We start from the raw sequence: 59,606 nt of genomic DNA, 5'->3' as shown, positions 1-59,606 counted from the left end.
ATGCAAAATTGTTTCAGTCACTCTAGAAAACAGTATGGAGGTAACTTAAAAAACTGAAAATAGAAATACCATATGATCCAGCAATCCCACCCCTGGGTATATATCTGGAAAAAAATGAGGACACTAATCCAAAAAGATAACATGCATTCCAGTGTTCATACCAACACTATTTACAATAGCCACGACATGGAAACAACCCAAGTGCCTATCAACAGATGACTGGATTAAGAAGATGGTTTATATAATGGAATATTACCCAGCCTTAAAAAAAGAATGAAATATTGTCACTTACAGCAACATGAATGGGCCTAGAGATTATCATGCTCAGTGAAGTAAATCAGACAAAGACAAATATTATATAATATCACTTATATGTGGAATCTAAAAATAATACAAATAACTCTATATACAATATACAAACAGACTCACAGATGTAAGAAACAAATGTGTGGTTGCCAAAGGGGAAAGGGATGGAGGGAAGGGATAAATTAGGAGTATGGGGTTAACAGGTGCACACTACTATACATACACTAGACAAGCAACAAGGATTTACTGCTGCATAGCACAGGGAACTATATTCAATATTTTGTAATAACCTATAAATGAGAAATAATCTAATATATATATAACTGAATCACTTTGCTGTACACCTGAAATTAACACAATATTGTATATCAACTATACTTCAATAAAAAAGAAAGCTGACTGATGTTGGGCCATACTTATAGGTCATGTTCCTATAAGGAACATTCATCTAGCCCTACTTCTGGAGGTCAAAAGTTAATTCATATAAGACTAACACAGAGGCCAAGGCATGAATGTGTGTTTTCTCTCCAATAGCTCACTGTTAGGAGCAGAAGGACTGCATCCCCCTCAAATTCACATTCTGATAACACACCCCGCTAATGTGGGGTGTTTGGAGGTGGGACCTGTGGGAGGTGATTAGGATGAGATAAGATGATGAGGGTGGGGCCCTCATGAATGGGATTGGTGCCCTTACAAGAGTCATGACAGAGCTTGCTTCCCCTCTGTGCTCTCCACCATGTGAGGACACAAGAAGCCTGCAGTCTGCAACCCAGAAGAGAGATCTCACTAGAACCCAGCTATGTTGCACCAATCTCGGACTTCCAGCCTCCAGAACTCTGAGAAAATAATGTCTGTTTTTTATAAGCCACCTGGTCTCTGGTGTTTGCTAGAGCAGTCCAAACTGACTAAGACATTCATCCCCCTTTACACTTTATTTCCAAAGTCTGAGTGTAAGAGCCAGCTCTGTCCCCAACTACCCATGAGGACGCCAGGTGATGACATCTATTTTCTTACCAACAGCAAAGATCCTTGTGTTCAGCTGTGAGCAAAACTAACCTGAATTGCATTTCCCCTCTAGCTATTTGTCAGGTAAGAATTCCCTTCAGAAAGAATTTTCCTTTCCTTTCCTTTAGCCGATGCTGACGTGCAGTAGAGCAACTTCTCTGTCTGCGAGTGATGAAGAAAGGCCTTTTCTCCTAGCAGCCCATCCCTGCACCCTCCTTAGAAGGCCGAGAGCAGCTCCTTCCCTGAAGGCAGCTTAATCTGGAGCAGGCTTCTCCTCCAAGACACCCACTCATGTTTTCCAACTCTCAGCAGCTTTGGGCCGTGTCATTTCTCAAGAACATCTTCCTTCCTAAAGCAGGAAAAGCCCAGGGCAGTCCCCAGACTGCGTATCACTAGAAGAAGTTGGAAACCATTTTGGCCAACAATTTTAATCAATTCCCGTCCCTCCGCCGTGCCCTGGGGTCAGCTAAAATGCTGCAGAAAGAGATCCTGGGCTCCCCGGACTGCTCCAGTGGGACAGGCCAGGGTCTCAGGGAGCAAAACAACAGGCAGGGAAGAGATGAATAACCAATGGGTCCTCCAGGATAAATGTTCACAAAACTGGAGAGAAGGGGAGAAAAGAGGCAGGCAGGCTGGCAGGGGGTGTCACCGATGTCCAGAACCCCAGGTCAGACCAACGCACAGCACAGCCACTGCAAAAGAAGGAGGTCGGGGTGAGCACACTGCTCCTCCGGGAGCTGGTGTGATGGCACCAGCGACGTCCACCTGCCTCACACAGGCATGAGCTTGTCCTCTCTCCACCCTCTGGTAAGTGCCTTGCTCCGTAAGAGAAAGCAAGCAAGGACGTCCTTAACTAACTCACTACTCCCAGATCCAGAACCTCAGGGAAATGTGACTTAGGAAAAGCTTAGCCCTACAGGGACTTCCAAATAGGAGTGTGTGTGCGTGTGAATGTGTAACACACACACACTTGATTTCAGACTTCAGATTTCACACTATTGAGCGGAATTTGTAGGAATCCACAGATATGGTTCTAGGAAGACCTTCCCTAGGTTGCTAGGAGGAGGCCCACAACATTCTCATCTAGACAAGAAAAGAAAGCAGCTGTCCCCAGGCAAGTAGGAGGGCCAGGGATAACCTGGTGCTCTAGCTCCTCCACCTGAGAAGCAGGTCGAGGGCGCTGCCTGCCTCCTGGCCTGGACCTCGGGCCATGCCCACACCTGCGTCCCCACAGGCCAGTAGAGGCCCTGCTGCACAGGCTGCAGTCCTCCACAGGGGACGGGCACGGTGCTGTCTGCACAAGATGCAATGCGCCTTGGACACAGCCAAACACCCATCTGTTTTGTAACCTCACTCCACCTTGTTGCAATTTAATTCTTTGTTTCTGATGTCCTTCTACATGCCGATCAAAGATGCCTGGTCCCAGAAGTTAGGCACTTTAAATTGTCCCCACCACCACAATTCCATCCAAATTAATAAGAGCTTTCATTCTTGAAATGATTTGAAATGTGGGGGGAGGAGTAGCTCGGGTGTAGAGCACGTGCTCAGCATGGACGAGGTCCTGTTCAATCCCCAGTGCCTCCATTAAAAAAAAAAAAAAAAAAGATTGAGAGAATGATTTGAAATGCAACTGTAGCTTTACCTTTAAAACAATAACAACAATAACAATAAATAAAAATATTTGAAAGATGGACGACAGTCACACTCCTCCCTGCAGTGCCTGCCACTGAATGTGTGTTGTACCCACATGGAAATAGGACAGGTCAGTGTGAGTGAACCGCACTCAGCAGCAATGCTATTCAGGAAGCTCCAAGTACCAGCAGCAAGCAGTCCGTCAAAACTCAAGCCACTCACCTCCGCCAGAGAGAGCCGGACAATGCCACTCTGGTCCTTGTCCAGAAGCCTGAACAGTTCTAGAATGCCAGAGAAGGAATGGAATCAGATAGAGATGTTTCTGGACTTTGGAACAGCTAGAGAGCTGCCTCTGTCCACCCCATCCCCGCCTGGCACCTCCCCGTCCCCCGCACCCTTCCCAGCTCCCACCCAGCTTCAGAGCCTCTGAAAAGCTAGATTTAAATCCAGTGCCCAGGGTGAGGAGTTTGGGCAGCAGGTGTCCCCCTGCCCAAATAGACAAACCTCCAGCTGTGAGCTGAGATGCTTCTTTTGCCATCTGCACCCTCAGAAGCTCTAGAAACTTGCAATAGTTTCAACAGGGGTGGGGGAATAGGGTTGCAGAACAGAGGTGGTTGCCCTCTTTGAGGGTAAACCAGTCACTTAGCCTCTGGCTGCCTGAGCTTTCCCCATTAGAATTTACCTCTCCCATCCTCACTGGAAGGAAAACTCCCTTGATAGGAAACCTTAGCATGAGCCAAAGGGGGCAGAAGATCACCTGAAGCCTTCCAGAATGAGACTGCTATCCCCTCCCTGGTAGGTGACACGTGCTCTCAATATGATCCCCATGGAGGCATAGATGTGAATAGATGCCAAAAGCCACGTAAGTCCCCCATTACTAGGACTCATTCATTTGGCCCAGTGACTGCACGGACTAGGTGCACAACAATCTTTTAAAATTTCCCAGAGAAGGCAGCACCTTGGGCGTGGCCAGCTTGGACTTCCTCAGCCCCTTCAGTTTCTGCATCTCCTCCCTCAAGGATGCCACAGTTGCAGAAGCCTGTCTGGTTCTGGCTCCTGGCCCCACCCCCTGCCACTCCCCACACCTCAGGAGAAATGGGATGGGGTGAAAGGAGAGAGTGACTCACTGAAGAGGGTCTCCAGGCGGATCATACAAGCAACAAAGCCGTCAAAGTCAACGCCGAGTTTGCTGCCTGCATACCGCGTGGCGATGGTCTGCTGCACCTGGTTGTTGAGGGTGAAGCCTGCGGGCAGAGGGGGCCAGGGTCACAGGTGAGTGGGGGGTTCAGCCCTGTCTGCAGCAGAACTCAGGGCTTACTCGGGCCTGGCTCTGCCCCCTCCCAGGGATACCAGAAGGGTCTGGTCATCCAATAAGTCTCCTTTCAGATAATCCTCAACAGGATTAGCCTCCTCCCTGATCCTAAATTAAGCCTGTAGCTCCAGCTCACTCAGCCATGAATCACACTGGCCACAGCAAGAAAAAGCAAGGAAGGCGAGGGGACTGCCTCTCGGCCCGTCTCCTTCACAGCCCCATCCTTCATGACTGCTGTCACCTTCCCAGTCATAAGCAAAGTCCTTGGGAAAAGTCTAAAGACTCCAGCAACATTCGCTCCTGCCTGGATAAGGGACGTGACCACAGATCTTTGTTGTCACATCAACATCCAACATAAGGTAACTACCACTTATGATCATTAGCCATCGTCATATTAAGAATGTTTAAAATGAGCATATCTGGATCTCACGACCTTGTTTACAGGATGTGTCCTCACCTGCCTTCTTGAGGGCTGCCCTCATCTCGTGGGCATCGATGGTCCCCAAGTGGTTATAATCCATTTCCCGATAGATCTCCTAGCACAGAAGAAAAATTCCAGGTAGAAAGAAGTTGTTTGTGGCCCCAGCAGAACCATCTCCCTCCACCCAACTGCTTCCAGGCCAGGGACACCCTCAAGAAAAGACTTCACTGACTCCTCCCAGGAAGTTTTCAGGACAAAAATAAAAGTTTGGGCTGAGGGTCTTTTGTCCTCTGAAAGGTAGAACTTTCTGTGAAGGCACCGGCACAAGTGTCTCTCATTGCCTCTTAGTCCTTCCTGAAAAATGTGTTCAGATTTTGTGTTGGTTTTGACCATGACTAAGGATCTGGTTAGACTAAGGCATGAAATAGGCTAGGAAGGGGTGTCAGGGAGGGCGAGGGGCTAGAAACAGAATAGAGGTGAGTGACCAGAGCCCAGGGGATCCCCGGCACAATGAGAAGAATTACCAGATACTTCTGAATCTTCAACCAGAGCGTCTTGAATTCCACCAGTCCCAAGGAGCCCATCCCATTGCTCTAGGCAGGTTAAAGGCCAACATGATCAAGCCCGAATTCCACATGCTTTATGGATTTCTTTCTCTTGTGACCTTGCACAATGAGAGTCTGCAGACCTCAGTGAACATCTGTGTCTGCAGTAAGCAGGGCCCTGGTGGTCACCATAGGAAGGGTTGGTGGGAAACAAATGCAAATTAAGATTAAAGAGTCAAACACTCACGAAGGCCCTCGTTTGAGGTCAGGCACAGAGCCGGGGGCCAAGGCAAGTCGTGAGCCTGGGTCACTGGGAGGGCTGACCTACATGATCTGTTGTAAATTCACTTTCAGATTTAAATTTCTGCCATTAAGAGTTGAAACAATTAGTTGGTTAGAACATCAGAATCTTATCAGAAGAGTCCTCAGGAGCACAGGATTCGGATTCTCACCCACACGGTCTACATGGGTCTGTCAATGTGCCTCAAAGGAGCTCCAAGCTTCTCAAGACTGATTTCTGGGACCTTAGGACATGGTTCCAGGAGCACAGCTGGCTCATAAGCTACTGCTCAACCAAAACAGGCCAGGGGTTCTGTGAAATTCTGTGTGTCCAGCTTACAGTTACTCGACGAATATTGATTGAGCACCGCGCTAGATAGACCTGGAGGGTGTTTCGAACTTTCCCTACCCCCTTGAAGTTCAGTCTCTTTGAAACGCTACCCTTTTCTCAGCAGCCACAACCAACCAATAGACACCATCGTGTTACAACTCGGATGTTAAAATTCTGAAACAGACCATCATCTTCACTTCTTTGAACTAGCCAAACAAAAAGTTGTTTACACCCAAGAATGTAAACCTCACCCTTTAAGAAAATCTGTGTCCTTGTATCCTTGATCCACCCTTAATGGTGGGTGCACCACAGCCTTCAAACCCTCACTAAGACTTCAACCAACATATCTGAGAAGAGTAGTCTGGAAAGCGAGCTAATGCTCTGGTCCAGCCAGACCCATGTATTCCTGGATCTCGTTTCATCCTCACAAGACCATGGGGCGCCATACTGTTATCCCATTTTCCAGGAGAAGAAACTGAGGTTCACAGCATTTAGTAACTTCTCCAAATGTATACACCTGGTAAGTGGTGGAGCCAGAACTTGGACTCCTGTCTGTTCCAAAGCCTTCATCCCAGAACATCAGTATAGCCTCAATTCCAGAGGGAATTACCTGCAAACTCCCGGGCCTCACCCCTGACTTATTGAATCAGCTGGATTCACACAACTGGATTTTTAAAACCCCATGGCTTTTCAGTGCTGACACAAGCCGTGGTGGACCACGTGCTGTATGATTCCATTCATGTGAAAATATCCAGAACAGGTACATAGACACAGAAAGAGGTTAGAGGGCAAAAGGGTTGTATTGCTGAGGGGAAATAGGGAGTGACTGCTAATGTGGGTGCAGGGTCTCTTTTGGGGGGGCAATAAAAATGCTCTAAAACAGGTGATGTTTGTACAACTCCAAATATACTAAAAACCACTGAACTGTACCCTTTAAATGGGTACATGAGACGGTATGTGAATTATATATCAATAAAGCTGTTGTATTTACAAAAGCCTCCGTGGGCAGTTCTGCTGCACACCCTGGTTCAGAACCACTGGCCCAAAGCACCCAACTGTGGAACAGACACTCTTGAAGAATAGCAGAGTCACGGTCTTCCTGGAGCCATGCAGATGCAAACAGCACTAGGAACACTCAGTGCATGACTACAGGGCAACCCTCAAATCTAAACTTAAGTCCAGAGGCAAGTCTGAGAAGAATGATTCAGAAATCAAGGAACTATTTGCAGCAAAGTGAATCAACATTTTACAGTTCAACAGCCACAGGCCCATGAATTACACTGTTAACCACACAGGCCGGATACAGGACACAGGGCTGAAGAGCCCCAGCACCTGAGGCTCTGGACCACAAGTCAGCACCCGCTCTCCGAGGCTGACACCCCTAGCAGAGCTCAGCACTGGTGACCCAGGACCCTCGGCATGACCACTGAGCTAGTAAAATTCATCCCCCCCACCCCAGAGGTCATTAGATCTCACCACAGATGAAGCCCTAAGAACGGAGAAGCATCCTCCAAGGCTCCAGTTTTCAAAGAACTCATGTTCACCAACAGCACCATGGAGAACGATAACCTGGACCCACCGGAGGCCAAGTTTTAAGGAAGTGATGTTCGGCCATTCCCTACTCTGTGCTGCATTGAAGGTGTTCCTTCCACCTAGAATGCCCTAGCCTTCCCCATTCCTCCCCAGATCTCTTACTCATCCTCCAATATAGAGTGAGGGTTAAACTGGGTCAGAGAGAACAAACAGATTTTATCTCATGTGATAATCCTAAATTATTGGGGATGGCCGTGTCAAGACTGGGAGACAGAGACCAGATGGGGATGCTGAGAGCAGGGGAGAGGGAAGAGGGTAACAGAGCCTCGTGGAAGGAACGCTCTGATTAACAGGAGGAGGCATACAAATGTCATGTATTTGTTATCTCTGAATTAAAGGATTTGAAACCAGTCACTTCAACACAGCCTACCTCACGTTCTTTGCCTGTAAAACGGAGATAATCTCAAGCTCATTGAGGCGCAAAAGGAGATGACATTTTTCTTTAAAGCTCAAGCAGGACACTTGCCATGTGCTCAGTAGATGCTGGTTCCTTCTCCCTCTCTCCCTTCCCTCCTGTCCCATGGGGAAAGGGGGGAGGAGACATTAAAATCAGGATAAAAGTAAAAATAACGAGACATGGAAAGGATACATCCATCAGGCTGATCATCTCCCTGCAAGTGTTGATGTCGAAGCCATCGAATTTTATGTCTGTCCCTAAATATTTAAATAGAAAAGAGGGGAGGGAGTCAGGATCCTGTGAAAACGGGGGGAATATCTCCGGGGTAGGATGCCACCGAAGATGCCAGCCAGACTATGGAGCATAACTTCCTGCTCTCACCCCACCCAGCACCCCTCCCCTCCAGCCCCTCCCACCTGCTGGGTGCGCTCTCAGCCCAGAGGAAATCAGGGCACCTTGCCCCCTATATGTGGGGCCCCTGGCCCAGTGCCTGTCCCCACCCTCACCCTCTTAGGCTCACACAGACTTCCTGAACAGCCTCAAGGAAGAACTTACGTTTGGAAAACACCTCATTCAGTGCTGTCTTGAGTTCACTGGCACTGACCTCAGAATCCTAGAAAGATGAACCTAATGCAAGTCATGTGAGGCCCTGACAAGCATTTCAACACATTAACTTAACGCAGAGTCAGACACCAGGTCCACTGACCTTGTGATTTTAAAAGGCTGTGACATCTTTAAAGTCTCCAATTCGCAGTTTCCCTGGGGCCCCCAGGCTGGGCAGGAAGTTTATGTAAATGACATGAGCAGGTTACACCCGCAGCCAAGGGCTGCACAGGGGGCTGCTGCCTTCCCCGGGGCTTGCTTAACCTGAGAACATCCTCAAACCCTCAGAACAACTCTGCACCCAGGTCAGAGTTAGGGAAGCTATGATTCTGTGAACTGCTGAACATCACATACATACACCAAGTCATCTGTCATTTCCATGTGATATAACTGCTTGGGGTTCACGGCTACCAAGTGACAGAGTTAGGACTCAAAACCTAAGACTCAAACCTAGGACTCAAAACCAAAGCACCCGCTTTCCCCACTGAACCTACGGGAGTTGCTGTTTCATGCGTAAGTAGCCCATCTCAAGCCAGAAGTAGAGATTTAGGGGACTAGAGATTCCCACATGCACTTGGGATAAACACTGAGCCGGACGGACGATACATCCCTGAACTCTCAGCTGGAGGACAGACCTCAGGCAGGATGAAGAGTGAGGCACAGAGAAGGGGCGCTGGGTTCCAATCATGACTCCGCCCCTTACGTGCCATGTGACCTTAGCCAAGTCACTTCCCCGCGTGAGGTGTGGTCTTATCACTTGTCCCCACAGAGTCCCACTTCTCCCCTCCACCAGGCAGGCCCAGGCTATTTTTTTTTTCTTTTTTTCTTAATGGAGGTACTGGGGATTGAGCCCAGGACCTTGTGCATGCTAAGCATGCACTCTACCACTGAGCTCTACCCACCCTCTGGCCCAGGCTGTTCCACTGGAAACAAGCGAGGTAGGAGCTACACAGAACAGCCTTGCCTGTGAGCGCAGCTGGCCTCATTCACACACAAAATGTCACTATAATAAGACCTAGGGACCCTCTGAAAAGTCCCCAGGCCAAGAATCGCCCCTGTTAACCTGCCAGGGAAGAAATGGGATATTGAGACCGTGACCTGACCGTCAACAGGCCTTGTGTCCTAGAGAGCTCCTTAACCTCTCTGTGCCCAACTCTTCACCAGCAGAGCAGGTAGGGTGACTGACACTGCCCCACAGGGCAGGAGAGATGAGATAAGGACCATGAAGAGCTATACAAACATGAGCTTTTATTTTATCAGTCCTGATGTTCTAAATAAAATATAGCCCCTTGGCAGCTAAGACAACAAGGTTTTGTTAGTAAAAACACTGCTCTGAGCATCCATCTAAAACATAAATTGACTCATTTTTCCAAAGCTTCTTTAATGGCTATGCAAGGGAATTGAGTTCCCAGTTTTATTTTCTGCAAAGGATGCTGATGTATCTTCTTCTTCTATCCTTAACTCTAGAAAGTGGCTCTGAGCTTCCCTGGGGGGTGGAGAGCACTGTTTTCCCCCTTCTGTTACAGACTGAATGTTTGTGTCCCCCAAAATTCACATATTGAAATCCAACCCCCAAGGTCACCACGTTAGGAGGAGGGGCCTTTGGGAGATAATTAGGTCACGAGGGTAGAGCCCTCATGCACCAGATGAGTGCCCTTATAAAAGGGACCCCAGACAGATCCCTCACCCTCTTTCCGCCACACAAGGACACAGTGAGACGTCAACAGTTTGCAACTTAGAAGGCCCTCCCCAGAATCCGACCATGCTGGCATCCTGATCTCAGACTTCCAGCCTCCAGGACTGTGAGAAATAAATTTCTGTTCTAAGCAGTCCCGTCGGCAGTACATTGCTAGAGCAGCCCAAGATGACGGGCACCTTCCAAGGCCCTTCGGCAAGCCTCATCCCTCAAAGAGCAGTGCGCTCACCGTATTTATGGGACCAGCTGTGACACTTGGAGTCCCGAGTCTGCTCTGACTTATGGCCCCACAGGACTAGAATCACAATAAACCAAGTCAGCAGTCCGGGCAAGGAAGGAGCAGTACACCTGCCCGCCGGCCTCTCCCCCGGATCCGCGCACCCTGAGCACTGTGGCATCCCTGGGGGCAGGCAGGGCAGCGGGACACCGAGCACTAATGCTAGGTCAGGTTAACCCAGCCCCCTTCCACCCAGACTGGGTGGTTCCTCTCATCGCTGAAGGATACTGATTTAGGAAAGTTTTGCCTCCCAGCTTTTTATTCCGGGCTCTGATCCTACGGGGCTCTGACCAGACAGGACCGATTCACAAGCAGAAAGGTTTGGGGCAGGAAGTGGAGATTCCAATTTTCTATTTTCTTAAGGGGCAGTCATCCCAGCAACAAAAGTGGCCTCAGTCCCATTTCTCCCCTCAGCTGTGCGGGAAAGGCCTTAGTTTTAAGACTGAGCTGGGGGCCTGAGACCTGCGGCCTCACCCTTCTTAGTCACAGGGACACAAGGGAAGGACTCGTGTGACCTGAGCCTTCCCAAACACCGTCCTGCTTGTCTGGGAGCCCATGTTTGGCCTCCACTCACCTTCCCTGCAAGCTTCTCAAACAGCCTCTCGAACTGGCCGTCTTCCTGATCCACCTCGCAGGGATGGGGCTAAAAGGCAGGGCAATTGCAAAGTTAAGGTGGGACTTGCTGAAAGACAAATATTTAAAATTCACTCGCTCGTAATTCACTACACCCATCCCGTGTCTATTGTGTGCCGGGCACTGGGTGAGAGGGAGTGCGTGGTGGTAAACAGGAGAGGTCCAAGGGCCTGGCCCCAGGAGCTCCCCATCCAGCAGGGATTCAGTCCAGGAGTCCAGGGACTTACTCTCTGAGTGATGTGGGGAAGTGATCCTACCAGCCCTGAATTTGTGATTTCAACCCTGAATCCTTTTTAGAGAACGGTAGCAACACTGACAGCCAAGCATCTCAGTCTGGGTCTGTGGGCTCCTAAAACATTCGCCGATGACCTTCAGGGGGTCTGTGAACCTCAGGCAATGCATGAAAATTGGGGGATAGTGTTGATATTATATTTTCTTAGCTTTCACCAGATTCTGAAATAGCAACACAATTAAAAAGCAGTTTAAATCACAGCCTAGTGGAAACAGCAGAGCTAGGAACCAGAAGATAGGAGTTCAAACACCAGACTGACCACTTACTGAACTCCACCCCAGAACTCGGAACATCCACTTCCTCAACTCCAGTATTAAATAAACTAGGCTTGGGGGAGAGTATAGCTCAAGCTGTAGAGTGCATGCTTAGCATGCATGAAGTCCTGGGTTCAATTCCCAGTACCTCCTCTAAGAATAAATAAATAAATAAACTGAATTACTTCTCCCCACCAAAAAGAAATTTTAATTAATTAACTAGGCTTGTTACATGGGTCATTTAAGAATCAAATGAGGGCTAATGTGTGTCAACGTCCCTTGAAAATTGCAAATCATTATATGAATGACTCTGCCCAGAGACTTTCTGATCTGGCAGTAGCCTCTTTCCAAATAGAATGGTCTCCCCAACTCTTATCACTAGGCAGAAAAAGAAAAGTCACAAGCTTCCCAGATGCCTTGAAGAGTTCCAGAAAACCAAGTCAATTTTTTCCAAAACTGTCACTCAGAACAGTACAAAAGACCCAATATGGCCTGATGATACTGTACTGTCACGAGAAACAGCAGTCGTAACCTGCTGAGTGCTTACTACTTGTCAGGTACTTCCCATGGATTAGTTCATTTCATACCCATGACCACTATGAAGTTGGTCTCACAGCAATTCGCATTTCACAGATGGAGAAACTGAGGTTTAAAAGTGCTAAGTAACAGGCCACGATCACACCACTGGTGCATGGTGGAGGCAGGATTCAAAGTCTAGGCGGTGCACTGTTCCACCACCCACTAGGCTGACCCCCAGAGCAGCTGCTCTCAGCATCCACTGCAACTCGACCTCTCCAGGGCCCTGCTTCCCCATCCATAACACGGAGTGTTAATGCCTATCATATTGCTCACATTTATAAGGAGCAAATCCAAAAATACATCTAAACTTTTTAGAAGAAAAAAATGATAAACACTTATCATCACACATACATGGTTTTAAAGTGGTTTTGCAGAAGAAAAATATTATATTGTTCATGTCACATAATATACGATAGCCTAAAACTAGTATGACGTCCACAAGTTCTGAGCATGGAGTGATAGTTTATTATTCTGGAGGGAAATAAGTATGAAATTATAGAAAGAAAGAAAGAGAGAGAGAGAGAAAGAGAGGAAGGAGAGAGGGAGGGAGGGAGGGAGGGAGGAAGGAAAGAAGGAAGGAAGGAAGGAAGGGAGGAAGGAAGGAAGGAGGGAAGGAGGGAAGGAAGGTAGGAAGGCAGGCAGGCAGGCAGGCAGGCAGGCAGGCCGGCCGGCCAGTCAATAAATGGACATGAGCACAAATGGGTGCATAGCAGGCATTTCGCCACTAGGGGGTATCACTGCACACAGGGGAGTTTTCAGATACTGGAAGAAAGAGGTTTAAATGATGGCATGCAGTACTTCAGTTTGTTCAACCACTCAAAAAAAAAAAGACTTACTGGACACTCTGCTCATGTCGGGAACTGTTCTGTATCTGTGTCTGAGATGTCGCGGTGAACAGGACATGGTCCCTGTTCTCAAAGAACTTATTGCAACTTATTATCCGTTGTTCTGAGAGAATATACATGAAAATACTGTGGAAATGGTAAGACATCCTGGCAAAGGCAAGGAACTATTTCACTGCTATTGTATTACATGGGGACGACGTCTTTACTACCTGCTCTAAGTCAACACATCTAAATTCCAAGAGTGTGTTCACCTGTTTTTCCCCTCCCCCATCCCAAGCCCTTTAAATGCCCAGCTGTCCATGACTTGGACATTTCTGGAAGGAGGAAAACATAAGTTCTTAAAGGCAAAGGCTCTTCCTGTCCCCTGTAAAGCCTTAAGTCCCTGAAGATGTTATCCCTTTGTGCATGCGTGCGTGCATGCGTGCGGGCGTGTGTGTCAGGGGAAGGGTACTTTAGAGAGAAAAGGCTGAATTTCCCTAAGACCACGAAGATGTGGACGGGCCCTGAAATACTGGGAAACCTTGTATGGCTCCACACAGGGTGCCCTGGGGACCTCAGAAGGGGAAGGTTAGACCCTAAGCCTGGCAGCTCCTACTTAACCAAAGATTCCAAGCCCCCAACCTAGTACAGAAGCCCAAGAGCAGCCAGACATGAAGAAGCCTATGGGCTGAGACAGGGGACATCTCAGGGGAGACCAGTGTGGACCTGTGACCGGAAGAGACTTCCTGCTGTGTTGGCGCTTCAGAAAACCCCAAGATCACAGAGGTGGAGATGGGGCACAGTGACTGAAACTGAACTCCTGCCAACCGGTGCTGTGGGGGCTTAGAGTCAGTTTTAAGTTGATTTAGCAAGAAAAAAAAAAGGAAGAAGGACAGTATTACTAACTGAATTGTGGAAGCAGGTGCATACCTTCCACACTGGCTTACTGGCCTTTGAACACACCTGGGACCGTTACTAAGAGCAGCTACTGTGAGAGACAAGTCCTAGGGGGCAGTGAGGAGGCTGAGCAGGCACCTCCCTGCAACGGGGCGGGGGAAGGGGACGGGAGGGAGAGTGCTGACCAGCTGGGACCACCAAGAGCCCCAAACCCAGAGAGGGCCTCTGGCACCTGGAATTGCACCTGACTCAAGGCAGGGGCTGCGACTGACCCTGGCTTAGCTACCAGGTGCCAAGTCCAGTTCAGGGACAACTGGGAATGAGAAATAACAAGGGGGCACACATTTTCTATCTAATAAACTCACAGCATAACCCGCCCCCTCCAGGGCGCAATGATTCCATATTTTGCATGTCCTCACGCATCTGCAGAAATATAAGCTTACAAATTTGATATACGCCAAATCAGAATATCTCCGCACCGCCACCCATTCAGCCAAAGACAAACTTAGCAGCTGTACGGTGCTCCATGTGGCCTCACAAGAGACACCTCTGTCTGTTTGGGTAGGCAGAATGGAGTGGAGGAAGCTGGGCCTGTGCCCCCATAAAGATAGTCGGGCCCCACCACCAGCCATACCCACTGGCCACAGACACAGTCTGGCCCCTCATGGAGCAGCCAACCTCAACACGCTGCCTCCGCACACAGCAAATGAGAAAGGGGACAGCCAACTGGGGACACAAGGGAGGGTAGAAGGAGAGAGGCGGGTGAACCACATTTCAAACTCTGTACCTTTCTTCCCCAAGAGTCTACTCTGAACTGACCTTACCTGTGGAGCCTTCCCAAAGCAGGTGCTCACTCCAGCCCCCCAGACTACACTCATGCAGGCTTAGATCCATTTCTGCCATGAGCTGTCCTTTATCTTTTTTCATATACTTCCATCATTTGTCCTCTAAGAGACTGGAGGTCTGTCTCAGAGCAGGGACTAGAGCTCTTTCTCCCATCACCTTCTCTATCTTGCCCAGAACTGCTCAAGCTCACAGCAAGTGCTTTGAGGATCCACCTGCCTGAATGTAGGGGATGCTGACTCCCCTCAGGGGGTAGGAATGTGTTACAAAGCTGGGATTCCCAGCACTGCATCTATCTCATCTTCATCATGAAGATCCAGGACCTCAAAAATGTTGTAGTCCTGATGAGTAAAGTTATGGTCCTCAATATACAAAGAACAGTTATGAATCAGTAAGAAATCCCAAGTGACTGCTATGCATCAGTGTCAGAGCTTGGCATACTAAAAGATGGCATACCTCATGTGGGTTTCCAGCTACTACATCCCCAATTTCTCTGAAACACAAAGAAAGAAAAAAACAAAATATGAGTAAGTAAAAAGTACAGCTAATGGCTAGGACGTTTTAAGAAGTTTTAACCCTGCCGAGGGATTGGCTTTCCAACATAAGACCTTTAGTTCCTACTAGCACCAAACTGCATAAACTGAGCCAGGTTCCCTTCCTATACCTCCCCAGTCCCCATCCAACTCTGACAAGAATTGCCAAGTTCAGTTGGCACCTCATGGAATCTTGAGTGTTCACCTGGTGGACCACTCTCCTGGGGAATTCTCTCCTCACCTTGCCCTAGTGACTATTTTCATTTTCCCCTAGGAACCCAGCAATGTGAATCTCTGTTGAGATGGTGTCTGAGGAATGAGCTACCAAGCCCACAGCCACATGTACATGCACATACGTACATGGTATGTGGTGGGGTGGGGGTGGGGGGAGACTATGCTATGTGTAGTGTTTGTGTATGTGGTGTGTGTGTGTGTGTGCACGCGGCGTATGTGTGGTATGTGTGTGGTATATATGTACATGGAATATGTGTATGTGTGTGTGGTGTGTGTGTGTGTGGTGTATATGTCTGTGGTGTGTATGTAGTGTGGCGGGTGGGGGGTGTCTGTGTGGTATGTGTGTGTGTGGTGTGTATGTGGTGGGGGTGGGGGCTGTCTGTACGGTGTGTGTCTGTGATGTGTGCGGTGGGGGGTGTGTCTGGGTGTGGTGTCTCTGTGGTGTGGGGGATGGGGGATGTCTGTGTGGTGCGTGTGTCTGCGGTGTATGTAAGGGTCAGAGGCAGTGCTCTCATCTAGATCCTTCTCTGGGTGGTGCCCATCCCTGCTGGGAGAAAAACATTCTAACCAGGTTGTCCCCTTTCTCTCCGGCCTTGACCTTTTTTTTTTTTTTTTTTTTTTTTTTTTTTAAAGAAAACTCCCCAGGGTCCTGTAGACCAAAGTAGAGCGGCAGGAGGGGACACCTTATGAAGGACCCTTGGGACCCACGGTGTTTCACAAAGTTCTTTAGGGCGCCCGGGGCGAGTCCCCCACAGCGACAGGTCCCTCCGCCACCCCGGCACTGCGAGCACCCGCCACCACCGCGGAGAGAAAGGACACGCACAGGGCCTTGGCCTTCTTCTCCGAGAACACCCTCAAGCAGAAGTCGCCATCCTTGAAGGGCTCGAAGGTGGCCGGCACCACCACGTACGGCCCCGGGGGCAGCCGGACGCGCGCGGAGACCTCGCGCAGGTTGACGTAGGTGGCGGAGCGCGCGGAGGGCTGGCGGCCCTGGAAGAAGTCCCGGCCCAGCTGCGCGGCCGCGGGCCCCTCCCGCTGCACAAAGCAACAGTCAGCGTCAGTTTCTCCTGAAATCCTGGAAGACGGAGGCCAAAGAGTTGGGTTTTCTCGCGCTGATTTAGGCATCGCTGACTTTGAACACTGGGCTGAGAATCGGGAGGCCCTGGATTCGGGCGTGAATTCACCGTGTGTCTATCATCACGTGTACTCAGAGCACCTGGGGGCCCAGCCCCGGTAAAGGCACTGACCTTGACAATGCGACCTTGGCCAGACCCCTTGCCCTCTTCCCGGTTAAATGAAGGGTTGGACAATAGGGCTCTAGTGTGTGCTCTGCTTCTCTGGATATTTGTTCTCGTGAATCACCTCTCACTGAATCCGACAGGCGTTTATTCTGCAGCTATATCTGGGGGTGTGGCATTGAGCACCCGTATAGGCCTGGGGCTTAAATCTTGGTTCTCAAGCAACAGCAGCCAAAGGCCCGCTCACCTTTGCCTGGCTGGGACGATTGCTCTGCAAAGTAAGCAGGGCCATCGAGCTGGGGATCCAGGGAGGCAGCTCCCAAGGAGGCAGACGAGGGGGCGGCCACAGCCAGGCCTCCCTCTGGGCCTTGGCTCTCCTCCAGGGGGAGATGCTCCCCATGACCCATCTGTTTGTTGGAGGGAGAGGGAGGCCGTGGGTGTAGGACACAGTCTAATTAGTGGCTACAGAGTGCTTTGAAAACACAGGTGCCCATGTCATTATTGCTGTCGTTAAGCACCACCACCACCACCACCACCACCACCCCCCCGCACTTTATCTTTATAATCAGTCTTCATCAAGATGCCTGTGACAGACGGCAGGTGCCGTATGCTGCAAGGGCTCTGACTTGAGTGTGACCTGGAGCTGGGATCCCCAGAGTGGACAGTGACCATTCCTGGTCACCAGACCCTCTTTGGACCACAGGTCAGCTAAGCAGGAGAGGAAGGCAGGGCCACCCATCCCCACTACCCTGGCCAGGACTCCACAGGACCCCCAGCCAGACCCTGCTGACCCAAGTACTAAGCCAGCCAGAGTCTTGAAAATGTTTATACTCAAGCAGACGAATGCTGGGCAGCAAGGCCTTGGCCAAGGTCTAAGTGTTGGGGCTAAATGTCATTCTTGCCCTCCCTTATGAAATCAAGGGGAGGAAACAGGCAACCAGCAGGGGAAAGTATCCAGTAAATTATCTAGGAATTTGGGTTGGATTGGGAAAGGGGCCAGCTGAGTTCCAGCAAGAACCCAGGGATGGGACACATTAGGAGAAAACTTATTCAGGAGGCCAGAGTAAGAAGTGGGAAACACGGGGGCAGGAGCTGGGTCCCCTCAGTCCTACCAGGGATTCCAAACAGGTATGTGCCACCAGGCCCCTGGCCCTCGCACCTTCCCGTGGCCCTACCCAGCTGGGAGTGTATGGGCCCAGGGTCAGCGCGGGCAGCCCTGGGGGACTTGTTGGAAATGCAAATTCTCAGGCCCCACACCAGAGACACTGGGGGTGGAGCCCAGTGGGCTGTGCTTTCTCAAGCCCCCAGGGGCTTCTAAGGCGGTAGTTTAAGAACCACTGACCACAGACCCCTTGCACTTGAGAGCACAGGATCCACAGCAAACCCACTGAGGGCCCTGGGATGCTGCTGGGGTAGGTTCCACTGTTTGTACATAGGACCTCTCTCTCATATAAATGGGCCATTTCTCATGGGAACCACTACTGATCAGACTTAAGTTTGAATTTAATCTCTTTCAAGTGGTGAAGAGGCATTTGCTCTAAATCATCCATATCCCCTTGTCTATTGCCTCCATAATCAATAATATGCATGTGTGAGTTGACCGGCAGGGTAGACCAGTGGTCCACAGCCTCAGAAGAATGCATGGGCTGGAGCTGGTGAACTTGGACATCACCGGCACATGCCACAAGGTGGCCCAGCTTAGAACCTGGGGGAGCAGGGGTAAGACTGCAGCAGAGCAAATGAACCTCTGCATAATTAGAGCAACAGACACTTGGAGGGGGGACAGACAAAACAAATGGTTCCTAACCTCAGCTCCACACTGGAATCTCCTTCAGAGATTCTACTAGAATTGGTCTGGGGTGCAGCCTGGGCATAGAGATTTTTAAGAGCTCCCAGGTGTCCCCAGTCTGCGGCTGAGCAAAGGCTCGCTGGGCCAGGACTTCTGTGCTGGCTGCATTGACGCTGCACTGTCACAGGGGACCCCAGCAGCACCTCCCCTCAACTGGTGAGGCAGCCGGAATAGCTGAGTGAGGCCTGGGACGGCAGCTGGAAACTCCAGATGTAAGTATGACAATGATGACATGTCTCTTTAAACCCAGCTGTAAATCACTGAGCAGGTGCAGGAAAAGCCAGGAGCCAAAAAGATAAAGTTGGGGCTTTCTTTTCTTTTCAGGGATCAGGGCATTATTTCTGCTGGCTAGATAACCAGGAGCCTAAGTGAGATACTTGTTTGGGTCAGACCACCAGGCAAAGGTCCCTACTGTTCCCTTTCAGGAGGGTGGGACCCAGTTGTCTTTATCAGCTCCCAGGGTTACCAGCTCACCGGAGCATGTGGAAATCTGTGGGAGAACTGGCTTCCAGCAGAGGAAGCAGACGCCACTGGTGCCCATCCCGGAGGCAGCCCAGCGATTCCTTACCAGAGAAGGGACCTCTCCGTCAGCACCCACATACCTCTTTGGGGACCTACAGGGCAGGAGAAGAGGACAGATCACCTGAGGATGCCACAGTCCTCCCTTGGTGCCTTTGTGTCCCTCCCCACATCTGGCAGATAGACTGTGCATTCCTGGGCCACCGGGAGGAAGTCTGTGCTAAAGTGAGAAACTAATCAGCATTTCTGAAACTGGAAAGTCATTGGTGAATTTCAAGGCCATCTGGAGATTCCTGAGCCCTAGAAATCTGAAAGAAAGAAAGAAAAAGGATCTACTTTATTTTTCTCCTTGTATAATCTACCAGGATTCCAAATTGTTCAAGAGTCATAACCTGGGGATTTAAATGAGAGCTAACATCTTCCAGACCTACAGATCCAGCTTCCAGATCTCTGATGGGCTTGGCCAGAAAGGGATCTCACTCAACTTGAGACATACTTTAATTGCTGTTGACTACAGGGATTGGTCCAGGAAGAGGCATGTGACCCAGGCTGAGCCCATCAGAGATTTCTCTAATATTTTTGAATAGGAACTAAGAGAAGGGGGCCTTTCTTTTATGTGAGTGATATTAGGGAGGTTGTGCAGGAAGCCAGACCAGGAGAAGAGACACCAGAGAGGAGATGTGGAAGGAAAGGGTCCTGACAGCATGCACGTCCCTTGTCCCCTGTATGCCTGTCCTTCCCTGGGTTTGGTTACATGAGCTGGTCAATGCCTTTTTCACTAGTCTAAGTAGAGGTAGGTCCTATTATTTGCAGCAGGAAATGCTGACTCCACAGGGGATCAACTCTCAGGTGCAGAGTGGGAGGCCTCCCATGCCAGGGTAGAGAAGAGGGTTCAAGCCCCTTATGTCCTTTTCCCGCTTTTGCCCCTGCCACGCAGACTCTTTTGACCAGAAAGCAGGAAGGGCATTGTTTAACAGTGGCTGAGGTCCATGGCCAACTGCCAGCTCGCCCTGTCTGTAATTGGCAGCAGAGGCAGAAAAGTTTGGGGTCACTGTCACTCTAACTTTGAGTTTAAAGCCAAAATCCCCCAAGCAGAGGCCTGGCCGTTTGGGAGAGCATCCGTCCTCAAGGGACCCTCCACCTCCTCCCTACCTAACCGTCTTCACGCCCTTGGCAGGAACTCTGGGCTGTCCTTCCGTTCAACCTGCTCACCGCCGCTGCAGGCAGGAGGCTCAGAATCTACTGCCAAGAGTTCCTGGGCAGGAACTGAGCCAGCCAGGCGGCCTGGGTAACACAAGTCCCAAGCAGGAGAGCAGGCCAGCCTCACCCACTGATAGATGGAAAGGGACAGTCACCTTTGAAATGCAGGATCTGGAATGCAAATGACAGGGCTGCCTGGCAGGAACCTGTTGTCACCGCAGGAAGGTAACAGGGGAGAGAGGAGGCCAGACAAGCAGGACTCTTTAGCCTTCGGGGGTTTCTGGCTGCTCTTCAATCAGTGTCGGGTCTCCAACCTCAAACCAGACTCCAGTTTGCAGACAGTTAAAGCGAGAGGAAGCAGTTCCAGGGGTCAGAGAGTGGTCCCCCCTGCAATCCTTACACTCCATCCCTCCACCACCAGGTACTTTCTACCAGCCAAGGCACCCCCCACGCCCCCAGATGCCCCCCACAATGTTGTACACCCTCCTCAACCTAACTCTAAAGCAGCTTGTGTTCACAGATGTCACCTAAATTGTCTGCCTCGGGCTCTAAGAAGGAGGTCCACAGATAACATACATGGGGTTACATTTTATAAGCAGCTGTAAACTGATATCTGAAAAATTGACATGCTGTATATATTATTTATGAGAGCAAACACTATGCCCACAAAGCTATTTCCCCGTGTTCACTCGTGTCCCTTTGAAAGAACATGTTGCTGATCCGGTTATAGAAGGTAGAGCCAGTAGATGATAAGCTGGTGGCCACAGTCCAGGTGTAGCCCACCCTTCGGCCAGGGCCGCCTACTGCCAACTCTCCAAACCCATCAATTACTCTCCAGCTGTCAAGAAGCACGTGTCCCTTATGGTGTCCCCTGTGGCTGGGACCCTTCTCCCTTCTCCACCTCTGAAATCCAGCTCTTTTTTTTTTTTTTTTTTTTTTGAAACCCTGATCAAAAATCTCCTCCTCCATGAAGCTATCCCTCTCTGAGGAGACCTCTGCCCACAGTGCTGGTCCCCACGGCAGCAGGTCTGACCTGCCCTGTAGTTTGTGGAGTGTGTGTCCGATTTCCCCCCTAGATTATGAGCACCCAAGGGCACTAACCTTGTGCTATTCCTCTGTATCTCAGCCTTCAGCACAGGCGCCTGGGACAGCAGATACGCCCTGAAGACTGGTGTAACTGATATGCATAAGGAAGTGCTTTCTCGGGGTTTTTTATCCCTATAAACACAGAATCTGGTTTGGTGCTACTTACGTTCTAGATGGCGATGGAAGGGCTAAGCTGGAGTAGAACTGGAGCTAATTTATTTGAAATTCTTCTCTCCTGCCATCAAGCAGTAATTATGTTCTAACTCCCATTCCTCCAGCATAAAATACACACACATACACACACACGCGCGTCCTAAACTCTAAAGCCTGAAGTTCCAAACTAAGAGAAAGAAAGGGGCTGGAGGTAGTATGAGCTCAACAATGGTACTTTTCCTTACTGGTTTCTTACTACAATACTTCTTTTTCACACTGTAATTGATCCCGAGATGTTGGCCTCCAGCCAGCTCTTGGTCTCTCTCGTTAGAACTGTATTTTTCCCAAGAAATTCATTTTTAACAAAATTGTGTAAAAACAACTACCACAAATCCCTCCGCAATTTGTTATAAAAAGTCTTTGCCTGTATAAAAAAGTGGATTCCAGTCTGATCCGGGCTAGGCTTGTCAGGACCCCAGAGGTCCTGCTCTAACGTAACTGTGAGGCTGTGAAACCTATAGAGGGGTGGTTCCCAGGGCAGGGCTGGTGTACTGAGCCAGGCTCTGCGGCCTGGAGCCAGAGCCAGCTGTGGCCTTCAGTCCAGAGACACCAGAACTGAAAATGGCCATGGGGCTTCCTTACCCAGCCCATGCCTTGTGTGTCTCAACAAGTGTCTCAGGGCTGCCCAGGGAGGAAGAGGGGGTTTGTCTTTGGCTCCATATCCAGCCTCCTTTCCCCCACTCTGTGATGTCCTCATTACCTTGTGTCACCTCTGGTGCCATGTGCCCCCATGTTCTTGGCACCTCTCCTCTGAGAGGCCTGTACCTGGAAAGAGTCTAATAAGTGCATTTACACTAAACCCTCAATGACAGGCAAAGCTGAATGCATTACACATCTCAATGTTAACAGCAGAGACTTAAGCCAGAGAAATGAATCTCTAATTGTCGAATTCAGGCCTCAGTAATTGGGAGAGGCATTTGGGGGAGCAAGGAGAATGCCTGATTAGGAACATTCAAACAGTAAGAAAGATGCGCTTCAATTGCTGGCCAAAATATTCTGGCCAAAGGCATCGGGTGTGCAATGATGGGTGACCCGAGCCCCAAAGTACCTTGTAGACAGCGTAGCCGATGCTGAGCATGCCCTGTCCCATCCTCTTCTGTCGCCTGCGGTTCTTCTGCATCAGCCCCAGCAGCACCGTACAGCAGGGTTCACCAGCGCCCTCCTCCTGGTGGTCGTCCACCTCATCCAAACGGATTTCAAACTGGGGATTTGTCCAGTAAGTGGCTGGAAGTCACCCAGGAGATGATGGTTTCCCCGAAGGAGGGGCAAGGACATCGGGAAGAACAGAATGAAAGGGAGGAACTTTGATCATCCCAATGAAAGGAAACTCTGCAAGTAAAGGCCTCAGCAAGTTTTCCTTACAAGATGGTCAGGCGTTTTCTTTCTCACTACCCCACCCCACCCATATACCAGCAGACACACCTACATGTGGAAAGCTTACACTTGTCCATTTGATCAACCAGGGGCCCAGACATGCTTGACTGGGGATAGTCCAGGTTCCATGGGCCCAGGGCTACACTGGGCTTCCCTGGGAAGGAAACTCCAAGTCTTCCTGGGGAAATTAACATCTCCTTGTTCTCAGCTCCTGGCCTGTGAAGACAAGCCCACCTCTTGGAGGAAGGAGGTCTCTGGGGGAAAAGCATGTCCCTGCGTCAGATGAGAACAAAGACCAGCTACCAGCTACCAAAGAGGCCTCTGCTGACAGGGTATAAAGACAACCACTCTTGTCCCCTGGGAAGCCCCATCTGACAGGCCCCCACTTCAGATCACAACCCTGATCCTCTGTCCAGCAGCCCAGGGACCCCACGTGATGGTTTGGCATTGCAGCCAGTGATGAGACACACTCCCTTCAATTTAATAATGTCATTTACTAATGCCTGAGGGATAATCATTGGCAATTAAGCATGCCTGCCACACCACCTATGGATATTTTTAAAGACTGCTTTGTTTCAAATATGACCTTCAAAAAAAAAAAACTCTCCAAATATGACTGTACAAGCCAAGGCACAGAGAGGGCACCTGAGCCATCCAACGACACACAGCAATTCTATGACAGACTCAAGTGGTGGAGTATAATTGAGGAAGATGGCTTGATGGCCATCTCCATGCCAGGGCCTCAACAATTTCAATAATGATGCGCCCTGGGGGAATAAAGGAGTAGGGGAAGGAGGGAGTTCTTACATCCTGTAAATCAGGGTCCAACTTGATAACATAACAAGACATCCACAGGTAACCAAAAGCCACTGATAATTATGTTTTCTTAACCATAAAATTACTTACTCAATTCCACCTTCCCAGAACCTCCACTTCTAGATTTTTTTTTTAAGGCACAAGTGTGTGGATTTAAAAGCCAAATATCTGTTGATTCCAGAGGAGACAGAGACAATTCTGTAATCTTCTATACTTACATCATTACCAAAGGGCAGGAATGATCCATCTCTCCCTGACAGCTAGTTGGCAGCACAGACGGGATAGCAATTTCATGCATACAGATACGTTAGTTCCCCTGCCCCCCCGCCCGCCATGGCTCTGAGCCCCCAAAATGATCCAGGCAAATTTCCTACACATTTTCTAAGAGCTTGCTAATGGTGAGCGTATTTTAATTTCTCCCAAATGCAACATTACTGCAATTCCTACATTTTTTGTGTACTCCTTAAGAGAACTAGAGGAAGAGAATGGGTCATAAAAATAATACATCCCATTTTTTAACACTACAGTTTACAAAGTGCGTCCAAGGGCGGGTATTATGCCTCCACTTCAGGAAACTGAAGCTCAGCACAGAGAAATGACCCTCCCAGCGTCCCGCAGCTGCTGGGCCGAGCATCTGAGTGACAGTGGCAGGAAAGGCCCTCCGCCCTTCCACTTGGCTCAGCGCTCGTCTCTGCCGTCTGAAATGGGAGCTGGGGTTGGTGGGGATAAAGAACAAGAGCCCTGGTCAAGACATAGGACTGCGCCCACGCGGGATTTTATTATAATGCTGCTTCCACGGCACTGAGCACAGGCCTGCAGTGAGCCCAGCCGTGAGGATGACATCCTGTGCTTACAGTGCAAGTCAATCAACATCAACAGCAGACCCAGAGAGAAAGTGGGGCCTGGGGAGGCGGGAGGTGGAAAGGGTGGGTTTTGCTCTCTTTCATTTTTCCTTAGAGACGTGGGGTCGTTTTTCCGAATTTCTTCTTCTGGTGCTGCCTCAGCTGACTCGACCTAGGAGGAGCCTGTATATGGAGATATTAGTGATCTCCTGCGAATGGGGAAGGCTTCCCACCTTCAATAAGATGAGGACCCGGGTTAGCGCAGAGGCAGCAGTTTGCACCAGACTGTCCCCACCAGGGATGGAGCTGCGATGACTCCCATGGGAGCGGAAAGCAGCCATTCGCATGCCCTGTGTGAGGCCATCCCTGACCTCCCCCGCTGTCAGGCCCCACCACCTCCAACGCAGGTGCAGACGCAGAGCAGAACGGCTGTTCTAATGGATGCAATCTACTGAAACAGTGCAGGCTGCGCCCGTGTTCCTCCACTACTCCATCAGCCACTGTCCCAGCTCAGTGGGCTGGGTGGGGATGGAGGAAGCCCAAGAGAAAAACAGGAGGCCTTAGTGCATGGTGCCAAGAGCCCAGTTAGTACAAAGAAGCAGGGGTAGGAGGGTGAAGCAGAGACCCTCTGAACACAGAAGCTGAAAAAGGACCGGAGATAAGGCCCCAGGTGAGGGGCTGCCGAGCCACCACCCACCCTCACTGTCCTGGCCTCCAAGCCCCATAAAGAACTGGGCCACCAAGGGGGCCAGGAGCCAGAGAACAGAGTACAAAGGCATCATCAAAGATCAACTTATAAGGACGCCCAGCTCGGGGAGGACAAGCCGGAAGGATGTGGGCCCGGTGGCCCTTGGCCTCACCTGGGTAGTTCTGGCAGCCACCGGCGGTGCAGCCCCGCGTCCAGCGCCCGTTGAACAGGACCAGGTTCCACTTGTGCACCTCCTTGCTGCTCAGGGAGTCCGGGGACAGGTTGCAGATCTCCAGCCGAGAGAACTGCCGCAAGAAATCTGAAAAAGACATCCTAGGAACAGAGGGATCCGTGGGCTCTTGGTCAGGAGAGCTGGGCTGGAAAGGTGATGGAGGCAGGCCCACTGGGCACAGGACAGAGCCAAGGCCAGGGGCTAATGCTCATCTTTTCTACATTGCACAGACATGCAAGGACTATGGTCCAAATTCTTCACTGTTGTTAGCGTCTCCATTCTTCTTAGACAGCCGCCTTCACACATCTGACCAATCAGTCAAAGAGACTGATCCATAAACTGGAGAGGCCCTGGAAGTGAGCCAAGCCCCCACCCCTAGGTTCCCTCCTGTCTGGTGTCCAGCCTAGAGACAGCCTCCAAGCCACATCACATTCCTAGCAGTGTCCCTATCATCTTCTTAGCCCATGAATGAAGGAAGTGATCCTATTTTGATGCTAAGCTAAATCTTGGACTTACAGAGATAGAAGTAGGGCTCCTATTTCATTGGAAAGATATGAAACTGAGGAAGACAGGCTGATAGCTCATCCTCACTGAGGCCCAGATAGCTTAGTTCCACTGCTTTGGACTGTCTGGGATAGAGGCAGGATTGCTCTGGGGTAACCGTGTTGGGCTCCTGGAACACCTAGAGATAGCGGCTCAGTCCGAACCAGGAACAAACCCACAACCAAGGGGACCACGCTCCCACAGACAACGCTCACCAGAACTCTCCATCCTCAACTTTCTTGTACAGCTCTTCTTTCTGCCTGGGAGCTATGTAATTCCACTCTGGTGCACTGGGAGGAGAAGAAAAAAATTAAGTTTTTTTTTAAAAGGAAGCAGCGGTGGGTCATTCCTGAAGGGTTTGCTGCAGTGCAGGCTGTTTACTGCAGCTGAACTTCCCGCTGAGGGTCAGCAATGGGCAATACTGAAAACCCAACAGGGTGCAAGGACAGAGTGGGGGCGGGGACATAGGATGGGGAAGGGACAAAACTCCAGGGGCACGAGCAGGTGACCCCAGATGTGCAGCAGGAAGACTGAGCCACGGCCTTGCTCTAATTTCACTTTCCAAGTGAGTTTTATCCTGATTCAGATCCCACTCCTATCCTTATCAATTGGTGAGACGTCATTCTGGCTTATCTATCAGTCTGGGGTGAAGATACTGTGACAGGGTCCGACCCTCTCTGGGCACATGAACTGGTCCCCTTCCTGAGACTGCAGAATGACAGTCAGGCCCAGTTTTGTGGCAATTTCCCTGAAGTAATGTCACCCTGTGAGGCCTCCTGCTGGTGTGGCGGCCTTTCAGTGGCAATATGCACATACTTTGTTCAAATGCCATCTCCAGTTACCTGACCTTTACAGACTGAGGTTTTCCTGAAATATGTATGCAACGTTTAAATAACTGAGCAGTATCAAAATGTGAACACCTCTCCTTCACTGCATAAAAGCTAGGGTACACCCAAGCCCAGCCTCTCCCTCCTGAGAGGCTCTCAGGACCCCGAGGGATCAGGCAGGGGAATGCCCAGGGCCTCTTTAATTCACGGAAACATTAATTGGATCAGAACCAAACCTCAGAATGTGCTTGTTATAAACAGAGATTAGGGGTCAAGTTGGAGAATTCAAGGTCTGACCGAAATCTCCCAGTTAGGTTTTTGAAACTTAAAAATTGTTTTAATCTAAAGACACTGGGCTGATGCTAGGGGTTTTACCTCAGGGATGCGGCGCCCTCCGCCCTCGACAGCAGTACATAAATACCCTATGTTGCATTTCCAGATGGTGGAGCCTGTGAGCCTCACCAGCTGCCCCCTCCCCCCACCCTCGGACAGGCCCAGCCTGTTAGAGACTGGGTGGCATCAGGGAAAGCAGATAAAGTCATGTAAGCCCTGGAAGCAGCTTGGGAAACAGCTGCTGGTTAAAGTGGCCAAAACTCGGCGTTTCAGTTTCATTCAGCCGTGACATCCTTTCTGGGCAGCTGGAAGAACTAAGGTATTGGGTTTTGCTCAATCTTAGGCAGTAGAATGAAAAATCTTTAATACGGGAGGTGCTCCGTGGCCCTAGCAACATGTGTTTCTCGTGACACAAACCTCAAAGGAAGTACTGTGGTTCTGAGCAGGAATGATGTATGATTAGTTAATAAGCATAATGAAGTTCCCTTCAAAAGCCCTGGTGGCATCATGAGTGTGGACAGCTCACGGTGGTCAGACGGGTCTTAAGGACGTGTTGGGAGGGGTGTATTATTATGACCATTCCCCTTTCTGGTGGTTCGTCATCAAGTACACTGGTAAGTTCTCAGTCCTGCCCCAGCACCATGAACTCTCCATCCCCCTGTACCACAGTGACATCAATCCTAGGGTGCAGCTGTCGTGGGACACCACAGGAGGCCTCTGTGTCCAGACACCATCCCTGACTGGCTGCCTCTCTCTGCTCTGAGAGTCCTGCCCAAGAAGAGCCTCTCCAGTCATTAATGGCTTTGTCGGAAGAGATCGATACCTGCCCATAATGAGCTCTCCAGGAGTGAGCACCACTCCCATTCATCACTGCCTGCGGCGGCCAGTGACTCCTAGGACCGAGGTCCTCTTTCTAACGGTCATTTCCTTTGGCCTTTGTCAGAGTGACCGGGGTTTGTGGTGCAGAAAGAATCCGATCGAGAGTGATGGGTCTCACCTTTGGACGCCCGCGGTGTGGTAGGTTGAAAACAGGTGAACCCTCCAGCGCTCAGCAAAATTTCAGTGAGCTGCCAAACTTGCAAATGCCAAAGCAGGGATCCGGAATCAAAGACTACAGCTGAGAGGTTTTTGTTTGGCTTTTCCCCACCTGGAACCATCTAACGCTCTTTTCTGAACAGGCTGTGTAATTTGTAGACAGAAAGTGCTGTCAAGCGGACTACATCTCATGATTGTTGTGTGTTTTGCGTGATGCTGTCCTGCAGAGGGAGGGGAGGGCAGGCAAGTGGAGAGAGGAAGGAACCTACTTATCACTCCAGGCCCCCGTCCACTCCACTTCGCCCCACGGGTTCCTGAGTCTGATCAGCCTCTCTGGACGGCCCCGGGAATCCACCTGCAAGGTCCACACACAAAAGCAGCTGAATGGCTGCACCCGCCCCTGCTGCCCTGCATTCGTGTCTGCACTGAAGAGGACTTCAATTCTTCAAACGCCCCTCAACAACCACTTTTATTTCCTCTTAACACCTGTTTTTCACAATCTAGTTGAATAAATAGCAAATCTAGCATAAAAACGAGTTTATATCTGCTTTCACTTGGATTTACTTTTTAACTGTTTTTTGTTTTGTTTGTTTTGTTTTACCACTTTAATTATTTCGGAGGAGGCAATTAGGTTTATTTATTTTATTTTATTATTTTTTAATGGAGGTGCTGGGGATTGAATCCAGGACCTAAGCATGCTAAGCATGCATTCTACCGCTAAGCTATACCTCCCCGCCGTCACTTGGATTTAGATTTTATAGTTGACTAGGAATGACCCAGTTCTTAATATATGAGACCTCCTGATAATAAATGGCCTCCAGCATATACTAGGAGCAGGTCCTATGGGCTAGGCCTGGAGCTGGGTGGGCATTTCACCTCCTGTAAACCTCAGGACAATCCTATTAGCTGGGTGCTGTTACTGTCTTCATTTTACAGCTCAAAACTCTGAGACTCAGAGGGGTTGAGTCAGCCAAGATTGCCTAGTTAGTAAGTGGCAGGCAGAGGCTGGGCACCCGGGAAGTCTGTCTCAAGGCCCATACTCAGGAATCCCTACCCCCGCCATCCCCCACTCTCGATGGGACACGCACCAGGAGCCCCCCTGCATGCATGTGCAGCCACCCACACAAACACGATGAACTGTCAGGCCTCCAGAGTCTTTCCTTCCTTCGTATCTTCCGTCATACCCTCGCCCCCGTTGACACATACATGCTCAATTCGTAACTGGGAATTAACTTGATTAATGAGCATATTTGTGAAACATAAACACATGTAATGAACATTCATGCCTTTTTAGTAAATAACAAAAATGGAGACAACCATCACATTTCCCTTTCTGCCTGGCCATCAGGAAACCCAAAACAAAATTAATTTCTCAACTGTAGCATTGTCTTTAGCCGAGACTGTCTGCGGCATGTTACCTGCTGTACGGTTTTACTGTGTCTATGTTTTGCATTGTAAACCACTGAAAATCCTTTTTGGAAGTCAGCAGAATATAGTCAATAAACATAATGGAAAGGGTAGCCCGTGCTTTCTCCTTGGGTTGGAGATAAGGAACATCCGCGTTCCTTCCCACTATTATACCCCACCTTGAGAGTTGGGGCACATATTACTGCCTTTTTTTGCTTTTGGGGATCCCATGGGTTCCCACTGCTGTCCCTGCACAAACATAGTTCTTGGAATGAGTATAGACAATTTCCACAACTTTCCTCCAAAACCTTCTCCCTCCTCCTGGCCACATCTCAGAGCAGAGCCTGCATTTAGTTAGAACCCATAGAGCTGTAGCTCAGAGGTGACGTTATCCAGCTCTGAATGCGCAAGAGGCAGAAGGGCCCTTGTAATGAACGAGGGCTGAGTGCAGGTGGCGTCAGGAGCTCTGTGCGGTCTCTCTGGCCACACCTCAGCAGGGCAAGGGAGTGCTTGGGGGTGATTCCCTCTCTTTCTCCCCGGGATGCCCAGGGAGAAATATCACTCCACATTACCCTTCCCTATCCCCCAGCCCAGTCTTTACCTCTTCGACTCCCGTGATAGAGTATGCATGACTTTTAACCAGCTTCTGGCTCGTGATGGCCTCTGCTTCGGCTGCACTGGAGACCTGGGTTGAGAATAAAGTCGGCTCAGAGTGGCCGACCCTGACCTTGTTGAGGCCCGTCCTACAGTGCTTTCCAAGGGCAGGCTACCCAGCCGCGGGTCCCCGGCGCAGGGCTGGGGGGTGCAGGCGCAGCAGGAAACCTCCGGTGAATAGAGGTCTCTCCATCCGGCCCCTCTTTGATCAGGCCTGTGGTTCCAGAACAGTACTGTGTGGCTGCCAGTCCTGGAATATGACTTCTCAGGCTTTAAAATGACACAGGAAACTGGGAAATCATTTATTCTCCAAGAGGGACCCCGTGCTGCCTGAAGAAGACTCATTATCCACAACACCCGCTCTGGAAAGGCCAGCCCTTGGGAAGGGGCTTCCCAAGGGTCCTTCCTCAACAGCCCCGCCCCCTCCCCAGGCCTCAGGCCCCTTCTCCACCAAAAACACACAGATCCTGCTGGGATTTTTACAGAGAGGAGAAAGGGGGATTGTTCCTGCTTTGTCATTCACATCTGTGAGATCCCAGGTAAGGGTGAGAGAGGGAGGAGGAGCCGGTGGAGGGACAGGTGATAGCAGACCACAGGACTGATAGCCTCCAGGCCTTGATCTCCATGCCACCTCAGAACTGCATACAGCCAGCCCCCCAAGACAGGATACAACCCCGAGTTCAGAACCTCTTCCCTTTCCTTCAGTGATCTCAAAGCACATCTGAATTGTCAGTCACCTTATTTGTTTTCTGAAATCCCAAGATTACTTAGCAAAAGAGGATCAGAAAGGTAGGGCCCAGGATCCAGGGATCAAGTCTGCATTCTTAGGGCAATTCCTGCAGTCCTGAAGGGGTTCAGCCATTAAGGGAAATGGGGGATGCCTACAGTGTCTGAGTTTATGAGACCAACTCCAGTCCCTACCCACTAATTAGGTCTTAACTGGCTCCCACGTGCTAGGGACCAATGTGAAGGGGACTTGCCCAGTAAGTCCCAGACTCTGCTCTGGCCCAGAGCCTTCCTGGCCTCTAGCCCCCTGTCCCATCCCTTCCCTACCACACATGGGGATGGGGGAGCAAAGAGAAGCCATCCTGGCTCACGTCAATGGAACAGGCCAGCAGAGACCCCGAGCGGAGGGCCTTCCAGATGATCTGATACAGACTGGCTGGCGGCTTCTTCAGGTCATAAAACTCAGAGATGCCACCTGTGAAATCCTCAAACCCCTCCACTGTTGACCCTCCGGCAAGAGCCTCATAAGAACCGTTGAGCCTGTTGGAAAAGAAAGAACTTGGGTATTATCCACAACAACTAGCATCCCCAGCGAGGGGACCACGTGGGATGGGGCAGGAGGGTGCTAGGACGTGGTGTCGTCTGGAGGATAAAGGAGGGCTTTTGCCAATTTTGTCTGTGGGCCAGGAAGGTGCTTCGGCACAGTTTCACATGGCCTTCTCAGCACTTTGCTGGGAATGAATCTCAGATCACCTCTCACCAAACCACCCACTCTTTTAAAAAGCAAAAAGGATTCTTTCCGGAGTTGACCTTGGCTTCCTGGGTTTTGGGGAGTGGGAGGCCTGGGTCAGGTGAAGGGGGGCCCTCCCCCAAGGCTGAGGAGCATCCTGTGGGGTTTGCTTCGGGAATAGGACTGGGAAGGAACAGGGGTTGCAGAAAAGAGTACCAGTAATAGAAACTCATTAAGAGAACTCAAAAGAAGCCTTTGAACACTGAATGGCAGGGAGAAGGACAGTGACTCCTGAGCAAAGGGTGGAGGCCTTGTTGAGTTCGATACCTAAGTGCATTTGCTTTATTATTCTTCTTCGTCCTACTTCAAACAATTCACATGGACCTCAGAACTGAGATGGGGGTTTGAAAGAGGAGAAAGCTGGGGCCCAAGAGGCTAAGTGGTGGCCCCAAGCCACACATTCATGTGGGACAGAGCCGAGCTTTAAGCCCTAGCCCAGATTTCTGTTTCTCTTAGTTAGTGAGGGTGGAACACCTGGGGGTCCCAATGCTGGGAGAGACTTGGGCATGGCACTTAGAGTTGGGGAGGGGCGGGGTCTCCCCGAGGAGACCGGGGAGTCTCCCAGCTCCTGCCTGCCCCACTTACTTGGCATAGGCCTTCTCCAGCAGCGCGCTCCAGAACTCACTGCCTTCCTCCGAGTGCAGGAAGAGCAGCTTCCCGTCCTTGGTGGGCAGCCGGTCGTCAACAACCACCTCCACCCACTCTCCGTACTGCCAGAACTGGGGGAGGGAAAACACAGCGCCTGCTCATGGGAATGAGCTGAGAGGCAGAGTGCGTGTCCTCAGTGGACCCCAGACGTGCCTTTGTGCTGATTAACATTCCAGCCTTGGCCCTTCAATCGATACCTTAAGAGCAGGGTGTGTCTTACTTTTCCGTGCACATAGGAGATGCCAGCAAAAGCAGGAAACATCTAGTGCAGTGTCTGAGCTTGTGGATGAGAAAACTTGCCCAGCATCATGGGCAACAGTGCACCTGACCTGGGCCCACACCTCCTGACCCTCGCTCCCAGATGCCTTCCTCAAGGCCCCACGAGGCCTGGGGGAGACTGGAGGGGAGGGATGTGTGGATGATTGGACGGAGGACTTAAAACAATGGTTCTCAAACTCAAGTGTGCATCAGAGTCCCCTGGAGGGATTGTTAGAACCTAGGCTACTGGGCCCCAGCCCTAGATTTCTGATTTTTGAGGTGAGACCCAAGAGTACGGGAAGCGGTGTCAAGGGCTGTGAGCAAGACAACGATACCTGGAAATGGAAGATTCCCGCGTAGTTATCCTGGAAGTCCTGGTCCCTGGGGACCACGCGGTAAAGCAGCTCTTCATTCAAGGTGAGGGAGGCGATGGCCGCCAGAAGCCAGCAGTCACCTGTGCCGCGTCATGGGGGCACACACTGGTCAGGTGGGGCCTGCAGGGTCCCTTCTCTCTCTGACTCACTGCCTCGTTCAATCCAGTCACACCACACCCTTCAAGATCGGACAGACTCTTCCTCTAGAGTCTGGAGGTCCCACTGCCTCGTTGGAAGTTCTCTGCTCTTCCCTGCTGCCCCCACCCCCACCGCATGCTGACCGTGTCACAGGTCCTAAGCGCTCAACCAGTAGAGTTAAAAAATGGAAAGAAAGAGAAGAAGCAGCAAAGCATAAGTCTTTCTGATCCCTTAATAGCAACTTTAAGAAAACATTTGGTTGGGGGAAACACTGAAGCTATTTGGTCAGCCCAGGAAATGTGTGTGTGTGCATGCGTGTGTGTGTTCCTTCCTCCTCTTGACCTTGGGTAACAGAGAGTAGCGTCTTCGGGTCTTTTAGAGCACTGCCCGTTTGTGCTTCAGAGCTCAGCGTAACAGCCGTGATGACCACTCACAGAGGCCTCCCTCCTCCCCTCCCTCCCGTGGGTGAACATGCCTTTTCCAGCCCTCAGCCTTTAATCCCTGCCTTTTTGACTGTATTAAAGGACACACCTGCACATCTGTGGCAACTCTCACTTTGGTGGCCATTCCCATCTCTCTGGCTAGACTAAAAGCACACCGGAGGCAGGCAGCGGGCTCATACTTTTCACAGACTCCAGCGTAAAATGCTTTATTGAATGAAATGATGTCGGTAGGAAATTGTCTGATGGGATCGGAAAATTTGTACCTTAATTACCAGTAAGAAAGGCTCGTGACTTAGCGCATTTTGTAGTTGGTATTTCAGACAGGGAGAGATAAAACAGCATAGATTAATACTGCATAAGACTAGAACCAGATTTGGAACTTGGAGCTACTCTCCTAGTTAATAAAGCTCCTACAGCATAGTGTATCCAGCTGGAGCAGCACTTCTCTGACCCAGCACTGCTGATGCTTTGGGCTGGATAATCCCGTGTTGTGGGCCGTCCCCCTGATGTGACAACCAAAAATGTCTCCAGACACTGCCAAGCATCCCCTGGGGCGGGGGCTGGGGGATCACACACACACACACACCCACCCTGATCGAGACCTCATGAGCCAGAACATCCACAGTGAAATCGGGGGATAAGGAAAGTCTGCCTTGGAGGGAGGCTGGACGAAATCGCTTTGCCGAAGTCTCCAGTTCACTGGAAATGATGCTGCGGATGATGATAATGATGTTTCTTTAATCTATTCCTACTAGAGTTTTCTGGGAGCCACTTTCTGCTTCCTGCTTCCTTCTCTCACTCCTGTCTTCTCTGGTTAAAGAGAAGTGTGACAGCCAGAGGAAAGCTCTGACTCGCTCCTGAAGGTCGGCATGGGTGCCAGGGGAGGCGCTCCTCTCACCCAGCTCCCAACACCTGTTCTTCTCAAGACCCCGGCACAGCACAATTAGACTCGGGATTTGGAAGAGTGACCATCTGACCTGCAGGCTCTGAGCTACACGACTACACTGTTCTTCTCCCCCTCCAAATCATACTGATGCCAGCCCTCACTTCCGCAAGCAGAGGCAAACCTGGCGACGTCAGTCCCACTGGGTCCCCACGGACCCCACCCTGCAGCCTCTGTGGCCAGCCTCCACCCCACAGACCCCCCTCTGCCCTCTCCCCAGGCTTAGCCCTGGAGCACAGATGCCTGCCAGCCCTGGAGACATCTGGCTCCAGCTCTGCAATGGCCTTTTGGCATCCCCAGGGCTCCTGGACACTCTGAGCTTATTGTCACCTGCTCCCCCAAGCCACATCACTCTCTGGTAGTAGTGCCTGCCCAGGCTGGCCAGGCGGGGCACAGGGCCAGGGGAGTGAATGAATCAGTCATGTCCACACCCCCTGCATCCTAGCGGGACCCTCCATTTATATTCCAGTCCTCTTCAAAGCATTCCGTAAATCTCCCCCATCTCACACCAGCCTCCAGCCCTCCTCGGAAAACATATCTCTGGGAGGTTCCCTTCCTTCAGGTGTAGGGATTAATTCTTATATGTCATTCTCACTCCCCAACACTTGGTAAGCATTGCTCATGTGGGACACCGGGATAGGAGAGATGTAGATGACGTAGTCCCTGCCCTCGGGGAGCCAACAGGCTTAGAAGAGTCAAAATCACATGGCCTTTGCATTCGGAAAGCCTGGATTTAAATCCTCAGGCCCCAGCTTGTCTGCTGAGTGACCTGCAGCCATCCTTTAACTCTTATGATCCTTGGTTTTCTGATCTGTAAATGGGTTTGTACCTCACAGTTTATTGTATGGGATCATTTCATACTGAGCAAAAAGGACTTATTTATAACAAGAGGGATTTTTAAGAATATACGTAAGTATCAACCTCCAGTTGGGTAGAGAGGACATCAGGACATAAAAGATAAAAGATGCACATGGAAGTACATGTAAGAGCAGACGTATTTTTAGAGTGCCTCTTGAGTATCTTCATTCATGGTCCCCTATGGGTAAGCCAGCTCCTCTCTGCCCTGACCCACCTGCCAATACAGATTCAGAGAAGGCAGACAGGAATGAGCAGTAAGAGGTGGGCTTCAAAGCTCCAGAGCAAGGAGGCGGTGCCCAGATGGGCTGAGGGGAGCTCAGGGGACAGGGCTCTTGGACCCTCCCCAGCTGGGAGAGAAGTTCTGCACCACAGAGGGAGTGTGCAGCCCCCACAGGATCAAGAGAGTGGGGAGCAGTGATGGACAGCGATGCTTGTCTGGCTCTCCAGAAACCCTCTGAGTGCCCCTATGGCCTCAACAAATAAAGGACAGAGGCCACCAGTGTGATGCCAGCAGTGGACACCAGCAGAGGGCCAGGGCAGGAACCAGGCAGAGCACCCCTCAGCAGACACGCCAGTGTGCATGCAAGGCCCCAGCCAGTCAGTCCTTCAGCGCCATCTTAGAAAGGAGAAGGCAGAGGAGAGAAATCTGGAGGACCAGTTACCCTCAAGGGACTGAGTTATACCAAAAAAAAACTGTTTCAACTATTGGACTGGACAAAGTTTTAAGCTGAACTGGACACAGTTTAGTTCCCCACTTCCCTAGGCAGGGACCCCGAGGAAGATCAAAGCACTTTTAGATCTCAGATACGTGCTAAGTGACTCCAGAGAAGCTGGCTGAGATGAGCTTTCGGAAAGTCTCCCACAATCAGCGACACTTCTGCTCAGAAGGGACAATTCCAGTGTCCTTTGTGTTTCCAGGGCAAAACAGGAGCCTTGGTGCCTCCTGGAACAGTAGGTGAGGGTTCTCAGGCTCTATCTGCAGTGGTCTCTTTCTCTCAGACAACTCTGAGTCAAAAGTAATGCATCCAGGAACAACAGTCACCCTCACAAGGCAAACACGAGCCCCCTATGCCAGGGCCTGCTCTGCCCAAAGCCCTTCAGTGTGACCACCTCCTGCTCTGAGTCGGGTGGAAAGCACCGTTCTCCGTGCCTTCTTGGAACCTGCCCATGTACTCTGGGCTAATGCACCCTGCACATCTGGCCCACAATAAAGCCTGCCAAATCCTAAAGTAGGTTCATCCAATGGTTTCTGGGCAAAGTGAGTTCTTACAAAATGGAGATGAGAAAAAAAAAAAAGGCAGACTAGACTCAGCCCTTTACCCTCCAAGAGTCTCCCTGAAATCACATAAGCCCCACCTTTGTTAGTGTCCCCTCTACAAGAAGGGTGCCTTCCTACATTTGAACCTTTTTGGCTTGGCACCAGATAAAGAGGGTATTTAATTCCCATTCTCCAGATGAGTAAAACTGAGGCCCTGAGCAGATAAGTGACCTCTCAAGGTCAGTGAGTATCGGAGCCAGGTTTCATCCAGCAGGATGATTAGCCTGCTGCCTTCCCACACCTGCAGAACCCTGGGAAGCTAATGAAACGGCACTATCCCACCATGTGAAACATAAGCCCTAGACGCCTGGGCAAGACGCACAGCTTCTCCTTAGCCTCCCCTCGGCCTCATTTTCCATCTGCCTTCACCACCCTTCCCTAACCCCCCCAACTAACCTTTGCTTCACCCTCTGACCTCCTCACATAGTAGCATCTACTTACATCCCAATAGCATAAGATAGTTGCTACTCCTTGGAGTTGTTATGAAGATTAAGAAAAATGAGAGAACATGTGGAAAGTGCTTAGCTCAGTGCCCGCTGCAGAGAAAGCCTTCAATAAGCCTCCACATTATTATCAGTTATCACCCAACTAATCAAAAACACAGCGGAGCCCAAACAAGTGAATCAACAAACATTTATCGAGCGTCTACTCCTCTACAAGAAAACTAACACAAAACTTATTCTAGGAAGTGGCTGGTACAATTCCTGCCACGTCCCATCTATGCAGCCAACTCACCATCCGGCTCCCGAGTATCTGCCTCTCCCCCGGTTTCCTCTCTCAGACGTCAGCACCACCAGTTTCTCACTTTCTCAAGCCTGGGAGTCATTCTGATTCCTCTTCCCCTCACTCCACTCATATCCAATTGTTTCCTCAATGCTTTTGATTTTATTCCTAAATAGCTCCCAAATCCGGCCCCTTCTCTCTAACACCCCTGCCTTCTCTGTCATCAGGACTATAATGGACCCTCTTTCCCCCAAAATTCATTATCCAGGAGCTGTAGCTAGAAGGTGGCAGAAAAAAGCAAACTTGCCATGAAATGAAAATATTCATGCATTTGCACTAAAATAACCTCCTCATTTAACACTAGTAACTGTCCCTACCAACGGCGCTGGTCTCCCATGCAAATATACCACACAAAGCGGCTGCCAAGGGACACTGAACATTTGGCTAAATTTGCAGGATTTCATGAAGTTGAGGAAAGTGACACTGGAGACCTGCTCCCGAGCCAGTGCTTGAGGAGAACCTGGCAGAGTTACAGTGGTGACAGCCGAGGGAGAAAGCCTGACTGGGCTCCAGGCACAGTGGGCACTTCAAAAGGGAACGGTGTGAGCATCAAAGACTGAAAAGGGACCTTGGGGAAAGCAGTGAAGCCTTGAACGTTTCCATGCTTCTTCGAAAGTCAAGGGAATAGTGGAGGGTGTCACATCCTGCTGTCTTGTAATTTTTTCAGAAAAATCACACCCCTCCCTCAAAAGTCAATAGTTGATGCATTTCGCATTCTAAGGCCTAGCACAAAGCTGTGATTATTACATGAGCAAGGCAAAACTGAAGAAAAAACTTTTCAAAAATTTTTGTATCGTTTTTCAAAGTCGTACACTAACCAAACCTTTTTAGCAACTGTTTACTGAAGACTGAGACTCTCTTCCAATACCAGTTGTCCTCAGACAATGAGGGTTTCTCATCTTGCTATTGTCTGCCGCCTCATGTTGCGTGCTCCCCACGGCAGCAAGTCCAGCTGAACTTGCCCCTGCTGGCGAGTCTTCCACCCTGTCCCGTTGCCCTTAGGAATTAAGTCCCCAGTTCTTCCCCCAGCATCATGACCCTGCATGATCTGGCTGCCCTTCTCTTCCCACTCTCAAGAGTCTGCACCCCTGCTCCCTCTAGGCTGCAGCCCCGCCACTTCCCTGCAAGTCTTGTCCAATGCCCTACTCTTTCCAGCCGAAGGAAGGGCCTTTGTATTCCTTCTGCTGCCTGGATTCCTCTTTACTAGAAGAGGAGAGACAGTGTCAGTTTGTTCAAAGAAGACACTTAACAAATATTTGAAAAATGAAGGAGCGAGCTGTGAAAGTTCTTCCCTATTCTGACAAATTCAAATGTCTGATAAGCCACACATCCCTCGCTCTTGGAAGCATCCACCGCCAACCAGCCCTGGATCTGCCACATGATCCCCACCTCCTGCTGTATTTGTCAGTTAAGAATCAGGTACCCCTTACTGGAATGTCTTCTTCATTTGATGACTGCACTAGAGCAAGCTACCATTGTTCTAGAAGCAAGACCCCGGAGCACATCAATCCCTGGCATGGCAGATGTCCAAAAGCCCTCAGCAGGGGCTGGGGTCCTGGGGTAATGCTGGGAGAAGCGTCACCCATGCAATTTCAAAGATTAGCCCCAAATCCTCCTGGTATTTTTCTGTGCAATGGCGATGACTCCTTCTGGCAATTCTCATTTTTATATCCTCCAAATCACCCCTTTCAAGCAGCACCACATATAATAAAGCACACTAAATAATCCACTTCTGCGACCCCCCGTAGGTCACCTCGCCTCTCCACTTCCTGGTTCCCATGGCTACCCAGAAGGCTTCCCTCACACCTGACAGCAGAGCTGGGTGGGAAGGGCAGCTAGAACACATTGCAGCGTTTGGCCAGGATAATTCTGGGCCAGTGTTGTCAGGGGGGTGTCTTCAGCTTCCAGGAGCTGCAGAGCACGCCCAAGAGTTAATGTACTTCAAAAAAGAGGAGAAAATAGGAAAGGTTGGCAGGTCATCTTTTGAATCAGAGGCCATTGGGCTTTACCTTCTAAGTTATCAGTGGGGAGGAAAAGGGAAAAAAGAAAACTCTTCACAGCTGAGGGAATGTATTCAGATTATTACATAATTTCTTTCTAGTTGTTCATGGAGCCCACCAGGCCAATTCTCATCTAATTTCTGCTATTGTTCAAGGAATAAGGCTCAATGGTGTGAAACTGCTTCAGGACTTCCTCCCCCACCCCCTCGGCTTTAAATTATAACTTTAATGCTATTTAGAACAAATTTATTGGTAGATTATAAAAATGGAGTTGATTCACTGGAGGGAAAAAAAATCAGTAAGTAAATACATTTGGGGCTTATGTAAATACATCTCAGAGCCAGTTTCAAGGAAGTGGCTCCCTTACTGAGTTTAATTATAATACCCTTTGGATTAAAAAATAAGACAAATGCTAGAAGCCTGGTTCTAATGGAGAGAGGAATAAACAGATGGGGGTTAAGATTGATCCTGAGCTCTGACCAAGACTGAGGTGAAGAGTGGTCCTTCACTGCTTGTGCTGGGGCAGAGCATATGAGGTGTCCAATGACCCTCCCAAAAATGATTGTAAATGGTGTGGCATCCCCATATCGGTGCTGGGACCCTGAGTCTTCCAAATGTTCGTGTGGGGCCTCAAAGTGAGTCAAATGTTAAACACAGCATAATGGGAGGGTCTTCATGGCAAGAGGAGGACAGCCGTCCAGGCTCACACATATTAAGAGATGAGGTAAAGTGAACTCAGATATAAAACGCGTGTGAGCCCAGTGGGGTGGGTTGTGAACAGAAAACAAGGTATTTTTAGGCTGGGAAAATATCCTGAGTACTGAGTACAGTGCCTAAGAGCAAAAAGATGTAAAAAGAGACAGAAAGGAAGCAAAACTCTTAGAGGGAGGGGCAGAGGGGACTATGGCCAGGTCGGTGGGCCGGCAACCACAGAGAATGCAATTTCAACCAGCAGCCAGTGCAGGCGCGCCTGGGGCTCATCTCAAAAGAACAGTGTTTCTCCAAAGACCAAAGTAAGGCCAGCAAGCAGCATTTCAAGATCTGAAGGGAGAAAGCCAGCTGGAATGCTTGAAGTCCAAAGGGTCAGGGCCAGATCCAGGCCCAGCAGGGCCTTGGGGTAGAGCGAAGGGGATAGACCGGTCACAACTGGCTTGCAGATCTGTGCTGTTCGGCTGGTGCAGTGCTGGCCTGCAGAGTGATTGATATGTTTGAATTGGGAGGTTTCACATAAACAACCAGATTTCTGGCTTCTCTTAAAAAATGACAAAATCTGGCCAAAATTCCTCTGTATCTTCATTTTACAAATATTTATTGAGCAACTACTCTGTGCCAAGAGTGATTCTAGGCCCTAAGGATACAACAGTGGGGGGAAAAATCCTTGATGTCGTAGAATGTCTGTTCTAGTGAGTGAGACAAACAATAAATAAATCCACGTGCCAGGCGGTGGTGAACACCATGAAGAAAAGGAAAGCACGGTGGGGGGACTGAGAGTAACAGGGGGCTGCTGTGAGATGTGGGGCAGTCAGGGTGGGTCTCTTGGCTCCTTAAGGTTCATCTGGCTCAAGCTAGGGGGTGGCCGCCCTCACAGGCAGGGCATGCTCTTTAGTTTGCCACAGTCCCCACTACTCCCTATTGTTCCCTACTCCTGGCCTAGAGGAGCAGGCCAAAAGGCAAGAGCTGAGGTGGCAAGAGGGAGGTGACAGGAACAGATGGGGCCAAGAGAAAGCCTCTGAAAGTGGCGTCTGGGGAAGGCTTGCCAAATGCCCTCAACTGGTGCCAAGGAGACTGCTGGTTTTGAGTCTTCAAATGGTGTAGCCTCTTAGAACAAAGGAAGCATCTGTCCTTCCTCCAGTGAGCAGGTGGTGTGGGTTTGCTTCTGGGAGGACCAGGCTCTTATGGGAGGAGAAGAGAGTGGAAGAGGAGAGGGAGGACCCACATGTCGGTCCTGTGCGTGGTGGGAACTAAAGGTGTTGCCTGTGAACCACAGCCCCAGATGCTTCCAGCAAATGCCCAAGGCTGAGCCAAATTTTACAGAGGCCCAAGCACAGCATGTAGCCTCATGCTTCCTGCTCCTGCACCAGCTAGACTCCACCTTGGCTCTTTCCTCTCAGTGAGGAGCCCCAGGACCCAGCACACACAGGACCCCTGCAGCCTTGGGGACCTGGATGTTGCATCACCAGCACTCCATCTACTGCAATGTCTACAGCTGCCCCAGGTCTCCTTTAGTCATGCCCTTTAACCAGCCACATTAGGGGCAGGGGGCAGCTGTGTGCCCCTAATAAGTCAGAGAGGGCTGGAGGATCCCAAGACTCACAGCTGACCTTACCAGAGAAATCCTCCTTGGGCCCTGGGGTGGTGTCTGCAAAGTGGGAGCGTAAGCTGAGGGCGGTGTCCTGTGCTGTCAGGCATGGAGTTGTGCGCTAATGGTGGGGGTCTTGCTGGATCTGTAGAATGTGTTAAACTTATTGTCCTCCAAAAATGTAGGACAGAAGTATTTCAGCAAGCACCCCCTGAGTAGGAATCGGCCACACTCTGGGACTTGGTTTGCAGTCCCCAGCCTCAGGTTGCTCTGCCAAGAGGGAGCTCAGAGAGCGCGTCCCCTGCTCCCCAACGGCCACCACCTGGCACCACTCACCACCTCCTTATCAAGTTAGTAACTTCAAGGGCAAGAGTTTGTCTCCCTGGGGACTCAGAGGCTGGCCTGCACTTTTTGCATGTCTCTTAGGAAGTGAGGGGTAGTCAGGACTCTTCTTAGTAAAACTGGAGAGTGCTGACAAAATTCCCTTGCTGAGAAAACAAATCCTCCATCCCTCTTACCCTGCTCCCAGCAGAAGCAGCCTAACATTCCTGTAATGCAGGGTTCTTAGTCCTTCCTGTGCCTGGACCCTTTGGCAGTTCAGTGAAGTCAAGATTTGATCTCAGAATAATGTTTCTAAATGTATAAAATAAAAAATAGGACAATAAAAATTATATTGAAACAGTTTCAAAAGATGTTTTAAAATTATAATATAGTAATGTTTGTGCTTTTTTATTAATATTCTATATAAAAGGATTGGAATGGGGTCTATTAAATAGCATAATTATGAGGTAATGATAAGTGGTGTTTTGAGATATTTGCAACAATTGTAATGTAATATGAATACAATCCATGATTCCTATTACTATGCTTCATTGCCTGCATTCACACCAAGAGGAAATAAGTTAGCAACGGTTAGTATAATTAAAGATGTAACAGTACAGTTCTTTCATTCTCTTGAGATAATATTCAATAGACAAACCTCCTTGTAACCACTGGCTCTAATTCATACTAAAGTGTAAGTGGTTGTCCCAGGCCCTTTCCTCAGAGTAGATAGGGCAGTGGTGATAGTGGGACCAAACATGAGGGCATGAAGCACTAGGAATCAACTAGGAGGGAAATATATTCCATATATTCCACAAAGAAGGTGAACCACTGAACATAGGAGAAGACTATTTTTTTTAAAAAGCAAACTTTCCCCATATCACTTATGACTGGGCTGCAAGGAACTGTCATATGCAGTTTTTCTGCTCCCGGAAGTCTGGCCCTGCACCCTCCAGAATCAGTGAGGAAGGTTGGCTCTTTGAGTTCTCTGAGGCTTCCCCCAATTGCTCATTAAAAGTAACCATTCAGTCCAAGTGAATCGATTTACTTTGCCCCCATCCTCAAAGGATGCTGCAGACATCAAAAGGTGTCTAGAAAAATGATTCTGAAGATGCTGACACCAGTCCCAACTGCTGAGCGTGGTGTGCGCCCAGCCCCTGGTCCAGGAGGGCAGGCCCCTCTCGGCGGGAGAGCGTGACTCACAGAGGAAAATCGGTAGGAGGGATGCATCAGAGAAGGCGCCCGGATTTAGGTCATCGTTGTTGTTCACTCTTTGTCTATAGAGACGTGTGAAACCAGCCAGGCATTCCCTTTACAAGGCGAGAATACAGAATATAAAACTCTCCTTAGTAAATACAGCAAAGAGGAAAAAGACCTCAAAATTCCATAAAAGTGAAGAGAAAAACCAAGTCACCAGAGAACCGAGGGCAGAGGAGATAAGCACAAACACACAGAGTATCAGACGGAGAGGGGAAATTGAAGGATGAAGAAAGAAACCCCAACACTCCCCAAACCCTTCAAAGGAAAGCTTATCTCCCTCGCTAATCCTGCTCTGCGTGGAAGATAAACCACCACTAGATCAAAAGTTGGGATAAACATTGTAGCATTTGTTATTCAGAAAACACTCTCATTTCTATCTAAATTCTGCAAGTCTCTGTTCCTCATTTGATAGAGAAGAAAGCCTCCTGCTCCCTATTCTTGAAAGCAGCAAGTGGCAAAAGATGCCCAGAGATGTGTCAAGTCCCGTTGCATTTTCACAACCATAGGCATGAGTGGTGCCCGGTCTCAGTGCTTCCCACCGTGTGGTTGCTCTAAGGTAGGGGCTGGTGGACCAGTGTGGCAGGAGGGGTTAGCAGGGCCTGCTGAGCCTGTGAGGGACAGGCTGGCTCAGAGGCCTGAGAGCAGAGTCCCCCTAGGGGGCCACAGGATCCAGTGAGCAGAAGGTGGAGGTGTCTCCCTGTGTTCTTTCACCACCTCACCAACAGATCCTTGGGACAATATCATTCCTGGTCTGTCCCTGGGACATCCCTTCTTTTCGAGGACCAGCAGGCACCTTGGGACACCCTTCTGTTCCTACCCAGCAGCATCAGTGAGCTGAGGACAGATGAACTGACTCGCTGGTTTGTGTGAAACTTTGAAATCCCTTTAAAATGAAGACACATAGTCAACCTCAGGGTGGGACTTTTTCTTCTAAATCATCAGCCTGATTGCCAAGAGTGATATTGACAAGGAAGGAAGAAAAACACAAGTAGCCTCAGGTTGAGGCTATCCCTGTTTTCATGACTTAATAACGATATGAGGCAAAGGGTTTAGGGAACAGATCAGAAGTTCCACAAACATCCGTGGAGCACTGCTATGCCCCAGGCACGTGGATTACAGAGATGAGGAAGAAACCCGGTTCCCAGAGTTATTGCATCCACTTCTGCCCACAACAGTGCCCACTTCCTGGAGGACAAAGAGCCAAGTGCCAATTCTCTGCTCATCACAACCACCTGGCAGGCTCAGTTTGATTATAGCCCCACTGCTCAGCTGGGGAAACTGAGGCAGTGAGGCCACAGGCAGGTCGTGAAGCCCCAGGTCTCCTTCGGGGACTGTGTGCACTCAAGGTGCTGAATTAGGCACTGCTAGGGGTGGATCCAGAGACAGAGAAGAGCGGCCCTCGGGGAGCGGCATTCCCAGGAGCAGTGCAGGGTGATGGGTTTAGGGGCAGGGGGAAGATGACAAGGCCACTGAGTCCAAAGAGCAGCGATGACCTGGGGTGGGGAGGGCAGTCTGGCCAGGCCTGGACCCCGCCACCCCACTGACAGGTTGAGGTTCACTTTCTTCATCCTGTTGGCCTACTGCCACTGCCCCCTTCTTTCGGAGAACCCCACTTGGTTTGGGGGAGAGGCTAACAGTCACAAGAGCAAGTCCATGACCCAGCCCAAGCTAACCACATAGTCCCTCACCCCTCCGACTGAAATAACCCAAGGAATGGGCAAAGACCACAACCACCAGATCAGAGACATTTCTGAGATCTGTAAAACCAAAGCTGCTTTACAATACTACTAGGCTGAAGTCTGGAACCATAGTGGTCATCTCTCCTGCTGTGTGGAGCTTGCCAGCCATGGAAGAGGGTGAATCTGACCCGTACAGACCAACAGAGACAAAACAGGCAGGCAGACTCAGGAACATCTAGATGCCCAGATCCAGGCTTCCCGAGGCTGGCGCTACACTTCTCTTCCAATGGTCTAGTTAGATGAGCCAATAAATTCCCCCTTTTTCCTTAAGCTGTTTGGGCTGGACTTCTAACAGCAGCAGCCAAAGGAGTTCTGGCCGGTGCACAGGTTTGACTAGCCGCATAAGGTGAATGAAGCCAGAAACGTGTATTTCATGGTACAACAGAGTCTACTTCTGTGGCCACAGAAGCCTCAGAGGGACATGCATAGGCCAACGTGCAAGGGAGAGAGACAGACGGTGCTGGAACAGGCAGCAGAGGGACCAGTGATGTGCCTGCAGTTTCCTGGGTGATGCGCCAGCCATGAGCCTTCATTGGAAACGGGCACCGCAGGGAATCCCACACTTAAAACTTGCTCCCTACAACACAGTGTGGCCCAGAGGGTTCCTCACACTGGTAGGGCACTGTGCGTGTGGCCCTTGCAAGATCTGGTGAGTGTGGGCTTTGCCAAGAAGATGGAGCCTGGAAAGGTGGGGGCTGTGGGGTCACCCCTCCTTAGTGTGCCAGGGTGAAGAGGGCCAGGCCCAGGGCAGGAAGGGCTTCTGTCTAGGGGCTGTTTCATCAGAAGACACCCAATGGATTACCTGTGTGGAGGCAAGACCACACAGCCCTCTGGCAGAGACTGAGTCACCCAACAAAAAGTCTTATCACCCATGAAAAATCATTTGCAGCAATTGAAACTTTAGCATTGCAGACCTCCCAGTCTTTGTCTTCCTATAATAAGGTCTCCAAAGAAAGCCAGCTCCTGGGTTGTAAGTGAGCACAGACTCTGGTGGGAGCCAAGAGGCTCACATGTTGAGGATAAAGGCAAGCTTGGCAAGAACTATATTGTAATGTATTATACATCTGTATCTATTTATATATAGATACACAGTGTGATTATATATCTGTATATAGATAGAAATATAATTTTATTGAAACAGTTATCAAAATGTTTTTAAAATTATAATAAGATTTGTGCTTCTTTATTGATGTTCTATATAAAAGATATGGAGTGGGGCCTAATAAACAGCATAATTATGAGGTAATGATGAATATGAGTGATGTTTTGAGATATTGAAAACAACTAAGGTAAAATGCATATATTCCATGATTTCTATTACTGTGCTTCATTGCCTGCATTCATATCAAAAGGAAATAAGTTAGTGAGGGTTACTGTAACTAAAGATGTAACAATACAATTCTTTCATGCTCTTGAGATAATGTTCAATATACAAATCCCCTTGTAACCCACTGCCTGAAATTCACACTAAAGTGTAAATGGTTGTCCTGGGCGTCCTTTCCTCAGAGCAGACAGGATACTAGTGATAGAGGGACTGAACATGAGGGCACTAAGCACTAGGAATTAAATAGAAGGGAAAGATAGTCCACCTTGACTGGGGCAGCCACACTTCAAACTTGCTACACACTCCGGCACAGAAGGACATTCACTGCAACATTTTGTATAACAGCAAAAGAGACAAAATAACTCAAGTGTCCGTTGAGAGGAGACAGGCTAAATAAACTGTGGTACGTCGCACACTGGAGTACAATATTCTGAGTGGTTACAAAAGAATGAGGCTCTTCATACACTGACATGGAAAGATCGCCAAGATCCTTTAGTAAGTGAAATAATAGCAAATAATGGGAAGGTGCCCAACAGTGTTTACAGTATGCTACCTCCAATGCAAGAAAGGGATACAAATGAGAATACGAATTTAGATTTGCTTGAATTTGTATAAAGAAACACTGAAAGGGTAAGAAAGATAAAAGGTTCCAGGGCAGTGAGCAGTGGAGTAGATGGAGACAGATGGGGAACTGACTCTTCACTGTGTACCTTTCAGTGTTTTCAGTTTTGAACAGTGTGTATTCAAAATAGGGGAGGGTATAGCTCAGTGGTGAAGCGCGTGCTTAGCGTGCATGAGGTCGTGGGTGCAATTCCTAGTGCCTCCATTAAAAATAAATAAATAAACCTAATTACCTCCCCGCCAAAAAAATAATAATAAAATAATAGTAGCACAACACTGTGGAAAGGACATCATTTTCATTACACAGATCAACTGTTAAAAAATAATGACCGTACTGTTTTGAACCTGGAGTAGACCCCACTGTGCAGTGTGGGGGCTCAGTAAAGCCAGCAAGGCATGAACAAACATTAATCCCTGTCACATACTGACTCAACAATTACCGCCTAGTTCTTCGCTGAGCAATCTCTCCTCTCAATCCACCCATTGTTAAGGCCACCAGGTTGTTGCCCCTCTGGGGCCCCTAGCATCCACCCTGGGGCCAAGCTGCAGGCCAGGCACCCAGGTACCCACTTCTCTACTTGTTGGGGCTCCATCTGGTCCGCAGGCCCTCCAACCCCATACCAAGTGCCCTTCAGGAAGTTGGACTCAATAGCATCTTTCTGCTCCGTTCATTAAAAACCACCACTGCAGCGCCAGACTAAGCCAGGGCAGCCTCCACTTTGATGTGAGTGGATTCTGGGAGTCGGGTTCATTTCCTCCTCTTCCAGCCGCCGCGGCTCCATCAGCAGCACACGCTCACCATGGTAACGCTCAGGCCTCTTTTTGGAAACGCTCTTTTCTCCTTGCTTAAACTATTCAAAGGAAGAGCTATCCAAGTCGATCAATTAAAAGGCACTTATTAAATACTTTTTCCAAAGTCAAAACATCGACACCGAGAAGCCGTGAAAAGTGTCGATTTGAAGTTGCGTTTCCCTGAGACACACGCTAAATTAGGTTAAACATTTAGCTTGAAGTAAAAAGGCACAGCACACTTCCCCAGAACAAGAAAAGGTCAAAGCGCTACCCCTCGGCGAGCCTTCACACAAAGGCTTAGGACACAGAGGCTGTGGCTCTCGGGGCGCAGGGCGCATGCCTGGGGAGTGCCCGAATCCTTCTCCCTGCTTTCTACTCGCGCTCTGTGAGCTCTGGCTAAGGGGCTATTGGCCATAGTCGTTAAAGGAGAGAACGTTGGAAGCATTTACAATAAATGCCCATGATTTTCAGAATCATAAAGGTTTCCAGCAGGCTGACGAGAACAGGTTTTCCTGGCTGGAACAAGGAGGAAAAAGATGGGGAGGAAACCTTCTGAAAGATAAAGGGTGATCGGGGCGCACAGATGCTGAGGCTTTGTTTGTTTGGCTGATTTTCCACAAGTAGGATTTGTTTCCTCTTGCCTTCATTGCCAGTACCCTATTCTGCAGCTGTCACTGGATGGCTGTTTGGAAACCCAGCAAATTCACTTCAGGGCCCTGTTGTCCCCTAAAAGGTCAGTGTTGACAACTCAGGGCAGAAGCTGAGAACCCCTAGGGTCAGGAGGGCTTATGAAATCAACAGCACTAACGTGCCATCAAGGGGAACCTCAGCTTCTGACATTTGAGGCCAGAACTTACAAATCAAATAAATTACTTCCTCAACCTAACTGCCCCTGATTTGGAGGGAGTGTGAAAGGTTGGGAAGTGAAGGTTCTTAATCCTAGGATTCTGGGCCTATGAAAGAAGGCTTGGCTGGAAAGCTAGGATTCTTGTTTTCTTACTAATTATAAGAGCATCTATTATGACAGCACATAATTATATAGACATGGCCATTCCGTAGGGCAAATCACGTCCACTGAAAGGTATCTACTATCAAAACACAGCACAGCACGGTTATCTACCATCGTCCTGGCCCGTGACTCCAGCATTAAAACAGGCCAAATGAGCATATGGGAAATGTCTTGTTAGGAGGAACCGAAGGTAGTTCCAGCATTCCAGACCCATAGTGGAGGGTACCATCTCAAACACACAAACCCATGTGTCTAAATCATGGACATGATGCGGTCTGTCAAGTCTAACAGCTTAATCTGACATTACTCATGACACATACGCACCTGCCCTCTCCCAAAACAAACAGGACTCTCCCCAGTTACTCACCTAGGGCACCCTGACAAATGTCTGTGCGCTTGGCTCCACCAATGATAAACTGAGGACTGGGACACAATTCCTGAAAGCAATTGGGGACAAAACAACAAGTCACAAGATGCCCAGTAATGGTGGCAGCAAGTGAAGAAAATTTACAGTCACAAAACTCATGGAAGAGACCTAGGACTCCATCTACTGCACACACCTTGTTTCAGTGCTGGGGATTCTGAAGCCCAGAGGAGGCAGGAGAGCTGCCCACAGTCACACAGCCAGGAGCTGGAACCCGCAGCCTTGCTGTGACTGGTCTTTTTATTTCTATGCATCCCATGTGGGAGTGTGGGTGTGAAAAGGTGGCAGGGGTGGGGGGGTGGGGAGGGACAGGGCAGGGAGGTAGAGAAAGGCAAAGGCTGAGATAAAATGAACTATGATCTCACCCATTCAGACAACACCCCTATGTACAGAGAGAGGGTGAGAATAATGCTTAGCCCTCTAATAAAATTCTCCACACCCTGTGGACACTCATTAAATATTTGACTAAATGACGGTGATCCTGTGTGCTGATGGAAACCTCAAGGTGTCAGGAAGTCCTGTCTCCAGAGGAGGACTCACCTTTAGAGCTTCCCCATGTCTGCCCTGCACTTTCCCCGCTCGCCTCCCTTGAAGTGGCACCTGCCCACAGGCAAACTCATGGCCCACGGGCTCTACTGGGACACAAAGGCATTCTGTAGGCATGCTTTCTTTCTTGTTTACCTGTCAATGGACTGAATGCCCATTCTACACACGGTACTATCTGCATCATAGCAGGCCAGGGAAAGATGGGAGCGAGGTGAAATGCAGGGAAAGAAAACACATGGTCCTTAGCTTCAAAGTGCTTTCAGACTACGTGGGAAACCAAGATTGACACTCATGAAAAAGTCAGAGAAAAAGCCCAGTGCACAGTACTGGAATGCAGACTACCCACACAAAGGGAGAAAAGGGAGAAATGCTCCAGAGGGATCGTGTCTGAAAGACGTATTAGGTGGGAGGTGATACAAGTGCATTAGCAAGGTGGGACCCAGGAGCAGGCTGTGGATTGGTTCCCAGAGGAGAGACGGGGCTGCCTCCCCACGAGGCACGCTGTTAGGGGGAAAGAGTGGGACCTCAAGGGACAAAAAAGAGGTCAGCTTGGGGTGTGCTACATCGAGGACTGTCAGACCACAAAGAACAGGAAGGATTTCCATCTCACTCCATAGAGATGAAGAAACGGTGGATCAAAAAGGATGGGGAATCAAAAGAATGGGCTGAAGGCAGCCCAAGAGGGTGGGCATGTGGCGGGGAGCTGGGGTGCTGGGGTTCTGGGAAAGCACTGTATCGGGGGGGGGGGAGGCTTCAAGTGGCAGCCCTCCAGCCTTGTACAAAGCAACCTAAATGGGCAGAGACAACGCCTTTGGGCTGGCTTTTTAAAAATTCCAAGTATTAAAAAAATACATTAAATTGTTGTCTATTGAGAAAGAAATACATGCACATGGGTAAAAAAATGTCTAACAGTAAATAATGCTGTAAAACCAAACACCCCTTCCACCTCAGAATCCTGCTGTTAATAGTTCTTATGTATCCTTCCAGAAACTGTCTTTTGATGTAAAAGCACATTTACACATGTATCCAGTTTTTATCACGTCGCATACGTCTTTTCTGAGCACACGTAGAGCTTTGCAACTTCACTGTAAGCAGCATGAACTCATGGTACTTTACTTGTTTGCTTGTTTGTTTGTTCATTTCAATCTTTCACATTCTCTAATTGCATTTTAAAGAGAAAAGTGGCATTAGCCAAACTAGATGTTCTAAAAGTGGGCAGCTGCAAATTCTAATCCCAGGTGTTCCAGAGCTCCCAGTCTCCAGACATCATCTCTTGGTGAACAAAAGGTGGAAAGATTTGAAATTTTAATAGGTAAAAATGGGGAGACAAAAATGTTTAACAAAGGGGTATAGCTCAGCGGTAGAACGCGTGCTTGGCATCCACAAGCTCCTGGGTTCAATCCCCAGTGTTTCTGCTAAGAGGGAAAAAATGTTTAATGTAATTTGGCTTTTAAAAAGGAAGGAAGAGGTTGCTTCTTTGAGAAGGAAGTTGCAGAGAGCATGCTAAACAGAGGCTTGGCAGAATCTCTTTCCTTAGAGAATCCTCTTAAAAGAGCCTCCTGTTCCTCATCCATCAGTCTCCTGAAATCGGGTTCCAATCTCCAATGGCTCCATGAAACTCTTCTCACCTGAGACACCAGCAATCATGGAAGGAGCGTGTTCCATTCCAATCTCACTGACTGTTCTTTACATTCAATACCGTTGCCTGGGTCCCTCCTTCCAAAACTCTCCTCTCTTGGCTTCTGTATCCTTACTCACTCTTGACTTTCTCACCTCTCTTTCTGCTCCTTCTCGGTCTCCTTCAAGGGTTCCTCTGCTCTGCTCACCCCTAAGGATCAGGGAACCTCTGGGCTGGGTCCTCAGCCCTCTGCACGATCCCATTTCATAGAGCAATAACATGCCCTGAGCATTGTCCCTTGGTGACATCATCCAGCCCCGTGGCTTCAACTACTAACTACAGAATATGCTGATGCTCCCCACATCACTCTCCTGAGCTGCATGTCACTCACCCACGTCACACTATTCATATGCTAGAAGCTCACTAGACTCATATCTAATACGCCTGCCAAGCTCTGCTAAAATTTTTACTCTGGTTTGGAAGACAGTGGTTTGCAAATGCTGGAGACAATTAAAGCGTTATAACCAGAACGGTGCTAAGCAGGTTACAGGCAGATGGAATGTCATTTGTCTACATGTTATTCATTAACATAATTCAACACACACACACACACACACACACACACACACACACATACACCAAGAGAAAACAACCAAGAGATGCCATGACTCATATGTTCTATGAGTCTCTCAGGGGCCACAGAAAGTCGTCAGCTTTGTAAGATCACATCTCAGCATTCTGCCTGAAGGACATTTCCAAACTCTTCTCTCCACTGCTAACTTTCTGTTGGAACTCAGATCAGATCAGAGAAATTCAAAGTAACTTGGCGGCCAAAGAGCTTTAGAAGAGGCACCTCCCCATACTTGAGACACTATTCTTCCCCTTAATAACAAGCATATCTTTTTACTAATAATGGTTACTATTACTCAGGTAAGGATCTCAAAACACTCCACAAACACAAATTACTTGGGCCTCATATCATCCTCTGATGAACTGGCACCAGGGAAACACGGGTATCAGTGAGGAATCCAGGGTAGGAAGTGATTTAAACCACACATTCTCAGTGACTTGGTGACTTGGAAAGGTTGCTCCACAGGGCATTAGTCCATGTCTGATAGTCTGTGTTTGGCATTTCAGGAGCTCTGCCCGTGCATTTTTGGGAAACCCAGCGATACCACCATCTTCACCAGTATCACCATCGACGATGGTCACCTTACTTAGCCCGCACTCCTGTCCCCTCGGATCTGGCCCCATTTGCCGTTTCCAGCCTCACTCCCTGTTTCCCACAGCACACGCTCTCCTCTAATTACAGCGGGCTACTGCCCTCCTCTGAACACACTTGCTCTGAACGCACATCCACCACCCAGTCGGAGCCTTTGCTCACACCTGTGCCTTCTTGGTCTCTATCATGACCCTCTTCTTTCACCAACACCCACTCAGACGTCTGCAGTAATTAACCTGCCCCAGTCCCACAGTCAAATCAACTGCTTCTTCTCCTGGACTTTCGTAAATTTTGTTCATCTTTATACTTCATTCTCTGGACATTCTGTCTTGTAAAAATAGCTGGAGACAGCACATAAAGTTGACCATTTATTACATGCCAGGCACTGTGCTGAACCCACTCACTCATTCAAGCCTCCCAATAATCCAATGAGGTATGTAATATTATTATTCCCATTTTATAGATGTGTAAATTGAGTCCCAGAGATGTTAGTAACTGAGCCACAGTCACACAGTTAGCAAATGGCAAAGATGGAACCAGAATCTTGATCCACCTGATGCACACAATGGAATATTATTCAATCTTAAAAAGTAAGGAAATCCTGTCACCTGCTACAACATGGACGCATCTTGAGGACATTATGCTCAGTGAAATCAGCCAGTCAGAGAAGGACAAGTACTGCATGATTTCGCTCATCTCCGAGGTACCTAGAGTTGTCACACTCATAGAGACAGAAAGTAGAATGGAAGGAGGAATGGGGAGTTAGTGTTTAATGAGCAGAGTTCCAGTTTTGCAAGATGAAAAAGTTCTGCAGATGGTTGGTGACAACAGTTGCGCAAAAATGTAAACACTCTTATTGCCACTGAACTATACACTTAAAAGTGGTTAAGACGGTAAATGTTCTGTTAGGTATATTTTATCACAATTTAAGAAAAAAAGAAAGAGAGAAAGGAAGGAAGGAAGGATGGAGGAGGAAGAGAGATAAGGAGTGGGGCGGGGAAGGAAGGGCAGGGGAGGGAAGAAGAGCAAATGAACTCATAGATGCACCTCATTTCTGGACACCCCAACCTTCTTGCAGGCCCAAGAGGCCTCAGGGAAGAAAGAAATGAAGCATTTAGGAACAGGCTGATTTTCCCAGATTCCAAGGCAGGTCCCCAATAGAGATAGCATCAGGGTCATTACCAACTCAGGAGTTTATTCAATAATCTGTAAGATCTTAGAGGCTGAAACTGTCCTATAATGTACCACGTGATGTGTGAGCACAGCCTGGCCAAGTGTGGCCGTGTGAGGATCCTTCACTGATGACTGAGGATGGAGAGGGTACATTTTGACAAGCTTTTACTTATTCATCTGAAAACTCCCAATAATGGAAGTACTTCAATTCCACATTCATCAGGCCCTCTCCCTCATCCTTTGAAATTTTATAGCATTTTGTTGCTGGGGACAAATCAGAACTCCAGTCGAAAAATACCATATTTACATGGAGAGTGGGACCAGGTGAAGACACAGTTTAGGGGAGAACATGCAATGTGGCTGAGGAGGTGAGGGCTTTAAGAATCTCAAATGAAGGAGAAAAACTAGGCAATACTTAGTGGATACCTGACTCTGGTCACAGCGTGAGATCTTCTCTCCTTCCCCCAAATCCATCTCCCCACTCCCCCAAGCTCCCTGGGGTCCTTCATTTCCACTAGAATGCTTCATCTGTCCCTTTAACTCTCTCCATCATTCAGTCATAACATCCCAGGTTCCCACACCCACAGTTTATGCCTCTGTTAGCACTTCCTTCATTTTGCCAAGGGAGTCAGTCCTCTATTCATGCATCTGTCTCCCCACAACCTCCATCAGAGCTGAGAACACAGTTCACTCCTCAGTCTCTCCCCGACCACCTTCCCAAACAGAGCACAGTCAACACCTGGCACAAAACACAGGTCTAAAAAACTATCTGTTGAAATGAAACGTGGCTGTCAACCCTTGACCTTGAAACATAAAACCTTGATTTTGCCAACATCCCAGGGTGTCCCCACAGGTGCCAGAGAGGGATGGAAGATGACCACAGTGGGCTGGAGGGAGCCTGGGCAAAGGAGCTATCCTCAGAGGTGGTAACCGTGGTATAAAATCGACAGGATGACAACAGGATGGGTAGAGATAGCTGGAGTTAAATGATGATTTTGATCATGTCCAAAAAGTTACTCTCTCTTTATCCTCCCTTTTCAACCACTACCAAGAAAATCAGGACCATGACTTGATTTTCCCACCATGGCCTAGAAGACAAAAGGCACCCTGGCCAAGGGCAGTGCTCTTATGAAACTATTCATGGCAGGCACTGAACAGAGCCGGTCATATGATTATCTCAAGTCTCACAGCCACTCTGTGCAGAGGGAGAGGGACTCCTATCCCTGAGGTTAAATCACTGACAAGGGTCACAGAGCACTACGTCATGGGCCCAGGTTTGGGGAGGACGGTTCTCCATCCCCTGCCCTTGAGCTTTGGGTGGTATCAGTGACGGCATCCCAGAGCCCCTCACACCCACCTGCATTCACACAGCCCCAATCCCCACCTCTCCACTCCTCAGCCCTGATAGAACAATGACAACTCACGACCCTAAGCAACCCTGCACCTATCAGCACTGACGTCACAATGCACCCCCGGACTGATGACTCCTAGCACTGGTTTGTTTCATGGTGCGCTGGCCCAGGGGTCCTAAGCCACAGCTACCATGTATTCTGTGCCTGTTATGTGCTGGGAACCATGCTCTGAGCTTTATCTCTAGTCCCTGAAACAACACTGAAAAATAAGAAGGCAGTGGAACCATTTTACAGATGAGAAAACTGAGGCTCACAGAGGTCATCTGTCGAAGACCACATGCGCAGAGGCAGGATTCAAATCTAAATTGTCTGGTTCCAAAGCCTGTGCGTGCACTTCCCTCTATACGTCATCACCTCTGAAAAGATGTTTCTGCTCCCATCCAGAGCCGGGGCCCTCCATCCTGTTTGACACTCAACAGCAAGCCCACCTCCTTACCGTGGGCCGCTTCCACACAATGCCTCGAGCCTGTGGGGAGCGGGGTCCAAGATCCTGGTAGCCCAGGGCTGATGGGCATGCTGGAAACTCTGGGTCCTTAAAAAGGACCCCTGAGTCCAAGCACTGCTGCCTCAGGGTCTGGAAGTCCTGGCCCAAGTACTTCACGGCCTTCTGGTTTGAGCCAAGACCCTCAGCTGCCGCGCGCTGCTTGGACACTCGGGCCGCCAGAGCCGCCATGGTCAAGGCTCCACAGGGTAGACAGAGGGCAGAGCTGCTCTGTGCTCTCAGAGGCCTGCCCCACTGGGAGGGGAGCTATAAGGCAGCACAGAGGGGAGGTGGGGCAGGTAAATATTTCACCTGAGGCCCTGCTCCAGAGAGGTGAGTCACGGCCAGGAGCAAATACGTACTCAAGGTGCAAATGAATCTGCCCCACCCTCTCCTTCTGCCTTTCAGCAGACAATTTGGAGGCTGGGAACCTTCCAGGGCCCCTCCCAAGCCATTAGAAATTCATTAGGATCACAGCACCCATTCTCACCTCTTTGCCAGAACTGCTGATCTCCCATTGGCCCCATCATGGAGATGAGAAGGGTGAAGGGGTTAGAGGGGTCTCCTTCCCTTCCAGAAAAGTTTGGTCCCATATTTGCTAGAAGGACAAAAGTATCAGAGACGGGTGGTTCACAGCGCGGATCAGAGTAACCCCAAGCAAAGGCGATCTACCTATGAATGAAGGTTTTGGCCTTTACCTGGGCGTCTAGTCCAACTGCACTAGTAATTAGCTCTGTCACTTTGGGCGAGTTATTTAACCTCTCTTCCCCTTAATTTTCTCATCTGTAAAATGGAAGATAATAGTAGGACCTACTCTATAGGGTTATTTAGAAGAGTGATGAGATTGTACATGGAACTTGCTTAGAACAGTACAGAAGCAGCACACAGGAAGTGTCAGCCATCATTCCTCCTTGGAACCAGGACCAGAAAGAGAAGGGTTCTAATCTCCAGGGAGAAACGGGCGCTGTGACTGTGCATGAGTCACTTTTCTCAGGGATCCCGTGTCGTAGGCCTGGTCTACCCTAAGGTTGTGGAACATCTGTATTTTTGAAACTCAGTGTGTGGGGTGGGCTAGAAAGTGGTCCTCCAAAGATATTGAGTCCTAATCTCTGAAACCTGTAAGTAGTGTACACCTTATTTGGGAAAAGGATCTTTGCAGGTGTGATTACGTTAAGGATCTTAAAATGGGGAGACTGTGACCCTAAATGTAATCACAAGTGTCCTCATAAGACAGAGGCAGAGGGAGATTTGACAACAGACCAAAGCAGAGAAGGCAATGTATCCACAGAGGCAGAGACAGGAGTGATGCTGTCAAGGAACGCCAGCAGCCCAGGAAGCCGTAAGAGGCAAAGGATGAATTCTCCCTTAGAGCCTCCAGAGGGAGCGGGTTCTTGCCACCCCTTGGATTCAGCCTAGGAAAATTGATTTTAGACTTCTGGCCTCCATTTCTGTTGTTTTAAACCACCCAGTTTGTGGTAATTTGTTACTGGAGCCAAAAGAAACTAATCCAGTGCATGTAATAACCTCTGAAGCCCGTGCTTAAAATGCTGACTCCTACCCCTGTCCCCCACCCCCCAAAAAAGTTCTGATTCAGTGGGTCTAGGGTAGGTGGTTCAGTGGGTCTGGGGAAGCACCCAGGACCATGCCACTTCCAAGCTGAACCTCCCCCTCCTCCAATGGCTGCCCATCGCTCTTAGGAGAACAGGCTGGAAGGGTGGCATGCAAGACCCTCAGGAGACTGGCCCTTTCTGACCTTTCCATCTCCTCTTCCACACCCCTCCTCTCTCTGCTCTCCACTTTCCGGCCTTCTTTCGGGTCCTGAATGTCCTGCTCTGTCCCACTCCAGGGCTTTGCACGTGCTGTGCCCTCTGCCAGAAATGCTCTCTCCCCACTCCCAACCCCTGCTCAGCCTTCAGACCCCGAGTGCCCCAGGGAAGGCTTCCTGAAGCCCCTACACAATGCCACCCCCTCCTAAATGCTCTCATAGCAACTTCGACGCCCTGCCCAGCAACCATTTAATTAAGGCCGCTCCACCCCACCAGGCTCCGAACTCCACAAGGACATTCTCTGTGTTTGTTTTTCTCATCTGTGTATCGCTGGAGTCTAGAAAGCTCCTGGAGCACAGAAGGGACTGAGTAAATATTTGCTGAATGAATAAACATCCACAGGCTTAAGATGCCTAGTGGCTGGATATATATACACCAGGTATAATGGACCTGACACCTTCAGGCAGGGGTCCGTTTCTCCCCAAGCTTCCCCCAAAAACTGCCTTTAGACTGACTAAAATGAACAAGCCCTCCCTCCATCTGGTCGCAGAGGAAGCGCAGCTGGTAATTTCCCTTCTCCGTAAGGGGCTCCTCTGGGGTTAGCAATCTCCTTCCCACCCCACCTGCCTAAATCACCTCATTCGTCACATCCAGATGCTGCACAAACAAACCATACTCATCTGGGCAGACAGGCCTGAGCCGCTGCGAATAGAGCCCTCATTTTCCATCACGAAAGGAAAAGCTAGTGGAGTCAGAGTCAGGGGTGGCCTCTGCTTACAACCCACCTGAGCTAACAGCCAGCGTCTCCCTGTTACCCAGCCAGGTGCCCCCTGGCCCTGTCAACCCAGATAGATGTCTCCCTGGCCTCCTGGCCTCCCGCCCCAGACACCAGCAAGAGCGACTGCCAGCTCCATCCAGGAAGCCCAGGGTCTGTTACAGAGGCCGATGAGGCCGGGCAGAGACACACCTGGCGGCACCGACCTAGGAAGACCTCTCCTTGGCCAAGAGCGCAGATGAGTGCAGCTCCCCCAGGGTGCACGAAGCTAAGCCAGAGCACTGAGTTTATCCACAGCTAGCTGCTCTGCAGCCAGGAGGACAAGACTGCATTGTGCCCTCAGCAAGGAAGACAAATCACCCAGAAGCCCAAGTATGCTTTTCAGACGAAGCTTGCAAAGCTTGTCATCATGCAATAACCTTAACTTCAGTCTCTCTCCTGGGCCTTCCTCTCGGAATTCTAAGACAAGCAGGGGGTGACTGCAATGTCAAGAGTGTTACAGGGTTCTCGTGCCTTGCTGGCGGGAATGGAAAATGAACAGGCACTTTGGAAAACGGTCTGGCAGTTCCTCAAAATGCTAACTCCTTGTAACATTCCCCGCCAGGGAACTGAAAGAGAATTGAAAACTCAACAAAACTTGTACTCCAATGCTCGTAACACATTATTCACAGCAGCCAAAAAGTGGAAACAACCCAATGTCCACAAACAGATGAAGAGATAAACCAAACGTAGTACAGCCATGCAATTGAATATTATTCAGCCATAAAAAGGAATGAAATACTCACATATACTTCAACGTGGATGACCCTTGAAAATACGCTCAGTGAAAGAACCCAGTCACAAAAGGCCACATGTTGTATGATTCTAGTTATATAAAATATCCAGAATAGGTAAAAACACAGAAATGCAGTAGACTATTGGTTGCCAGAAATTGAGCAGAGAGGGGAACTGGGACTGACTACAAATAGGTACAAGGTTTCTTTTGGGGGTGATAGAAATGTTCTGGAAGTAGGTAATAGTGATGTTGCACAACATAGTGAACGTAATAAAAATCACAGAAATGTATACATTAAAATGGTGAGTTTCCTGTTATGTGAATTATATCTCAATTAAAATTTTAAAATAAAAGAGTATTACAGGGGCAACGGGCTGCTGTGATCCACGCATTCATCAATGATCTCTAAGAAAAAGATGGTTCCCCAT

The 59,606-nt window shown here is 49.4% G+C and overlaps 1 protein-coding gene across 8 annotated transcripts; it reads right to left on the bottom strand.

Moving 5' to 3' along the window:
* Positions 1 to 1,723: 1,723 nt before the first annotated feature.
* CAPN8 (calpain 8) lies at positions 1,724 to 56,131 on the bottom strand. Of its 8 annotated transcripts, XM_032466624.1 has the most exons (22): positions 55,818 to 56,124; positions 49,354 to 49,423; positions 33,100 to 33,218; positions 32,444 to 32,577; positions 31,396 to 31,608; positions 30,459 to 30,612; positions 30,290 to 30,373; positions 28,551 to 28,636; positions 26,302 to 26,376; positions 25,484 to 25,644; positions 22,640 to 22,815; positions 19,176 to 19,187; positions 16,310 to 16,521; positions 15,176 to 15,212; positions 10,972 to 11,040; positions 8,377 to 8,434; positions 8,014 to 8,078; positions 5,201 to 5,269; positions 4,713 to 4,791; positions 4,071 to 4,187; positions 3,166 to 3,224; positions 1,724 to 2,003 (listed from the first exon to the last, which is right to left on the bottom strand). In XM_032466624.1, the coding sequence occupies exons 1-22, from the start codon at positions 56,052 to 56,054 to the stop codon at positions 1,980 to 1,982; spliced, it is 2,310 nt and encodes a 769-aa protein (XP_032322515.1). In that variant the 5' UTR covers positions 56,055 to 56,124; the 3' UTR covers positions 1,724 to 1,979. The 8 variants fall into 8 exon arrangements, 4 of the variants coding, with proteins under 4 accessions (XP_032322515.1, XP_032322516.1, XP_032322517.1 ...); XM_032466625.1 differs by lacking the exon at positions 19,176 to 19,187; XM_032466626.1 differs by lacking the exon at positions 30,459 to 30,612 and having other exon boundaries at positions 31,440 to 31,608; positions 55,818 to 56,120.
* Between the last annotated feature and the right edge of the window lie 3,475 nt (positions 56,132 to 59,606).

This window comes from Camelus ferus, chromosome 23, assembly GCF_009834535.1.
Source record: "Camelus ferus isolate YT-003-E chromosome 23, BCGSAC_Cfer_1.0, whole genome shotgun sequence".
NCBI lineage: Eukaryota > Metazoa > Chordata > Mammalia > Artiodactyla > Camelidae > Camelus > Camelus ferus.
The sequence above is the reverse complement of the archived record's forward strand: the minus strand, read 5'-3'. Positions and strand labels throughout refer to the sequence as shown.

Excerpts from the sequence above, each read along its gene's own strand:
- CAPN8 (XM_032466624.1), bottom strand. The coding sequence starts at position 56,054 with ATGGCGGCTCTGGCGGCCCGAGTGTCCAAGCAGCGCGCGGCAGCTGAG. Across the intron at positions 33,219-49,353 it reads CATTTGTCAGGGTGCCCTAG|GTGACTGCTGGCTTCTGGCG; the intron begins GTGAGTAACTGG and ends GACGCGGCACAG. Across the intron at positions 28,637-30,289 it reads CTATCACGGGAGTCGAAGAG|GTGGATTCCCGGGGCCGTCC; the intron begins GTAAAGACTGGG and ends TGGACCTTGCAG.